Source organism: Aquarana catesbeiana, linkage group LG08 (genome assembly GCF_042186555.1).
Source record: "Aquarana catesbeiana isolate 2022-GZ linkage group LG08, ASM4218655v1, whole genome shotgun sequence".
Classification (NCBI taxonomy): domain Eukaryota; kingdom Metazoa; phylum Chordata; class Amphibia; order Anura; family Ranidae; genus Aquarana; species Aquarana catesbeiana.
In genome coordinates, this window is record NC_133331.1 from 676582 (window position 1) to 748134 (window position 71553).

The 71553-nt window shown below is 52.9% G+C and overlaps 1 protein-coding gene across 1 annotated transcript; it reads left to right on the forward strand.

The window, feature by feature from the left end:
- Positions 1–9883: 9883 nt before the first annotated feature.
- On the forward strand, positions 9884–54273 carry LOC141105187 (vesicle-associated membrane protein 3-like). Its single transcript, XM_073595076.1, has 5 exons — positions 9884–10079; positions 16964–17054; positions 21296–21454; positions 30546–30597; positions 53996–54273. Exons 1-5 carry the CDS (start codon positions 9949–9951, stop codon positions 54010–54012), a joined length of 450 nt encoding a protein of 149 aa, XP_073451177.1. The 5' UTR covers positions 9884–9948; the 3' UTR covers positions 54013–54273.
- The last annotated feature ends 17280 nt before the right edge of the window (positions 54274–71553 follow it).

A 71553-nucleotide genomic window follows, 5' to 3' on the forward strand; every position in this document is an offset into this window, starting at 1 on the left:
ACACAATCACTCTCAGGGGGCGTGTTCTGTACACAATCACTCTCCGAGGGCGTGTTCCGTACACAATCACTCTCAGGGGGCGTGTTCTGTACACAATCGCTCTCCGGGGGCGTGTTCTGTACACAATCGCTCTCCGGGGGCGTGTTCTGTACACAATCGCTCTCTGGGGGCATGTTCTGTACACAATCGCTCTCCGGGGGCAAGTTCTGTACACAATCACTCTCAGGGGGCGTGTTCTGTACACAATCGCTCTCCGGGGGCGTGTTCTGTACACAATCACTCTCAGGGGGCGTGTTCTGTACACAATCGTTCTCCGGGGGCGTGTTCTGTACACAATCTCTCTCTGGAGGCATGTTCTGTACACAATCGCTCTCCGGGGGCGTGTTCTGTACAGAATCGCTCTTCGGGGGCGTGTTCTGTACACAATCGCTCTCTGGGGGCGTGTTCTGTACACAATCACTCTCCAGGGGCATGTTCTGTACACAATCACTCTCCGGGGGCGTGTTCTGTACACAATCACTCTCAGGGGGCGTGTTCTGTACACAATCACTCTCAGGGGGCGTGTTCTGTACACAATCACTCTCCGGGGGCGTGTTCTGTACACAATCACTCTCAGGGGGCGTGTTCTATACGCAATCACTCTCAGGGGGCGTGTTCTGTACACAATTGCTCTCCGGGGGCGTGTTCTGTACACAATCGCTCTCAGGGGGCGTGTTCTGTACACAATCGCTCTCCGGGGGCGTGTTCTCTACACAATCGCTCTCAGGGGGCGTGTTCTGTACACAATCACTATCAGGGGGCGTGTTCTGTACACAATCACTCTCCGGGGGCGTGTTCTGTACACAATCACTATCAGGGGGCGTGTTCTGTACACAATCACTCTCTGGGGGCGTGTTCCGTACACAATCACTCTCAGGGGGCGTGTTCTGTACACAATTGCTCTCCGGGGGCGTGTTCTGTACACAATCGCTCTCCGGGGGCATGTTCTGTACACAATCGCTCTCTGGGGGCGTGTTCTGTACACAATCGCTCTCCGGGGCAAGTTCTGTACACAATCACTCTCAGGGGGCGTGTTCTGTACACAATTGCTCTCCGGGGGCGTGTTCTGTACACAATCACTCTCAGGGGGCGTGTTCTGTACACAATCGTTCTCCGGGGGCGTGTTCTGTACACAATCTCTCTCTGGAGGCATTTTCTGTACACAATCCCTCTCCGGGGGCGTGTTCTGTACACAATCGCTCTTCGGGGGCGTGTTCTGTACACAATCGCTCTCTGGGGGCGTGTTCTGTACACAATCGCTCTCCAGGGGCATGTTCTGTACACAATCGCTCTCCGGGGGCGTGTTCTGTACACAATCGCTCTCCAGGGACGTGTTCTGTACACAATCACTCTCAGGGGGCGTGTTCTGTACACAATCACTCTCAGGGGGCGTGTTCTGTACACAATCGTTCTCCGGGGGCGTGTTCTGTACACAATCTCTCTCTGGAGGCATTTTCTGTACACAATCCCTCTCCGGGGGCGTGTTCTGTACACAATCGCTCTTCGGGGGCGTGTTCTGTACACAATCGCTCTCTGGGGGCATGTTCTGTACACAATCACTCTCCAGGGACATGTTCTGTACACAATCACTCTCCGGGGGCGTGTTCTGTACACAATCACTCTCAGGGGGGGTGTTCTGTACACAATCACTCTCAGGGGGCGTGTTCTGCACATAATCACTCTCCGGGGGCGTGTTCTGTACACAATCACTCTCAGGGGGCGTGTTCTATACACAATCACTCTCAGGGGGCGTGTTCTGTACACAATCGCTCTCCGGGGGCGTGTTCTGTACACATTTGCTCTCCGGGGGCGTGTTCTGTACACAATCGCTGTCCGGGGGCGTGTTCTGTACACAATCGCTCTCTGGGGGCGTGTTCTGTACACAATCACTCTCCGGGGGCGTGTTCTGTACACAATCGCTCTCCGGGGGGCGTGTTCTGTACACAATCACTCTCAGGGGCGTGTTCTGTACACAATCGCTCTCCGGGGGGCGTGTTCTTACACAATCACTCTCAGGGGGCGTGTTCTGTACACAATCGTTCTCCGGGGGCGTGTTCTGTACACAATCTCTCTCTGGAGGCATGTTCTGTACACAATCGCTCTCCGGGGGCGTGTTCTGTACACAATCACTCTTCGGGGGCGTGTTCTGTACACAATTCATCTCTGGGGGCGTGTTCTGTACACAATCGCTCTCCGGTGGCGTGGTCTGTACACAATCGCTCTCCGGGGGCGTGTTCTGTACACAAACACTCTCTGGGGGCGTGTTCTGTACACAATCACTCTCCGGGGGCGTGTTCTGTACACAATCACTCTCAGGGGGCGTGTTCTGTACACAATCACTCTCAGGGGGTGCGTTCTGTACACAATTGCTCTCCGGGGGCGTGTTCTGTACACAATCGCTCTCCGGGGGCGTGTTCTGTACACAATCGCTCTCTGGGGGCGTGTTCTGTACACAATCACTCTCAGGGGGCGTGTTCTGTACACAATCGCTCTCCGGGGGCGTGTTCTGTACACAATTGCTCTCCGGGGGGCGTGTTCTGTACACAATCGCTCTCAGGGGGCGTTTTCTGTACACAATCGCTCTCAGGGGGCGTGTTCTGTACACAATCACTCTCTGGGAGCGTGTTCTGTACACAATCGTTCTACGGGGGCGTGTTCTGTACACAATCGCTCTCTGGGGGCGTGATCTGTACACAATCACTCTCCGGGGGCATGTTCTGTACACAATCACTCTCCGGGGGCGTGTTCTGTACACAATCACTCTCCGGGGGCGTGTTCTGTACACAATCACTCTCAGGGGGCGTGTTCTGTACACAATCGCTCTCCGGGGGCGTGTTCTGTACACAATCACTCTCCGGGGGCGTGTTCTGTACACAATCACTCTCAGGGGGCGTGTTCTGTACACAATCACTCTCAGGGGGCGTGTTCTGTACACAATCGCTCTCCGGGGGCGTGTTCTGTACACAATCACTCTCAGGGGGCGTGTTCTGTACACAATCGTTCTCCGGGGGTATGTTCTGTACACAATCTCTCTCTGTAGGCATGTTCTGTACACAATCGCTCTCCAGGGGCGTGTTCTGTACACAATCGCTCTCCGGGGGCATGTTCTGTACACAATCGCTCTCAGGGGGCGTGTTCTGTACACAATCACTCTCAGGGGGCGTGTTCTGTACACAATCGTTCTCCGGGGCGTGTTCTGTACACACTCTCTCTCTGGAGGCATGTTCTGTACACAATCGATCTCCGGGGGGCGTGTTCTGTACACAATTGCTCTTTGGGGGCGTGTTCTGTACACAAACGCTCTCTGGGGGCGTGTTCTGTACATAATCACTCTCAGGGGGCGTGTTTTGTACACAATCGCTCTCCGGGGGCGTGTTCTGTACACAATCACTCCCTGGAGGCGTGTTCTGTACACAATCGCTCTCAGGGGGCGTGTTCTGTACACAATCACTCTCTGGAGGCGTGTTCTGTACACAAACACTCTCTGGGGGCGTGTTCTGTACATAATCACTCTCAGGGGGCGTGTTCTGTACACAATCGCTCTCTGGGGGCGTGTTCTGTACATAATCACTCTCAGGGGGCGTGTTCTGTACACAATCACTCTCCGGGGGCGTGTTCTGTACACAATCACTCTCTGGAGGCATGTTCTGTACGCAATCGCTCTTCGGGGGCGTGTTCTGTACACAATCGCTCTCTGGGGGCGTGTTCTGTACACAATCGCTCTCTGGGGGCGTGTTCTGTACACAATCGCTCTCAGGGGGCGTGTTCTGTACACAATCGCTCTCAGGGGGCGTGTTCTGTACACAATCGCTCTCAGGGGGCGTGTTCTGTACACAATCGCTCTCAGGGGGCGTGTTCTGTACACAATCGCTCTCCAGGGGCGTGTTCTGTACACAATCGCTCTCCGGGGGTTTGTTCTGTGCACAATCGCTCTCTGGGGGCGTGTTCTGTACACAATCGCTCTCTGGGGACGTGTTCTGTACACAAACGCTCTCTGGGGGCGTGTTCTGTACATAATCACTGTCAGGGGGCGTGTTCTGTACACAGTCGCTCTCTGGGGGCGTGTTCTGTACACAATCGCTCTCTGGGGACGTTTTCTGTACACAAACGCTCTCTGGGGGCGTGTTCTGTACATAATCACTCTCAGGGGGCGTGTTCTGTACACAGTCGCTCTCTGGGGGCGTGTTCTGTACACAATCGCTCTCTGGGGACGTGTTCTGTACACAAACGCTCTCTGGGGGCGTGTTCTGTACATAATCACTCTCAGGGGGCGTGTTCTGTACACAGTCGCTCTCTGGGGGCGTGTTCTGTACACAGTCGCTCTCTGGGGGCGTGTTCTGTACACAATCGCTCTCAGGGGCGTGTTCTGTACACAATCACTCTCAGGGGGCGTGTTCTGTACACAATCACTCTCAGGGGGCGTGTTCTGTACACAATCACTCTCAGGGGGCGTGTTCTGTACACAATCACTCTCAGGGGGCGTGTTCTGTACACAATCGCTGAGGCCTGCAACACGCATCACAGTCTGTATGAGGATGATCCAACCATCGCAACACAATCGCACTCTTCTTTCTTTAAACAAACTTTATTAGAAAGTGACAGAGGCTGCAGTGCGGTACAAGATGGTGGATCGTGTCCAACTTTACCTCATGCAGTATTTGTACATAAAGAACCCTCTACATAGTTTAAGGTTAAACCTCTTTTCTTCTCATTTTAATGAGTGACCACGAGTCTTATTAAACTCCCTTCCGCGGAAAAGTTTGCTCCCTATTGTGGGGTCACCAGTACAGTATTTATATATTGTGGGGTCACCAGTCCGGTATTTGTATATTGTGGGGTCACCAGTCCGGTATTTGTATATTGGGGGTCACCAGTCTGGTATTTATATATTGTGGGGTCACCAGTCCGGTATTTATATATTGTGGGGTCACCAGTCCGGTATTTGTATATTGTGGGGTCACCAGTCCGGTATTTATATATTGTGGGGTCACCAGTCCGGTATTTGTATATTGTGGGGTCACCAGTCCGGTATTTATATATTGTGGGGTCACCAGTCTGGTATTTATATATTGTGGGGTCACCAGTCCGGTATTTGTATATTGTGGGGTCACCAGTCCGGTATTTATATATTGTGGGGTCACCAGTCCGGTATTTATATATTGTGGGGTCACCAGTCCGGTATTTGTATATTGTGGGGTCACCAGTCCGGTATTTGTATATTGTGGGGTCACCAGTCTGGTATTTGTATAATGTGGGGTCCCCTTATGGTTCATGTAAAATCCAGATACACCACGTCTACGGGCCTTCCTTTATCTAGATGGCAACTCACCTCCTCATAGAAGGTTAATAGATTGGTTTGGCAAGAACGATTCTTCATGAATCCATGCTGATTACTGCTAATGATATCATTCTTATTACTAAAATCTTGTATATAGTCCCTTATCATCCCCTCCAAGAGTTTACATACTATTGATGTTAGGCTAACTGGTCTGTAATTCCCAGGGATGTTTTTTGGGCCCTTTTTAAATATTGGTGCTACATTGGCTTTTCTCCAATCAGCTGGTACCATTCCAGTCAATAGACTGTCTGTAAAAATTAGGAACAACGGTCTGGCAATCACCTGACTGAGTTCCCTAAGTACCCTCGGATACAAGCCATCTGGTCCCGGTGATTTATTAATGTTAAGTTTCTCAAGTCTAATTTTAATTCTGTCCTCTGTTAACCATGTAGGTGCTTCCTGTGTTGTGTCATGAGGATAAACACTGCAGTTTTGGTTACTGAAGCCGCCCGATTCACTCGTGAAGACTGAGGAGAAGAATAAATTCAATACCTTTGCCATCTCCCCATCCTTTGTAACCAGATGTCCTTCCTCATTCTTTATGGGGCCAATATGGTCTGTCCTCCCTTTTTTACTGTTTACATACTTAAAGAATTTCTTGGGATTTTTTTTTGCTCTCCTCCGCTATGTGTCTTTCATGTTCTATCTTAGCCGTCCTAATTGCACCCTTACATTTCTTATTGCATTCTTTATAAAGTCTGAATGCTGAGGATGATCCCTCAACCTTGTATTTTTTGAAGGCCTTCTCCTTTGCTTTTATATGCATTTTTACATTGGAGTTAAGCCATCCAGGACTTTTCTTATTATATACTTTTAAATTTAAATGCGGTGTGGTAAATAGCGGCGTGCGGTGAAATGCATTGTGGTATGTAGCGGCGGTGACATGCGGCGTGGTACGTAGCGGCAGTGAAATGCGGTGTGGTATGTAGCGGCAATGACATGCGGCGTGGTACATAGAGGCAGTGACATGTGGCGTGGTACGTAGCATTGGTGACATGCGGTGTGGTATGTAGCGGCGTTGACATGCGGCGTGGTACGTAGAGGCGATGACATGCGACGTGGTACGTAGAGGCGGTGACATGCGGCGTGGTACGTAGCGGCGGTGACATGCGGCGTGGTACATAGCGGCGGTGACATGCGGCGTAGTACGTAGAGGCGGTGACATGCGGCGTGGTACGTAGCAGCGGTGATATGCAGCGTAGTACGTAGAGGCGGTGACATGCGGCGTGATACGTAGCGACGGTGACATGCGGCGTGCTACGTAGCGGCAGTGACATGTAGTGTGGTACGTAGTGGCGGTGAGATGCGGCGTGGTACGTAGCAGCGGTGACATGCGGTGTGGTACGTAGCAGCGGTAACATGCGGCGTGGTATGTAGCAGCGGTGACATGCGTTATGGTATGTAGCAGCGTTGTGCAATGACATGCGTTGTGGTATGTAGCAGCGGTGACATGCGGCGTGGTATGTAGCAGCGATGACATGCGGCGTGGTACCTAGCGGCAGTGACATGCGGCATGGTACGTAGCATTGGTGACATGCGGTGTGGTACGTAGCGGCGGTGACATGCGGCGTGGTACGTAGAGGCGGTGACATGCGGCATGGTACGTAGCGGCGGTGACATGTGGCGTGGTACGTAGAGGCGATGACATGCGGCGTGGTACGTAGAGGCGATGCCATGCGGCGTGGTACATAGCGGCGGTGACATGTGGCGTGGTATGTAGAGGCGGTGACATGCGGCGTGGTACGTAGCGGCGGTGACATGCGGTGTGGTACATAGCGGCGGTGACATGCGGCGTAGTACGTAGAGGCGGTGACATGCGGCGTGGTACGTAGCAGCGGTGACATGCAGCGTAGTACGTAGAGGCGGTGACATGCGGCGTGATACGTAGCGACGGTGACATGCGGCGTGCTACGTAGCGGCAGTGACATGTAGTGTGGTACGTAGCGGCGGTGAGATGCGGCGTGGTACGTAGCAGCGGTGACATGCGTTATGGTATGTAGCAGCGTTGTGCAATGACATGCGTTGTGGTATGTAGCAGCGGTGACATGCGGCGTGGTATGTAGCGGCGATGACATGCGGCGTGGTACGTAGCGGCAGTGACATGCGGCATGGTACGTAGCATTGGTGACATGCGGTGTGGTGCGTAGCGGCGGTGACATGCGGCGTGGTACGTAGAGGCGGTGACATGCGGCATGGTACGTAGCGGCGGTGACATGTGGCGTGGTACGTAGAGGCGATGACATGCGGCGTGGTACGTAGAGGCGATGCCATGCGGCGTGGTACATAGCGGCGGTGACATGTGGCGTGGTATGTAGAGGCGGTGACATGCGGCGTGGTACGTAGCGGCGGTGACATGCGGTGTGGTACATAGCGGCGGTGACATGCGGCGTAGTACGTAGAGGCGGTGACATGCGGCGTGGTACGTAGCAGCGGTGACATGCAGCGTAGTACGTAGAGGCGGTGACATGCGGCGTGATACGTAGCGACGGTGACATGCGGCGTGCTACGTAGCGGCAGTGACATGTAGTGTGGTACGTAGCGGCGGTGAGATGCGGCGTGGTACGTAGCAGCGGTGACATGCGTTATGGTATGTAGCAGCGTTGTGCAATGACATGCGTTGTGGTATGTAGCAGCGGTGACATGCGGCGTGGTATGTAGCGGCGATGACATGCGGCGTGGTACGTAGCGGCAGTGACATGCGGCATGGTACGTAGCATTGGTGACATGCGGTGTGGTGCGTAGCGGCGGTGACATGCGGCGTGGTACGTAGAGGCGGTGACATGCGGCATGGTACGTAGCGGCGGTGACATGTGGCGTGGTACGTAGAGGCGATGACATGCGGCGTGGTACGTAGAGGCGATGCCATGCGGCGTGGTACATAGCGGCGGTGACATGTGGCGTGGTACGTAGAGGCGGTGACATGCTTCGTGCTACGTAGCGGCAGTGACATGTAGTGTGGTACGTAGCGGCGGTGACATGCGGCGTGGTACGTAGCATTGGTGACATGCGGTGTGGTACGTAGCAGCGGTGACATGCGGCGTGGTACGTAGCGGCGGTGACATGCGGCGTGGTACGTAGCGGTGGTGACATGTGGCGTGGTACGTAGAGGCGGTGACATGCGGCGTGCTACGTAGCGGCAGTGACATGTAGTGTGGTACGTAGCGGCGGTGACTTGTGGTGTGCTACGTAGCGGCGGTGACATGCGGCGTGGCACGTAGCGGCGGTGACATGCGGCGTGGTACGTAGCGGAGGTGACATGCGCCGTGGTATGTACCGGCGGTGACATGTGGTGTGGTATGTAGCGGCGGTAACATGTGGTGTGGTATGTAGCGGCGGTGACATGCGGCGTGGCACATAGCGGCGGTGACATGTGGCGTGGTATGTAGCAGTGGTGACATGCGGCGTGGTATGTAGCAGCGGTGACATGCGGTGTGGTACACATGCGGTGTGGTACGTAGCGGTGGTGACATGCGGCATGGTACATAGCGGCGGTGACATGCGGTGTGGTACATAGCGGCGGTGAGGTGCGGTGTGGTACGTAGCAGCGGTGAGGTGCGGTGTGGTACGTAGGGGCTGTGACATGCGGCGTGGTACGTAGCGGCGGTGACATGCGGCGTGGCACGTAGCGGCGGTGACATGCGGCGTGGCACGTAGCAGCGGTGACATGCGGCGTGGCACGTAGCGGCGGTGACATGCGGCGTGGTGTGGAAATACGCTGACATGCTGCATTTTTCTGCATTATACGCAGATCACACCGACATTGCGGTATAAATGGGACACATAGAGAAAAATGTCCGGCTTCCTGGGACTAAAGAACACGTTAAAGGGGCCCTCCGGGGGCTGGGAAGGGGTTAAATCACAATACCAGAATATTTTAAGCATGTCGGTCCTCCTTTATTGCAGGGCACACTGAGGAAGTTGGAGAACGGAAACCCCCAACATTTCATAAGACTCGGTGTCACTGCCCCTCACATTCCCAGGTTATAATCATGCTGTAGTAAACTGACATCTAGTGGTGGTTTAGAGCCACTACAGCTTGTTTACTTATGTGATTGGTATCTCCCTCTGTCATCCCCTCCTTTTTAGTGCTAGTTAGTTTAGTGCTAACCCTCTCCATTTCTTTCTTGCTCCAGCAGTCGGTGTTAATACTTCACACATACAGAGTTTAGGGAAATCATATTCTTCTTACAATTTAAGAGAACTGGGAAAACATCTTCTGTACTGCAGAAGTAAACTTGTGTTGGGTTCATCTTCTGTGTCCTATTGAAGAGTTAAACTGCCTGGGGAAGGTGCCAAGTCAGCAGGTGACTGTATTGTAGACTAAGGAGGAATGTCAATGCAAAAACAGCATTTCAAACGGAACAGCCAATAAATGCTACTGCAAGCCTGATTTCACTTTTCAGCTGGTGTGTGGTGGATTGCAGATTGCAATTATTTCCACACGGCGTTTTGGCTTCATTATTGGGAGTTTTCCTGTCAGCATTGTGTAGCTGATAAGTGAATAAATTACACAAGACATTTGCATTTCATGCCTTTCTCCTCGTCCTCCATGAATTCCTTTCCCCCGGTGGATGAGATCACACTCATCTATTCTCCCAGCAGTATCTGGGCTCCTGACTGCAGTGCAGACAGTGACGTCATTGCATGGATATAAACAGCTGCAGCACCGGTGCAGGAGACCGGCCGACACAGCTGAAGATATGTGAGTTCTACACAGCACCATGGGGGCATGACATCACACTGACACTACATGACATCACACTGACACTGCATGACATCACACTGACACTGTATGACATCACACTGACACTGTATGACATCACACTGACACTACATGACATCACACTGACACTACATGACATCACACTGACACTACATGACATCACACTGACACTGCATGACATCACACTGACACTACATGACATCACACTGACACTACATGACATCACACTGACACTGCATGACATCACAGGGGTGTCACATGACTGCTGGGGCAAGAGGATCTCACTTGTTACACCAAACTTCTGTGCTGATGTCATACAGAATCATTATGTCATATCATCCTATATCCTTCATATGGGATCGGGGAGGAATTTCTTTTCCTGTTGGAGGAAATAGAATTGTGCTTTATGGGGGGCTCAGATCCTGAAGATACCCGGATAGAATCTCCTTTTTACCTTTTTGTTAAAATCAGTGGATGTCTTTTATTTCAGTCTGATAATCTATGTGTAAGAAAGCAGGGAATGCTGGGACTTGTAGTTTTACAACATCACCCCTTTATTAGAGGGAATCTTATCCCCATAATAATAATACACAACGTATATATCATTGGTTGTCATGACTCCGATTACTATATAAATGTACAGAAAGAACTGCGATCCCTGGAAATATGTTACTGTATATTCATCATTTTATAGATTTATTGTACATATTACATTGTAGACAAGTGTCATTTCTTCAGTGTTGTCACATGAAAAGATAGAAGAAAAGATTTACACAAATGTCACTGAGGGGTGTACTTACTTTTGTCAGGTACTGTATATATATATACACCCACACAGAGGGGGAAATACTGATCGTCTCCCCTGCAGATTGTGTAAGTTTTGCCCCCTTACATAGAAATGAAGGGTCTATAATTGTTATCATAGGTGTATTTTATATGATAGAGACAGAATATCAACCAAAAATCCCTCCTGAGATGTGTGGAAACTGATCACCACCTACAAGAAACGTCTGACCTCTGTGATCACCAACAAGGGTTTCTCCACCAACTACTAAGGGGATCAAATACTTATTTTACTCCATTTATAACATTTGTATTGTGTTTTTTTCTGGATTTTTGGTTGATATTCTGTCTCTATCATATAAAACACACCTATGATAAAAATTATAGACCCTTCATTTCTATGTAAGGGGGCAAAACTTACACAATCTGAGGGGAGACGATCGTTATTTCCCCCACTGTATGTTTTTATTTTTACTATATATCTAACTCTTATATACTGTATATACACAATAGATAGATAGAAAAAACAGATCAGCAAACATATTATTGAACAAATATATATACAGGTTTTTTCTCTAAGAATAGGTGCAGGTACCCCCTCCTTGGGAGTCACCCCTTGTCTCCGCCCCCTACCCACCCCCCCTGTACTGTTCCTTTTAGAGATTACAGAACAAAGTATCAATAATTATAACAAAAAACAGTAAAATAGATCCAGCAGCAACAATAGATCCCCCACCCACAGAAACAATAGATCTCCAAGTAGCTTGCAACAATAGACCCCCCCTTAATGGTAGATCCCCCCCCTCCAGCAACAATAGACCCCCCCCCTTAATGGTAGATCCCCCCTCCAGCAACAATAGACCCCTCCCTTAATGGTAGACCCCCCCTCCAGCAACAATAGACCCCTCCCTTAATGGTAGATCCCCCCTCCAGCAACAATAGACCCCTCCCTTAATGGTAGATCCCCCCCTCCAGCAACAATAGACCCCTCCCTTAATGGTAGACCCCCCCTCCAGCAACAATAGACCCCTCCCGTAATGGTAGATCCCCCCTCCAGCAACAATAGACCCCCCCCTTAATGGTAGATCCCCCCTCCAGCAACAATAGACCCCTCCCTTAATGGTAGATCCCCCCTCCAGCAACAATAGACCCCTCTCTTAATGGTAGATCCCCCCCTCCAGCAACAATAGACCCCTCCCTTAATGGTAGATCCCCCCCTCCAGCAACAATAGACCCCTCCCTTAATGGTAGATCCCCCCTCCAGCAACAATAGACCCCTCCCTTAACGGTAGATCCCCCCTCCAGCAACAATAGACCCCTCCCTTAATGGTAGATTCCCCCCCCCCTCCAGCAACAATAGACCCCCCTTAATGATAGATCCCCCCAGCAACAATAGAAACCCCTTTATGGTAGATTTCTTCCTCAGCAACAGTAGATCTCCCCTCCTTCCCTAACTATAAACCCTCCCAGCAACAATAGAACCCCCAGCACCCCTTACCATTAAATACATTCAGTGCTGGAACTGCGTCCCCCCCCCCCATGTTCCTGATGAAAAGAAGCCCCATATATATATATACAGTATTTATGGATAGAATTTTTTTTATAACACAGTATATGTATCTTCTATTTATCTATTTTCTATTCTATATTTCATATACACAGTATTTACATTTTTTTAGGAAATTCATTTGAAAGTCCAGAAGTCTCAGAAAATGTAGCCGCGCTCTTCAGTGTCTGTGGCATAAGACTCGGACTTTGTTCGGACATTCCGACAACAAAATCCATTTTTTTCTGACGGATGTTGGCTCAAACTTGTCTTGCATACACACGGTCACACAAAGTTGTCGGAAAATCCGATCGTTCTGAATGCGGTGACGTAAAACACGTACGTCGGGACTATAAACGGGGCAGTAGCCAATAGCTTTCATCTCTTTATTTATTCTGAGCATGCGTGGCACTAGCAGTCCGTCGGATTTGTCGGATTTGTGTACACACGATCGGAATTTCCGACAACGGATTTTGTTGTCGGAAAATTTTATCTCCTGCTCTCCAACTTTGTGTGTCGGAAAATCCGATGGAAAATGTCCGATGGAGCCCACACACGGTCGGAATTTCTGACAACATGCTCCGATCGGACATTTTCCATCGGAAAATCCAACCGTGTGTACGGGGCATAAGACCCAGGAAGACTTCACAATATAAATCGGCCCTCCTAAAATATTATTCCTGCCTTCACACCGCCAAACAGACCTACCTCATCACACTCATTATCACCTTCTCATCCAGTCCACGTCAACTCTTCTCTACCTTCAATACTCTACTCTATCCTCCACCCACCAACCAACCAACTCACTGCCCAGGAGATCTCTTCTCTACCTTCAACACTCTTCTCTGTCCTCCACCCACCAACCAATTCACTGCCCAGGAGATCTCTTCTCTACCTTCTACACTCTACTCTGTCCTCCACCACCTCCACCAGGGGCGTAACTACCACCATAGCGACCCATGCGGGCGCTATGGGGCCCGCAGCCGAGTGGGGCCCGGTGAGGATGAGAGCACTGCTGGCACAGTCTCCCAGCCAGGGGAAGAGAGAGGAAAGGAAGAGGCGAGCTGTCCGTATCAGAGAGCTGAATTGCCCGATGTAAGAGCTTTTATTAGAACTTCCAGTGTTCCCGGGGCTCACGTCACATAGCTCCACCTCTTGGCCCGACGCCTTTGATGACGTCACACGTCCCGCATTGGATCGGCGTTCTTTCTATCAAAGGCACCGGGCCAAGAGGTGGGGCTATGTGATGATGAGCCCCAAGAAGACAGGAAATTCAAATGAAATCTCTTACAGCGGGCAATCCCGCTCTCTGCTGATCCGGGTGGCTTGCCTCTTCCTCTGCATAGGTGAGGCCTCCACTCACCAACCAATTCACTGCCCAGGAGATCTCTTCTCTACCTTCTACACTCTACTCTGTCCTCCACCCACCAACCAACCAACTCACTGCCCAGGAGATCTCTTCTCTACCTTCTACACTCTACTCTGTCCTCCACCCACCAACCAACCAACTCACTGCCCAGGAGATCTCTTCTCTACCTTCAACACTCTACTCTGTCCTCCACCCACCAACCAACTCACTGCCCAGGAGATCTCTTCTCTACCTTCAACACTCTACTCTGTCCTCCACCCACCAACCAACTCACTGCCCAGGAGATCTCTTCTCTACCTTCTACACTCTACTCTGTCCTCCACCCACCAACCAACCAACTCACTGCCCAGGAGCTCTCTTCTCTACCTTCTACACTCTACTCTGTCCTCCACCCACCAACCAACCAACTCACTGCCCAGGAGATCTCTTCTCTACCTTCAACACTCTACTCTGTCCTCCACCCACCAACCAACCAACTCACTGCCCAGGAGATCTCTTCTCTACCTTCAACACTCTACTCTGTCCTCCACCCACCAACCAACTCACTGCCCAGGAGATCTCTTCTCTACCTTCAACACTCTACTCTGTCCTCCACCCACCAACCAACTCACTGCCCAGGAGATCTCTTCTCTACCTTCTACACTCTACTCTGTCCTCCACCCACCAACCAACCAACTCACTGCCCAGGAGCTCTCTTCTCTACCTTCTACACTCTACTCTGTCCTCCACCCACCAACCAACCAACTCACTACCCAGGAGATCTCTTCTCTACCTTCTACACTCTACTCTGTCCTCCACCCACCAACCAACCAACTCACTGCCCAGGAGATCTCTTCTCTACCTTCTACACTCTACTCTGTCCTCCACCCACCAACCAACCAACTCACTGCCCAGGAGATCTCTTCTCTACCTTCTACACTCTACTCTGTCCTCCACCCACCAACCAACCAACTCACTGCCCAGGAGATCTCTTCTCTACCTTCAACACTCTACTCTGTCCTCCACCCACCAACCAACTCACTGCCCAGGAGATCTCTTCTCTACCTTCAACACTCTACTCTGTCCTCCACCCACCAACCAACTCACTGCCCAGGAGATCTCTTCTCTACCTTCTACACTCTACTCTGTCCTCCACCCACCAACCAACCAACTCACTGCCCAGGAGCTCTCTTCTCTACCTTCTACACTCTACTCTGTCCTCCACCCACCAACCAACCAACTCACTACCCAGGAGATCTCTTCTCTACCTTCTACACTCTACTCTGTCCTCCACCCACCAACCAACCAACTCACTGCCCAGGAGCTCTCTTCTCTACCTTCTACACTCTACTCTGTCCTCCACCCACCAACCAACCAACTCACTGCCCAGGAGATCTCTTCTCTACCTTCTACACTCTACTCTGTCCTCCACCCACCAACCAACCAACTCACTGCCCAGGAGATCTCTTCTCTACCTTCTACACTCTACTTTGTCCTCCACCCACCAACCAACCAACTCACTGCCCAGGAGATCTCTTCTCTACCTTCTACACTCTACTCTGTCCTCCACCCACCAACCAACTCACTGCCCAGGAAATCGCCAATCACTTCAAAACTAAGATTGATACAATTCGTGAGGAGATCTCCAATGTGCAGAAACCTCCCCCATGCAACACCCCATGTCCACAGATACGATCGTTACTTCCCTCATTCAACCCCGCTACTATTACTGAGGTTGCTAAACTTTTATCTAACACTCATCTAACCACCTGCCCCCTGGATCCTGTTCCCTCGCAAATTCTGCGCTGACCCTCTGACTCCATTCTACACTCTCTAACTCACATTTTCAACCTCTTCCTCTCTTGTGGCATCTTCCCAAACTCTCTAAAACATGCGCTAGTCACCCCCATACTTAAGAACCCCGCCAATCTTAACAACCTACGTCCCATCTCCTTACTCGCCTTCTTCTCCAAACTTCTTGAAAGACTGGTCTACAACTGACTGAGCGACCATCTGACCATGAATAAACTTCTTGATCCCCTTCAGTCCAGATTTCACCCTCAACACTCCACGGAAACTGCTCTCCTTAAACTCTCAAATGACCTACTAATGGCTAAAGCCAATGGACACTATTCTGTACTACTTCTCCTGGATCTCTCTGCTGGCTTCGACACAGTGGACCACCCCCTCCTCCTCAAAAAACTCCACTCCTTTGGTCTCTATGACTGTACTCTTCGCTGGTTCTCATCCTACCTATCACACCGCTCCTTCAGTGTCACTTACAACTCTACTTCCTCCTCTCCTCTTCCTTTCCCCATTGGGGTCCCCCAAGGTTCTGTTCTTGGACCTCTCCTTTTCTCAATCTACACCACCTCCCTGGGTCAATTGATTGCCTCCCACGGCTTTCAATATCATCTCTACGCTGATGACACCCAAATCTATCTCTCCACCCCCCAGCTCTCTCCACCCCCCAGCTCTCTCCACCCCCCAGCTCTCTCCACCCCCCAGCTCTCTCCTGTGATGTGCTCGGGACACACATCACAGGAGTCGTGTGTCTATGGAGGGTGTTGTGTGGCGTTGGGTGGGGGGCCGGTGGGCGTGGGTGGGGGGTGATTGGGGGGTGGGTGGGGGTGGGTTGGGGTAGGTGGGGCGTGGGTGGGGGGTGATTGGGGGGTGGGTGGGGGGTTTCTGGTTTGGGACGCACATCACAGGAGTTGCTGAGTAAAGGTGGGGAGATCAGTAAACATCCCCTCACAGATCTCCCTTCAGTAGGAAGAACCTGAAAGTGATGAGAATTCCGTCATCTTTGGGCCGATGTGGTCAGAGAAGAAAGTAGCGGAATGACCCGGACTTTTCTCCCTGCAGTTCGGATGTTCTTCATTTTTAGGGATTGAGTGAATCAGGAAAATACGGCATTATGGACACTAGATGGAGCTGATGATCATAATAAATATTTATTTCCTATGATTGTCAGCGCCATCTGGTGTCCATAACGCGGTATTTTCCTGATTCATGCTATTTTTATCAATGAAGAACATCTGACCCAGAGAAAAGAAGAGCCGAGTTACATCGAATGTTTCTGGCGTTGGCACAGAATGATTGAAGTTTTGTGTATTTCCCCGACTCCCATCCACCTGGATCTGTATATTTATGATTTGTATATTAATGCCTCTTCATATCGTGCAGGTCATCCTCCGCCCCCACGCCAGGCTCCGCCCCCAGCGAGGATGTCTACTCCTATCAGAGGATGGAGCTCACCCAGGCTCAGATAGACGAGGTGATTGGAGAATCAGATTATCACTTTGTAGCTAAACGCTTCGAGAATTTAAAGTAGGACTCCGAACTGGGAGGAAAGTCCAGAGGTGTGCCGCTAAGGCTGCTGAATATTCCCACACTTGTAGATTCAGCAGGCTTTTCACAGGGCCTGCAGGTTTTTGTTACCTAGTTTTGTGTAAGAAGAGATACAATGGGGTCCGCAGGGATCGATTCTGATACAATGGGGTCTGCAGGGATCGATTCTGATACAATGGGGTCCGCAGGGATCGATTCTGATACAATAGGGTCCGCAGGGATCGATTCTGATACAATTGGGGTCCGCAGGGATCGATTCTGATACATTGGGGTCCGCAGGGATCGATTCTGATACAATGGGGTCCGCAGGGATCGATTCTGATACATTGGGGTCCGCAGGGATCGATTCTGATACAATTGGGGTCCGCAGGGATCGATTCTGATACATTGGGGTCCGCAGGGATCGATTCTGATACAATTGGGGTCCGCAGGGATCGATTCTGATACAATGGGGTCCGCAGGGATCGATTCTGATACATTGGGGTCCGCAGGGATCGATTCTGATACAATTGGGGTCCGCAGGGATCGATTCTGATACATTGGGGTCCGCAGGGATCGATTCTGATACAATGGGGTCCGCAGGGATCGATTCTGATACATTGGGGTCCCCAGGGATCGATTCTGATCACAAAGGATAGTTACACATTTCATTGTAGCCGTTCCCAGTGTGGGTCACATCTCTTCTTTTATACAAAGACCCCAATGTAACAATTCCAGAGAATTCTGGGGGGAGATAAATGTAACCTTTGCTAATACAGAATCCCTGTTTATTTCCTAATTCCCTCCAGCGTTCTCTAGGATTGTTACATTGTATCTCTTCTTACTCTGTGAAGCCCCGCCCACCCAGTATAAACCAATGGCACAGTATTGATGTATATATACATAAAAGCCTCCTGCATGTATCCCTATCCTTGCCAATGTCACCCCCTTCAGCAGTAGGACCCCCACAAAACTCTGCAATCAATGGGTGGGTCACTTTGCCGGTGTCTTGTCAAATAGAGTCCCCTATCATATAGTGTCCGCCCTGTACTGCGCAGGCGCAGTACGGAGGACAAACGAGACGCCGAAAGTCTCCGAAGTTCAACAGCTGATCGTCAGCTGTACACGGCGCCTGCGCATTTATTCTTATCCTATGTCCAGGTTCATTCCCTACTATCCAAGTGGACATAGAGTGAGAATAAATAGTTGCCGAGCGCAGCAAGGCCGTGCCCGAAGCGTGGCGAGCGAAGCGAGGGGCCCTCTTACACAGCCATCGCTAACAGGTGCCCGAGCGCCGTGTACAGCTGATAAAACGATGGTAAAGCAGCGCTAAAAATAGCACCGTTTTACCGCCGACGCCCCCACCGACCCAGTGTGAAGGGGCCTTAGAAACACTCCCCAGGACATACTTAACCCTTACACTGCCCCCTAGTGGTTAACCCCTTCACTGCCAATGTCATTTCCACAGGAATCAGTGCATTTTTATAGAACTGATCGCTGTATAAATGTGAATGGTCCCAGAAATGTGTCAAAAATGTCCGATGTGTCCGCCATAATGTCGCAGTCACGATAAAAATCGCTGATCGCCGCCATTACTAGTAAAAAAAAAAAATTATCAATAAAAATGCCATAAAACTATCCCCTATTTTGTAGATGTGATAACTTTTGCGCAAACCAATCAATAAACGCTTATTGCAATTTTTTTTTTACCAAAATGTAGAAGAATACGATCAGACTAAACTGAGGAAAAAATGTTTTTTTATATATTTTTGGGGGATATTTATTATAGCAAAATGTAAAAAATAATGCGTTTTTTTTCAAAATTGTAGCTATTTTTTTGTTTATAGCGCAAAGAATAAAAACCGCAGAGATGATCAAATACCAGCAAAAGAAATCTCTATTTGTGGGGAAAAAGTATGTCGATTTTGTTTGGGATCCACGTCGCACAACCGCGCAATTACGACGCAGGGCCAAATCGCAAAAAACGCTCTGGTCAGGAAGAGGGTAAATTCTTCTGGGGCTGAAGTGGTTAAAAGGGGTTTTACAGGAAAAATACCTCAATATGGCCACTAGATGGAGCTGAAGATCATAGAAGATAATTTTATTTCACACAAATATTTGTGACACTTGTATGAATGGTTATACATAGAACCCTATGGAATCCTTCCAGCTGTGACACTTGTATGAATGGTTATACATAGAACCCTATGGAATCCTTCCAGCTGTGACACTTGTATGAATGGTTATACATAGAACCCTATGGAATCCTTCCAGCTGTGACACTTGTATGAATGGTTATACATAGAACCCTATGGAATCCTTCCAGCTGTGACACTTGTATGAATGGTTATACATAGAACCCTATGGAATCCTTCCAGCTGTGACACTTGTATGAATGGTTATACATAGAACCCTATGGAATCCTTCCAGCTGTGACACTTGTATGAATGGTTATACATAGAACCCTATGGAATCCTTCCAGCTGTGACACTTGTATGAATGGTTATACATAGAACCCTATGGAATCCTTCCAGCTGTGACACTTGTATGAATGGTTATACATAGAACCCTATGGAATCCTTCCAGCTGTGACACTTGTATGAATGGTTATACATAGAACCCTATGGAATCCTTCCAGCTGTGACACTTGTATGAATGGTTATACATAGAACCCTATGGAATCCTTCCAGCTGTGACACTTGTATGAATGGTTATACATAGAACCCTATGGAATCCTTCCAGCTGTGACACTTGTATGAATGGTTATACATAGAACCCTATGGAATCCTTCTAGCTGTGACACTTGTATGAATGGTTATACATAGAACCCTATGGAATCCTTCCAGCTGTGACACTTGTATGAATGGTTATACATAGAACCCTATGGAATCCTTCCAGCTGTGACACTTGTATGAATGGTTATACATAGAACCCTATGGAATCCTTCTAGCTGTGACACTTGTATGAATGGTTATACATAGAACCCTATGGAATCCTTCCAGCTGTGACACTTGTATGAATGGTTATACATAGAACCCTATGGAATCCCTCTAGCTGTGACACTTGTATGAATGGTTATACATAGAACCCTATGGAATCCCTCTAGCTGTGACACTTGTATGAATGGTTATACATAGAACCCTATGGAATCCTTCCAGCTGTGACACTTGTATGAATGGTTATACATAGAACCCTATGGAATCCTTCCAGCTGTGACACTTGTATGAATGGTTATACATAGAACCCTATGGAATCCTTCCAGCTGTGACACTTGTATGAATGGTTATACATAGAACCCTATGGAATCCTTCCAGCTGTGACACTTGTATGAATGGTTATACATAGAACCCTATGGAATCCTTCTAGCTGTGACACTTGTATGAATGGTTATACATAGAACCCTATGGAATCCTTCCAGCTGTGACACTTGTATGAATGGTTATACATAGAACCCTATGGAATCCCTCTAGCTGTGACACTTGTATGAATGGTTATACATAGAACCCTATGGAATCCCTCTAGCTGTGACACTTGTATGAATGGTTATACATAGAACCCTATGGAATCCTTCCAGCTGTGACACTTGTATGAATGGTTATACATAGAACCCTATGGAATCCCTCTAGCTGTGACACTTGTATGAATGGTTATACATAGAACCCTATGGAATCCCTCTAGCTGTGACACTTGTATGAATGGTTATACATAGAACCCTATGGAATCCTTCTAGCTGTGACACTTGTATGAATGGTTATACATAGAACCCTATGGAATCCTTCTAGCTGTGACACTTGTATGAATGGTTATACATAGAACCCTATGGAATCCTTCTAGCTGTGACACTTGTATGAATGGTTATACATAGAACCCTATGGAATCCTTCCAGCTGTGACACTTGTATGAATGGTTATACATAGAACCCTATGGAATCCCTCTAGCTGTGACACTTGTATGAATGGTTATACATAGAACCCTATGGAATCCTTCTAGCTGTGACACTTGTATGAATGGTTATACATAGAACCCTATGGAATCCTTCTAGCTGTGACACTTGTATGAATGGTTATACATAGAACCCTATGGAATCCTTCTAGCTGTGAGTGGAAAGGCTGCTTGATCGCATTTTGCCCAGCAAGGGGCAGACAGAGCTTGGAAAGTCCATATAAACCTCTCTTTATACCCCGGCAGGTGGTAAACATCATGAATACCAATGTGGATAAAGTTTTGGATAGAAATGGGAAAATTAACCAACTTGAAGCCACAGCAGAGGAACTTCACGCCGGAGCCAAACAGTTCCAGACCAACACCTCAGAGCTGCGGAGCAGACCGCTGTGGAAGAACAGCAAGGTGGGTGTCATGGGGGATGATCTAGGAGAAGACCATTGTGGAGGAAAAGCAAGGTTGGTGTCATGGGGGATGATCTAGGAGGAGACCACTGTGGAGGAACAGCAAGGTGGGTGTCATGGGGGATGATCTAGGAGAAGACCATTGTGGAGGAAAAGCAAGGTTGGTGTCATGGGGGATGATCTAGGAGGAGACCACTGTGGAGGAACAGCAAGGTGGGTGTCATGGGGGATGATATAGGAGAAGACCTCTGTAGAAGAACAGCAAGGTGGGTGTTATGGGGGTTGAGTTGGGGGAAGACCCCTGTAGAGGAACAGCAAGGTGGGTGTCATGGGGGATGATCTAGGAGGAGCCCCCTGTGGAAGAACAGCAAGGTGGGTTTCATGGGGGATGAACTAGGAGGAGACCGCTGTGATAGAACAGCAAGGTGGGTGTCATGGGGGATGATCTAGGAGAAGACCGTTGTGGAAGAACAGCAAGGTGGGTGTCATGGGGGATGATCTAGGAGAAGACCGTTGTGGAAGAACAGTAAGGTGGGTTTCATGGGGGATGATCTAGGAGAAGACCACTGTGGAAGAATAGCAAGGTGGGTGTTATGGGGGATGAGCTAGGAGGAGACCGCTGTGGAAGAACAGCAAGGTGGGTCTCATAGGGGATGATCGAGGAGGAGACCCCTGTGCAGGAATAGCAAGGTGGGTGTCATGGGGGATGATCTAGGAGGAGACCCCTGTGGAAGAACAGCAAGGTGGATGTCATGGGGGATGATCTAGGAGAAGACCGCTGTAATAGAACAGCAAGGTGGGTGTCATGGGGGATGATCTAGGAGGAGACCTCTGTGGAGAAACAGCAAGGTGGGTGTCATGGGGGATGATCTAGGAGAAGACCGTTGTGGAAGAACAGTGAGGTGGGTTTCATGGGGGATGATCTAGGAGAAGACCACTGTGGAAGAACAGCAAGGTGGGTATCATAGGGGATTATCGAGGAGGAGACCCCTGTGGAGGAATAGCAAGGTGGGTGTCATAGGGGATGATCTAGGAGGAGCATGTGATGTAGAAAGATTCGGTCTCAGTTATACTTTTCTGTAGGGCTGCATATCACGGCCTGACCCATTCATAAAATGCACGTAGGGGTATCATATAGCGTTCTCTCTGGAACTCCATGATTGGAGGAGAGCTGGTCAGGTGACAGGCTACATTACTGGGCTCCTCTCCCAGCTTATTGCTCCAAGCTTCTCAAGATCACAAGGACTCCCCATCCCTGGAAGTGCCAGGCATTTTAGAGGACTAAGGACTGTTTCACACGGTGGATCACTTTTCAGAGGGTGGCATAGCAGCGGCTGACAGGCATTCAAGATGCAATCCTGCCATCTACTGAATGTCTTTTTTTAATCCCAAGGGGGATTTTGCATTAAATACTGCAACCGTGAGACAAGTGTTTGGATCACAGTTGCAGCACTCTCCCATTGGCCTCAGTGGTGCCACCTGGCTTTTAGGGCTGGTGCCACCTCAAATATTCCTTCTGGAGGGGTTATGTCTGGTTCCACTCGGCTTCCCCAGCGATTTTGGGGCAAACCAGTTCAATTCAGAGGGTTTCTCAACCAGGTTGGGAAATACTTTGAGATGCTGCCCCAGGCATTCCCCATGGACAGAAGCAAAGTAGGCTTCATTCTTTCTTTGCTTTCTGATAGAGCTTTGGCTTGGGCAAACCCCCAATGGGAAATGCAAAAATGTGTTGCCCGGAATTACCCTGAGTTCGTGGCTTCCTTTAAAAGGGTATTTGACATTCCCACTCGCTCCACTTCTGCTTCCAAAAGTCTCATGTCCATTAAACAGAGTACGAGAACTGTTGCCGATTATGCCATTGAATTCCGTACTCTGGCAGTAGAGTTCGCTTGGATCAATGAGGCCCTTGTGGCTTTTTTTTCTCATTGTCTCTCGGATAACATCAAAGTTGGGATAGCAGCCCGAGACATACCCACTGAGCTGAAGAAGTTGATCACGTTTGCCATTCTTATTGACTCCAGACTCGAGAGAGACCTTTCTTTAAGGAACTCTTGCAGAAGCCTCCTGTGCATTTGGCTCTGAGCTTTGCATTCCCACCTTTGCCTCCCTCTCCACCCTCACCTCCCATGCCTTCTGGTACCAAGTCCGCCATTGAAGTAGAACCCATGCAGTCGGGCTTCACACGTTTCTCTGCAGAGGAGAGAGCCTTTAGGAGGAGGGAGAGAGTGTGCTTTTATTGTGGCCAGGCAGGTCACTTATTGAAGTCTTGTCCTACCCGTCCAGGGAACGCCCGAACCTTGTGGTCCTGTAGGGTCGTGTCTTTGCGTCCCCAGCTGTCCTAAAGGATAAACCTCTAGTTCCGGTTACCCTTTCCTGGTCTGAGTTTTCCATCGATACCCAAACAATTTTGGGGCAGAAGGCTTGTGACCATGGCTGTAGGGGCTCTTCATGAGATATTCCAAATCATTTCCTCACCTCATTACCTGGTGGTTATTGGTTGTCCTTGGTTACAGAGGTACAACCCCTCTTTTGATTGGCTTTGTGCTGGGGTTTTTTCCTGGTCGCCAGAATTCCGTAAAACATGTTTTCAGAAAGTGGATAAGGTCTCGTGCACCTCTTGTATTTTGCCTCCACACCGGTCTTATGATTGCGCAATTGACCTTCAACCTGGTGCCATTCCTCCTCATGGTCGGGTATACCTTTTGTCTGTCTCAGAGGATAAAGCCATGGAGGAGTATGTTGCGGACACACTTTCTGGAGGGTTCACCTGCGAATCCTCATCTCCTGCTGGTGCTGGCTTCTTCTTTGTGAGAAAGAAGAGTGGTGAACTGAGACCTTGTAATGATTATAGGGGTCTCAATCACATCACGATTAAGAACACATATCCAATCCCATTGATTACGGAATTATTCGACCGCCTCAAGGGAGCAACGGTTTTCACAAAGTTCGATCTGAGAGGGGCATACAATCTCGTGAGGATCAAGCAGGGCAATAAATAGAAAACTGCGTTTAATACCAGGACCAGACATTATGAATACTGTGTAATGTAGCTTGGTCTCTGCAACGCTCCTGCAGTTTTCCAGGAATTTAATAATGATGTCCCCAGAGATATGTTGCAGCAATGTGTGGTGGTTTACCTTGATGATATTATATATTCGAAATCCCTAGAGAGCCACCACACAGATGTCTCCCATGTCCTACAGAGGTTGAGAGATAATAACCTGTATTGTAAATTGGAAAAGTGCGAGTTCCATCCTGAACAGGTTAAATTTATGGGTTTTGACATTTCTACTGCCGGTTTTTTGATGGACCCAGAGAAATTATCTGCAGTTCTACAGTGGCCTCGACCCGTAGGCCTATTTCTGCTACAATGTTTTCTTGGCTTTGCCAATTATTATCAGAAATGTATTCGCAAATTCTCTTCTCTGGTCAAACCCCTGACTGACCAGGAAGGACGGCAACCCACAGTGTTGGTCCTCAGGTTCCATTAAAGCCTTTGAGTCTCTCAAGGCCACTTTTGCTACAGCACCTGTGTTGGCACATCCTGATCCTACGCTACCCTTCATCCTTGAGGTTGATGCTTTCGAGACTGGAGTTGGCACCCTTCTGTCTCAACGTCCTACTTTTGAGAGCGCTATTCGTCCTTGTGGCTACTTTTCTAAGAAATTGTCTCCTGCAGAGTGCAATTATGAGATTGGGGACAGAGAATCGCTAGCTATCATTTTAGCTCTTAAGGAACAGAGGCATCTCCTCGAGGGTACCACTGTGCCAGTCGTCATTTTGACTGATCATAAGAATCTCACATTCTTGTCTGAGGAAAAACGCTTATCTCCCAGAAGAGCGCGATGGACTCTTTTTTTTGTCAAGCTTAAATTACGTAATCTCATTCTTACCCGGTACTAAGAATGAAAGGGCTGACACATTGTCGCAACAAATTTCCTCCACTTCCAAGATGGAGTCAGTTCCTACTCCCTTGATACCCCCTGATTGCATTATGGCCACTATTCGCACTAGTCACTCTTCACCTTTGGGTGACAGAATTCTTGCCGCTCAGATCCATTCTCCTCCTAAAAAAAACTTGTAATCGCTGCTTTGTCCCCAAGAATCTCCACACTGCTTTGCTCCAGACCTACCATTCTCCTAAGGCAGCTTTCCACCCAGGGAAGAATCAACTCATATGGTCTGTCTCAACAATTTTGGTGGCCTAGTCTCCGCACAGATGTAGCCGCCTTCGTAGCGGCTTGTTCCATGTGTGCTATGAGTAAGACACCATGACACCTTCCAGTGGGCTTCCTACAACCCATACCCAATAGAGAGAGAGGCCTTGGTCCCACTTGTCTATTGATCTTATTGTGGAGTTACCCAACTCCCAGGGCAACACAGTTATTCTTATGGTGGTTGACCGGTTTTTCCAAAATGTCTCATTGTATTCCACTAAAAAATTTGCCTACATCCAAAGAACTTGCATCAATTTTCGCTCGGGAGGTCTTTTGGTTACATGGGTTACCTAAGGTTATCATCTTGGACAGGGGCAGCCAGTTTGTGGCCAAACCCAGGTTTTGGCGAGCCTTTTTGTGCACAGTTGGGAATTCTGCTTTCCTTCTCATCTGCATATCACCCGCAGTCCAATGGGGTCGCAGAACGAGCCAACCAAGCCATGGAGCAGTTTCTATGTTGCTGCATTTCTGACCACCATAACAACTGGTCAGACGTGTTACCTTGGGTAGAGTTTGCTCACAACAGTGCCATCAATGCCGCCTCCGCTTATCTCCATTTATGGCGAACTATGGGTTCCAGCCGTCCATGTTGCATGACACATTTGTTCCACAAGGAATTCCTGTGTTAGAGGAAAATGTTTGTGAACTCCGTTCCACTTTGGTGCAGGTCCAAGAATCCTTGCAACGCGCCAGTGATAGGTACAGACTCAATGGTGACCGCGGACGCCTACCTGCGCCCCCTTTCTAGCAAGTTGGGGAGAGGGTCTGGCTGTCCTCTCGTAACCTCAGACTCCGTGTTCACTCACTACAACTGGCACCGTCGTATATTGGGCCTTTTCGCATTCTCCGCAGGATCAACCTAGTGGCCTACACTTTAGAGCTTCCTTCCAACATGCATATTTATAATGTACTCCATGTCTGCTTATTAAAACCTTTGGTGTGCAACCGCTTCACCACCTCAGTATCACATCCTCGCCTGGTTCAGGTGGACAACCATGAGGAGTATGAGATACAATCTATCATTGACTCCTGTAGGTTTCGTGGCCGCATACAGTACCTTGTTCATTGGAGGGGTTACGGTCCGGAGGAATGCTTTTGGGTCTCATCCTCGGACGTACATGCTCCTGTCCTCCTTCGTGCTTTCCATAAACGTTTTCCCCTCAAGCCTGGTGCCTCTCTGAAAGGGAGTGTCAGGGCTGGGCTCAGCCCTTTCTTCTCTGAGCTGGTCGCTCAGCTGTTGGATGATTGCCAGCTCCTATCTCTCCACAGTTACTCAGCTGTTGATGATATCCTGCTCCTCAGTCCTGCCTACTTAAGTCCAGAGGATCTCTGCCTTCGCCTTGGTCAACATCACAGAGACTATCGCCTGCGATCCTGTTCAAGACCTCCTTTGCTGACATCTCTTCTGGCTCCAGAACCTGCTTGCTGTTCCACTACATTGATCCCTGACTTCTGGCTTGGCTGACTATCCATTCCGGTTACTGAACTTTGGCTATGTTTTGACTACGTTTGTTCTTTTTACTCTTATTATTAAACAAGTGTGATTTAACTGTAGTTCTATCTCGGCCTGATTTCATGGTTTCTGACAGGGAGGAGTCATTGAGGAGGGGCTACTGTCAGGGCTGGGCTTCTAGCAGCTCTTTTCATTGCTCAGGCTACTCAGCTGTCAGATAATTACCATTACCTGCCTCATTAGTCCAGCCAACAGCCAACCCTTTTGGCTATTTTAGCTGCCTTTTTCATTCCTTTCGTGCCTTTGCCTGATCAACATATCCAGTGTGTCTCTGTGCTGTTGTTCCTGTTATGACTTTGGCTGGCTGATGTTTCTTCTGGTTCCTGATCTTTGGGTTCTGACTAGTCTGATTCCTGGCTCCCTGATTCCTGGCTCCCTGATTACCCATTTCGGCTTCCTAACCCTGGCTTCTGTTTTGACTACACTCCTGATTTGTACCGTTTTGCGATTAGATTAAAGGTGTGATTTTTTTTTTCCTGCATTTTCTGTCTCTGCCTGGTTCAGGGTTCCTGAACCAATACACAGGCTGGCCTGTGTATTGGTAAGGGGTTGGCCTGTGTATTGGAAAGTGGTTGTGTATTGGGAAGGGGCTGGCCTGTGTATTGGGAAGGGGTTGGCCTGTGTATTGGGAAGGGGTTGGCCTGTGTATTGGGAAGTGGTTGTGTATTGGGAAGGGGTTGGCCTGTGTATTGGGAAGTGGCTGGCCTGTGTATTGGGAAGAGGTTGGCCTGTGTATTGGGTAGGGGTTGGCCTGTGTATTGGGAAGGGGCTGGCCTGTGTATTGGGAAGGGGTTGGCCTGTGTATTGGGAAGGGGCTGGCCTGTGTATTGGGAAGTGGTTGTGTATTGGGAAGTGGTTGGACTGTGTATTGGGAAGGGGTTGGCCTGTGTATTGGGAAGTGGTTGGCCTGTGTATTGGGAAGGGGTTGTGTATTGGGAAGGGGCTGGCCTGTGTATTGGGAAGGGGCTGGCCTGTGTATTGGGAAGTGGTTGTGTATTGGGAAGTGGTTGGACTGTGTATTGGGAAGGGGTTGGCCTGTGTATTGGGAAGTGGTTGGCCTGTGTATTGGGAAGGGGTTGGCCTGTGTATTGGGAAGTGGTTGGCCTGTGTATTGGGAAGGGGTTGGCCTGTGTATTGGGAAGGGGTTGGCCTGTGTATTGGGAAGGGGTTTGCCTGTGTATTGGGAAGGGGCTGGCCTGTGTATTGGGAAGGGGCTGGCCTGTCTATTGGGAAGTGGTTGTGTATTGGGAAGGGGTTGGCCTGTGTATTGGGAAGTGGTTGTGTATTGGGAAGGGGTTGGCCTGTATATTGGGAAGGGGCTGGCCTGTGTATTGGGAAGGGGTTGGCCTGTGTATTGGGAAGTGGCTGGCCTGTGTATTGGGAAGTGGCTGGCCTGTGTATTGGGAAGGGGTTGGCCTGTATATTGGGAAGGGGCTGGCCTGTGTATTGGGAAGTGGTTGGCCTGTGTATTGGGAAGTGGTTGGCCTGTGTATTGGGAAGTGGTTGGCCTGTGTATTGGGAAGGGTTTGGCCTGTGTATTGGGAAGGGGCTGGCCTGTGTATTGGGACGGGGTTGGCCTGTGTATTGGTAAGTGGTTGGCCTGTGTATTGGGAAGGGGTTGGCCTGTGTATTGGGAAGTGGTTGGCCTGTGTATTGGGAAGGGGTTGGCCTGTGTATTGGGAAGGGGCTGGCCTGTGTATTGGGAAGGGGTTGGCCTGTGTATTGGGAAGGGGTTGGCCTGTGTATTGGGAAGGGGTTGGCCTGTGTATTGGGAAGTGGTTGGCCTGTGTATTGGGAAGTGGCTGGCCTGTGTATTGGGAAGTGGTTGTGTATTGGGAAGGGGTTGGCCTGTGTATTGGGAAGGGGTTGGCCTGTGTATTGGGAAGGGGTTGGCCTGTGCATTGGGAAGTGGCTGGCCTGTGTATTGGGAAGGGGTTGGCCTGTGTATTGGGAAGGGGTTGCCCTGTGTATTGGGAAGTGGCTGGCCTGTGTATTGGGAAGGGGTTGGCCTGTGTATTGGGAAGGGGTTGGTCTGTGTATTGGGAAGGGGTTGGCCTGTGTATTGGGAAGTGGTTGGCCTGTGTATTGGGAAGTGGCTGGCCTGTGTATTGGGAAGTGGTTGTGTATTGGGAAGGGTTTGGCCTGTGTATTGGGAAGGGGCTGGCCCGTGTATTGGGAAGTGGTTGGCCTGTGTATTGGGAAGGGGTTGGCCTGTGTATTGGGAAGGGGCTGGCCTGTGTATTGGGAAGTGGTTGGCCTGTGTATTGGGAAGTGGTTGGCCTGTGTATTGGGAAGGGGCTGGCCTGTGTATTGGGAAGTGGCTGGCCTGTGTATTGGGAAGTGGTTGGCCTGTGTATTGGGAAGGGGCTGGCCTGTGTATTGGGAAGTGGCTGGCCTGTGTATTGTGAAGTGGTTGGCCTGTGTATTGGGAAGGGGTTGGCCTGTGTATTGGGAAGTGGTTGGCCTGTGTATTGGGAAGGGGTTGGCCTGTGTATTGGGAAGGGGTTGGCCTGTGTATTGGGAAGGGGTTGGCCTGTGTATTGGGAAGTGGCTGGCCTGTGTATTGGGAAGGGGTTGGCCTGTGTATTGGGAAGTGGTTGTGTATTGGGAAGGGGTTGGCCTGTGTATTGGGAAGGGGTTTGCCTGTGTATTGGGAAGGGGTTGGCCTGTGTATTGGGAAGGGGTTGGCCTGTGTATTGGGAAGGGGTTGGCCTGTGTATTGGGAAGGGGTTGGCCTGTGTATTGGGAAGGGGTTGGCCTGTGTATTGGGAAGGGGTTGGCCTGTGTATTGGGAAGTGGTTGTGTATTGGGAAGTGGTTGGCCTGTGTATTGGGAAGGGGTTGGCCTGTGTATTGGGAAGGGGTTGGCCTGTGTATTGGGAAGGGGTTGGCCTGTGTATTGGGAAGTGGCTGGCCTGTGTATTGGGAAGGGGTTGGCCTGTGTATTGGGAAGTGGTTGTGTATTGGGAAGGGGTTGGCCTGTGTATTGGGAAGGGGTTTGCCTGTGTATTGGGAAGGGGTTGGCCTGTGTATTGGGAAGGGGTTGGCCTGTGTATTGGGAAGGGGTTGGCCTGTGTATTGGGAAGGGGTTGGCCTGTGTATTGGGAAGTGGTTGTGTATTGGGAAGTGGTTGTGTATTGGGAAGGGGTTGGCCTGTGTATTGGGAAGTGGTTGTTTATTGGGAAGGGGCTGGTCTGTGTATTGGGAAGGGGTTGGTCTGTGTATTGGGAAGGGGTTGGCCTGTGTATTGGCGCTCCTCTAATTCGCATAAAACCTTCATAACCTTTAATTGTCCTCTACAGGAATTGATCGGGAACTTGGAGGGACTTTGTAACCCACATGGCTTATTTTTTCTGCCCCCAGGTGCTGGTTGCCGTCGGTCTGCTCGGTATCGCCATGGTGATTGTGATAGTTGGTGAGTATTATGGGACAATCAGTTACAGAGGTAACATGTCTATAGACAGTCCATGGACGGCTCTCGGGGAGATCTGCTCTCTCTATAGTCTCCGCCTCCATTGCTGGCACAGTATGAGGGTTGATTTAGTAGGCGGGGCAGGAATGCAGTTTCGGCACCTCTAACACTGAATGTATGTGCTGGCAAGGGGTGCTGGGGTGTGCTGGAGGGTCTATTGATGATGGCTGCTGGGGATCTGTTATCATCAAGGGGGATCTATTGTTGCTGGCTGGTCATTGGTTGCTGGGAGGGATCTACTGTTCAGGAAGGGGTCTACTGTTGGTGGCTGCTGGAGCGTCTATTGATGCTGGTGGGGTCTATTGTTTCTGGGGTGGATCTATTGTTATAGAAGGGAAGGGCAACACCTCTCCTTGATAACCAGGTGCTGGTTCAGTCCGTGATCCGACCAGATAATCCAAAAATGAAAAGAGAATGACCGCACTCCAGGATACAAGGAAAATGTTTTATTCCATGAAATCATCCAACATCCCAACTCTCAGACCCCGTGAGATCTCCAGGCCCAGTGTTTCACGAAGGTCCCAGTGGACTGAAGGTGGGCTGAAGGTGGTGGCCCCATCTTCCTGCCTTTCAAGCATTATTACTACCCCGGTGACCTCCTGGGGCTGAATGGGTGCAGTTGACACCATTCTTTGTTGCACTTACATGTGTGGTGTCCGATGCCATCCACTCTAGTGTTCCTGTACTTTCCTGGAATCAATCTGAACTCCCAGATGTATGTTCCCTACCCATATGACCCCTCACTACCACCCGGAATTGGGACTGAGGACTCCTGCCCAGTTAAGGGCCGCCCTGCCTGTGAGATGGCAGCCTTGGAAAGGTAACCTACGATACTCAATGCCCTGGGGTTCCTAGTTTTGGGTGTTATTATTGCCTTTTTCCCCATCCCCTAGTCACCAGTTGCCCTTACCGCTCCAGAAGCTTTTTGATTATTGTATGGTGGGTGGGGGTAGGCACTTAGACGGGACTGTTCACTTAACATAAGTTGTCTGCCCTTATGGGAGGCCCACAACTGTTCCTTTTTTTTTTTTTGTTCTCCTTTTATTTTTTATAGGCTGGATGACAGTGACCCCCAACCGGTGGAGTATGTGATCGAATGAACGTTTTCTATCTCAGTCTAACCTGTTATAGAGCCTTTTGGCTCATGTTTGTTTTATACTTTGCAATTATTGATTTAATGGCCATCATTTGTCGTGTTGGTCTCTTGGGCCGCTGACTCTCCCTGGGAGACACCGCCTGGAGGTGGCAGCCCCGGAAGAGCAAGGGACCTCCTTGCACCTATATATATATATGTCTTATTTTTCTTGCATACTTTTAGTGCCTTAAATACTAAGTTAGATACTGTGCTTATTTTACTTGTGACAATCTCTCAATTTTAGGATGTTGAGTGGTTCCGATGGACTACTACTTCCCCTTGTGCCGGCACTTCGCTCAGATGCTTGTCTTGGCCAACTTTCAGCGCCTTTGGGGGCCTTTTACCCCATGCAGTGCAGCACTCCCGCTTTACCTGTTCACTGTGCTCCAAGTACTACTCGGCCTCAAATCTTACGGTTCACCTTTATTCTTTCCCTTTTCACTCATCTCTTCTCTTCCTCTCTCCTCCTCCCCCCTTAATTCCGTGGGGTCTCAGGGCAGCGTAATCTTCTGGTTCGTCTCTCTGATGTTATGGCTCTGAATTGGTTGTCCCTGAATGTTCAGGGCATGAACCCCCCCCAAGAGAGTGAAGGTTTTTAAATACCTCCAAAAACAAAAATTAGACATCGCATTCCTGCAGGAGACCCACTTCTCCTCCTCCTCCTCTTGCCCCAAATATTTTCACGCTATGTACCCTCAAATCTACCTGGCTAACGGACCGACTAAACAAAAAGGCGTACTGATCGCTCTTCGCAAATTGGTTCCCTTCACTTGCAGTAAACAGATAGCAGACCCAAATGGCAGATACCTCCTGTTACAGAGTACCATTCAGGACACGGAAGTTACCATCTTGACATACTATGCCCCAAATATAAATCCAGGGCCCTTCTTACCCATGTTTGCTCCTTGTTGAAAGCCCACCAGAGGGGTACTCTCCTCTTGGCAGGAAAATCCAATGTGACCCTGAACCCTGCGCTTGACAAATATCCCTCGGAATGCAAAGCACCTTCTCCGGATGCAAAAAAGTTCTTATGCTCACTACGAAGTCATGACCTGGTGGACATCTGGAGAGAGCTCCATCCCCTGGACAGGGGCTACACTCATTACTCTCATCCTCATCATTCCCACTCCCGAATTGATCATATGTTTGTGTCCAGGAAACATCTTCCCGTAATTGTGTCCGCCTCTATCTTAGCGGCTCCATGGTCAGACCATGACCCTGTTATGGTTGTTTGCCACTCTGCTCTGCAACCCTCAACATTCCCCCTGGGTCATCAATGACTCCCTTCTGTCCTTCAAGGAGATATTAGCAGGTATTCACCAAGCTTCTGTTGACTACTTTTGTCTTAATGTCGGTTCTGTTTCTTCTCCGGTGACCCTATGGAAGGCATACAAAGCAGTCCTTAGGGGACGTGTTATTCAACTGGCGTCTAAGCGCAAGAGGGAACGCCTGTTGACTCGGCGAACCCTGGAGACACACTTAGTATCATTATTGACATCCTTTAAGCAATCCCCTACACCTGCTAATCGCAAACTACTAGACCAAGCCCGTACGGAATTGGACTTATGTTTAACAGATGAGGCAGAACTCACACTTCGCTGGGCTCCTCAGAAGTAGTACGCCAAAGCGAATAAACCTAACAAACAGTTGGCCAACAGGTTGCGTGTCTTCTATCCAGGCCACACTCCCATCACCTTACGCACTCGCCATAATATCCTCACAGGAAACCCCATTTGGGTCCTGAATTCTGACATCACCTTACCACACTATACTCGCCCCCTAGCCAGCCCTCCATCCAGGGCTTGGACACCTTTCTGGGTAGCCTGACACTACCCACCCTATCTGACACCCACACGTCATTAATGGACCGAGACATACAGGTCTCCGGGGTCTTACAATGTATTAAAGATTTGAAAGTGGGCAAGAGATCGGGCCCGGATGGCTTTACAGCACTTTTCTATAGGAAAATGGCCAATGTGGTAGCCCCACACCTGACAACCATGTTTAATTCTGTAAAAAAATGGCCAAACCTTTACTTCAGCCGTCCTCACCGCCAATATAGTGATGATCCTCAAAGCCGACCGGGACCATTCCTCTTGGGCCAACTTTAGGCCGATCTCCCTTATAAATATAGACATGAAAATTTTAACAAATATTCTGGCCAACCGCTTGAACTCCTTTTTACCACGTCTGATTAAAAAGGACCAGGTGGGCTTTGTCCCAAGAAGACAGGCAGGAGACGCCATCAGACGGCTTCTTCAAATCCAACATATAGTACATAGCAGATCTTTGGCGACGATGTTTGCCAGGCCCGGTCCCTACACATATTCTGCACATTCACCAACGTAAAATTCTGAAATTTATCTGGGGTTCCACCAGACCCAGAATCAACAAACAGGTTTTTTACACCTGTGAGATCAATGGTGGCCTCTTGGTTCCCAACCTCCCAGCCTACTATACAGCAGCAAACATAGCCCCATTATCTCATCTTCATGAGCGACATCAATTGACGTTATGGCCCACAGTAGACTTAGTTGACTCATATCCGATTCCGGTAGCCTCCCTGCCCTGGCTCCCCTACAAACGCGGTCCTGACACACTTGGGCCTTGCCTGACACATTCCCTCCAGGCGTAGGACTCAACTAAATATTCAGCAGGTCTGATCTGTCCTCATTTTCCCTTACTTCGCCTCCTCCAGTGTCATTTGTTTCCGCTGAGCCATGATAACCCACAACAGTTTTCTTGGTGGACCAACAAGGGTTCGTTAATATCTATTCTCTATGCACCCCCACCAAGATAATTACATTTGATGCGCTGCGCTCCTCACATGATATCCCACTCCGGGAACACTACAGCTACCTACAGCTTCAACACTTTCTACAATAGCTCATCAAGTCCCGACCTACTCCATACACCTTGATCCCTTTCGAAAGCCTTTGTAGATCCCGGCCCCAATCTTCGGGCTTAATCTCCTTAGTCTATGCAGCAATCATTTCCTCTAAAAAAAACACAGATTAGACTTTACCACCTCCAGTGGGAGGCCGATCTGGGGAGGCAGCTGGATCCGGAGGACTGGCAGGTCATGACTATTGCTCTTTCCAAATGCTCCAAAAATGTCCTCATTTTGGGGAATGCATATAAAATACTATACAGATGGTAGTATACCCCGGCTAGATTGGCTCATTTCATTCCAACTTCTCCTCTCTGCCTCCGGGGATGCTCTCAGGCCGGTACCATGGCACACATCTGGTGGACATGTCCAAGAGCATGCAGATTATGGGTCAGAGTCTATGCCCTTCTCCGCACTTTATTTCACACCAATCTGAAGAGGGACCCCTATGAGGCTCTCCTTGGCAAACCAATTATGGAACTACTATGTCCGGAACGCAAGCTGGCACTGCATCTGTTTACTGCAACTAAACTGACCATAGCAAGAGCCTGGAAGACACCCATACTTAGCTTCGAGGCTGATAAACATCGTATGAAGGACATTATGGTGAATGAAAAGCTGACAGCCATAATTTCAGACACTCACAATAAATTTCTTAGGATCTGGCAGCCCTGGGTCGCCTACAGATGACCTACCAGATTCGACTCTTCGATAATCTAATATGTGCTTGCCCCCCGCCCCGCGGATCCCCCCTTTCCCTCTTACTCCTACTCTCATTCGTTCTCCTGCTTAGTCATTCTTCTCCTCCTTTTTTCCTTTGCTCTTTTATATATCCTTCTATCTCATCAGGCTTGAGCTTGGCTGACATGGTCACATGCTTCATTTTCACCATTAATATTTTGTATTCCCTCAAAATGATCTTCATAGAATAGATGGTTTGATAAAGTGCTGTATGGAAATGCCCATCTGGGCGCTCTCTATTTACATACTAAGCAGTGTGCTCTAGGAGGGAATACTCACCCCACAATTGTTCTACTCTATGGACCTCACTCCTTATGTTTGTCTCCTATGTGACCATACACGTGATGAGCTGTACTGTTGAATTGAATATTAATAAAAACCTTTGTACAAGAAATCATCCAACATCAAAGAGTAGTTTCAGGATAACATCATGACACATATGGAGGAGAGCATGGCTGACGCGTTTCACAAATTTCTTTATTAAGTCATAACCCATATGTGTCATGATGTTCTTCATGAAACTACTCTTTGATGTTGGATGAGTTCATGGAATAAAGCATTCTCCTTGTCTCCTGGAGTGCGGCCGTTCTGTTTTTCGTTTTTGGATCTATTGTTACTGGGGGATGGTCTATTGTTGCTGGAGGGGTCTATAGTTGCTGGCTGCATGGTATCTATTATACTGCTTTTCTGATTGTCATTAAAGCGGTAGTAAACCGCTGAAACTCCCCCCCCCAAAAAAAAAACCTTCAAGACAATAGCATAATGTGCTAGTATGCAATATATACTAGCACATAATGAAATACTTACCTTAGAACGAAGCCCCATGCAGCAGACCTTCAAAACGCATGTGCTGCTGATGTCAGCGGCTGCATGAAGGGTGAATATCTCCTAAACCGTACAAGTTTAGGAGATATTCATTTTACCTCCAGGTAAGTATTATTATAGACTCACCTGTATAGACTCACCTGTATGTAAGTCTTATTGGTACTGGGAGGTGGGTAGGGGGTGGAAACAAGGGGCGGTACTGGGATTAGGGTAGGGGGTGGAAACAAGGGGCGGTACTGGGATTAGGGTAGGGGGTGGAAACAAGGGGCGGTACTGGGAGGTGGGTAGGGGGTGGAAACAAGGGGCGGTACTGGGATGTGGGTAGGGGGTGGAAACAAGGGGCGGTACTGGGATGTGGGTAGAGGGTGGAAACAAGGGGTGGTACTGGGAGGTGGGTAGGGGGTGGAAACAAGGGGCGGTACTGGGACGTGGGTAGGGGGTGGAAACAAGGGGCGGTACTGGGAGGTGGGTAGGGGGTGGAAACAAGGGGCGGTACTGGGATGTGGGTAGGGGGTGGAAACAAGGGGCGGTACTGGGATTAGGGTAGGGGTGGAAACAAGGGGCGGTACTGGGAGGTGGGTAGGGGGTGGAAACAAGGGGCGGTACTGGGAGGTGGGTAGGGGGTGGAAACAAGGGGCGATACTGGGATGTGGGTAGGGGGTGGAAACAAGGGGCGGTACTGGGATGTGGGTAGGGGGTGGAAACAAGGGGAGGTACTGGGATGTGGGTAGAGGGTGGAAACAAGGGGCGGTACTGGGAGGTGGGTAGGGGGTGGAAACAAGGGGCGGTACTGGGAGGTGGGTAGGGGGTGGAAACAAGGGGCGGTACTGGGATGTGGGTAGGGGGTGGAAACAAGGGGCGGTACTGGGAGGTGGGTAGGGGGTGGAAACAAGGGGCGGTACTGGGAGGTGGAAACAAGGGGCGGTACTGGGAGGTGGGTAGGGGGTGGAAATAAGGGGCGGTACAGGGAGGTGGGTAGGGGGTGGAAACAAGAGGCGGTACTGGGAGGTGGATAGGGGGTTGAAACAAGGGGCGGTACTGGGAGGTGGGTAGGGGGTGGAAACAAGGGGCGGTACTGGGAGGTGGGTAGGGGGTGGAAACAAGGGGCGGTACTGGGATGTGGGTAGGGGGTGGAAAAAGGGGCGGTACTGGGAGGTGAGTAGGGGGTGGAAACAAGGGGCGGTACTGGGAGGTGGATAGGGGGTGGAAACAAGGGGCGGTACTGGGAGGTGGGTAGGGGGTGGAAACAAGGGGCGGTACTGGGAGGTGAGTAGGGGGTGGAAACAAGGGGCGGTACTGGGAGGTGGATAGGGGGTGGAAACAAGGGGCGGTACTGGGAGGTGGGTAGGGGGTGGAAACAAGGGGTGGTACTGGGATTAGGGTAGGGGGTGGAAACAAGGGACGGTACTGGGATGTGGGTAGGGGGTGGAAACAAGGGGCGGTACTGGGATGTGGGTAGGGGGTGGAAACAAGGGGCGGTACTGGGAGGTGGGTAGGGGGTGGAAACAAGGGGCGTTACTGGGAGGTGGGTAGGGGGTGGAAACAAGGGGCGGTACTGGGAGGTGGATAGGGGGTGGAAACAAGGGGCGGTACTGGGAGGTGGGTAGGGGGTGGAAACAAGGGGCGGTACTGGGATGTGGGTAGGGGGTGGAAACAAGGGGCGGTACTGGGATGTGGGAAGGGGGTGGAAACAAGAGGCGGTACTGGGAGGTGGGTAGGGGGTGGAAACAAGGGGCGGTACTGGGAGGTGGGTAGGAGGTGGAAACAAGGGGCAGTACTGGGAGGTGGGTAGGGGGTGGAAACAAGGGGCGGTACTGGGATGTGGGTAGGGGGTGGAAACAAGGGGTGGTACTGGGATTAGGGTAGGGGGTGGAATCAAGGGGCCGTACTGGGATGTCGGTAGGGGGTGGAAACAAGGGGCGGTACTGGGATGTGGGTAGGGGGTGGAAACAAGGGGCGGTACTGGGAGGTGGGTAGGAGGTGGAAACAAGGGGCGGTACTGGGAGGTGGGTAGAGGGTGGAAACAAGGGGCGGTACTGGGAGTTGGGTAGGGGGAGGAAACAAGGGGCGGTACTGGGAGGTGGGTAGGGGGTGGAAACAAGGGGCGGTACTGGGAGGTGGGTAGGGGGTGAAAACAAGGGGCGTTACTGGGAGGTGGGTAGGGGGTGGAAACAAGGGACGGTACTGGGATGTGGGTAGGGGGTGGAAACAAGGGGCGGTACTGGGAGGTGGGTAGGGGGAGGAAACAAGGGGCGGTACTGGGAGGTGGGTAGGGGGTGGAAACAAGGGGCGGTACTGGGAGGTGGGTAGGGGGTGGAAACAAGGGGCGGTACTGGGAGGTGGGTAGGGGGTGGAAACAAGGGGTGGTACTGGGAGGTGGGTAGGGGGTGGAAACAAGGGGCGGTACTGGGAGGTGGGTAGGGGGTGGAAACAAGGGGCGGTACTGGGATGTCGGTAGGGGGTGGAAACAAGGGGCGGTACTGGGAGGTGGGTAGAGGGTGGAAACAAGGGGTGGTACTGGGAGTTGGGTAGGGGGAGGAAACAAGGGGCGGTACTGGGAGGTGGGTAGGGGGTGGAAACAAGGGGCGGTACTGGGAGGTGGGTAGAGGGTGGAAACAAGGGGTGGTACTGGGAGTTGGGTAGGGGGAGGAAACAAGGGGCGGTACTGGGAGGTGGGTAGGGGGTGGAAACAAGGGGCGGTACTGGGAGGTGGGTAGGGGGTGGAAACAAGGGGCGGTACTGGGATTAGGGTAGGGGGTGGAAACAAGGGGCGGTACTGGGATGTGGGTAGGGGGTGGAAACAAGGGGCGGTACTGGGAGGTGGGTAGGGGGAGGAAACAAGGAGCGGTACTGGGAGGTGGGTAGGGGGTGGAAACAAGGGGTGGTACTGGGAGTTGGGTAGGGGGAGGAAACAAGGGGCGGTACTGGGAGGTGGGTAGGGGGAGGAAACAAGGGGCGTTACTGGGAGGTGGGTAGGGGGTGGAAACAAGGGGCGGTACTGGGATGTGGGTAGGGGGTGGAAACAAGGGGCGGTACTGGGATGTGGGTAGGGGGTGGAAACAAGGGGCGGTACTGGGAGGTGGGTAGGGGGAGGAAACAAGGGGCGGTACTGGGATGTGGGTAGAGGGTGGAAACAAGGGGCGGTACTGGGATGTGGGTAGGGGGTGGAAACAAGGGGCGGTACTGGGATGTGGGTAGAGGGTGGAAACAAGGGGCGGTACTGGGAGGTGGGTAGGGGGTGGAAACAAGGGGCGGTACTGGGAGGTGGGTAGGGGGTGGAAACAAGGGGCGGTACTGGGAGGTGGGTAGGGGGTGGAAACAAGGGGTGGTACTGGGAGGTGGGTAGGGGGTGGAAACAAGGGGCGGTACTGGGAGGTGGGTAGGGGGTGGAAACAAGGGGCGGTACTGGGATGTCGGTAGGGGGTGGAAACAAGGGGCGGTACTGGGAGGTGGGTAGAGGGTGGAAACAAGGGGTGGTACTGGGAGTTGGGTAGGGGGAGGAAACAAGGGGCGGTACTGGGAGGTGGGTAGGGGGTGGAAACAAGGGGCGGTACTGGGAGGTGGGTAGAGGGTGGAAACAAGGGGTGGTACTGGGAGTTGGGTAGGGGGAGGAAACAAGGGGCGGTACTGGGAGGTGGGTAGGGGGTGGAAACAAGGGGCGGTACTGGGAGGTGGGTAGGGGGTGGAAACAAGGGGCGGTACTGGGATTAGGGTAGGGGGTGGAAACAAGGGGCGGTACTGGGATGTGGGTAGGGGGTGGAAACAAGGGGCGGTACTGGGAGGTGGGTAGGGGGAGGAAACAAGGAGCGGTACTGGGAGGTGGGTAGGGGGTGGAAACAAGGGGTGGTACTGGGAGTTGGGTAGGGGGAGGAAACAAGGGGCGGTACTGGGAGGTGGGTAGGGGGAGGAAACAAGGGGCGTTACTGGGAGGTGGGTAGGGGGTGGAAACAAGGGGCGGTACTGGGATGTGGGTAGGGGGTGGAAACAAGGGGCGGTACTGGGATGTGGGTAGGGGGTGGAAACAAGGGGCGGTACTGGGAGGTGGGTAGGGGGAGGAAACAAGGGGCGGTACTGGGATGTGGGTAGAGGGTGGAAACAAGGGGCGGTACTGGGATGTGGGTAGGGGGTGGAAACAAGGGGCGGTACTGGGATGTGGGTAGAGGGTGGAAACAAGGGGCGGTACTGGGATGTGGGTAGAGGGTGGAAACAAGGGGCGTTACTGGGATGTGGGTAGAGGGTGGAAACAAGGGGCGGTACTGGGAGGTGGGTAGGGGGTGGAAACAAGGGGCGGTACTGGGAGGTGGGTAGGGGGTGGAAACAAGGGGCGGTACTGGGAGGTGGGTAGGGGGTGGAAACAAGGGGCGGTACTGGGAGGTGGGTAGGGGGTGGAAACAAGGGGCGGTACTGGGATGTGGGTAGGGGGTGGAAACAAGGGGCGGTACTGGGACGTGGGTAGGGGGTGGAAACAAGGGGCGGTACTAGGGGGTGGGTAGGGGGTGGAAACAAGGGGCGGTACTGGGATGTGGGTAGCGGGTGGAAACAAGGGGCGGTACTGGGAGGTGGGTAGGGGGTGGAAACAAGGGGCGGTACTAGGGGGTGGGTAGGGGGTGGAAACAAGGGGCGGTACTAGGAGGTGGGTAGGGGGTGGAAACAAGGGGTGGCTTGGATATGGAGAGTAGCTGCCCTGGCTAAAGGCAAACAGACGGTGCAGTTTGCAATGTGCAGTTCCTCCAGATCTTAGTAAATGAGGGGAAGCTCTGCTGACATTCATCATCCAATCATCTGCAAGCAAAACTGCTTTTGTTATTTTCCTTGCATGTGATTGAATATTCTTTGTGAAGCTTCACCTCATTTACTAAGATTTGGTGGAACTGTACTTTGCGAAGTGCTCCGTCTATTTGTCTTTAGTAAATCTACCCCGGAAAGTCTTGCTGCTCTTTGGACCCCCTGGAGTCAGGACAGGGACCCTCGTACATCCCCCCGACTTTCCCCAATGGTGTGTTTTCTGTGTAGAAATCTATCCATTGGTCATAGAGGAGGAGGCAGGAGAAAGGGGGCGGCGCCCTTATTGACGTACCGCCACTGGTCAGTCGTTTTTTAAAATTTTTTTTAGAATTTTTTTTTTCAGGAGCCCCAAAGTCCTGTCAGTGGGCTTTGGTAAGATATCGGTCTAAGCCGGGGGAATCTGCGCTGCATAGGATGATTAGGGTGTGCCCAGGCACAACCAGCACACCCTCTGATCTTAATGCATTGAGGTAAAAACCTTGAGGCCGGGTTCACAATATTGCAGATTGGATTGGGTTTCCCCGCATCCAATTGTCAGGAGAGTGTGACCGACTCTCTATGGAGTTCTCTTTATGGAGCTCTCTATGGAGTTCTCTATGGTGCTCTCTATGGTGCTCTCTATGGAGTTCTCTATGGAGCTCTCTATGGAGTTCTCTATGGAGTTCTCTATGGAGGTCTCTATGGAGTTCTCTATGGTGCTCTCTATGGAGCTCTCTATGGAGCTCTCTATGGAGTTCTCTATGGAGGTCTCTATGGAGTTCTCTATGAAGTTCTCTATGGAGGTCTCTATGGAGTTCTCTATGGTGCTCTCTATGGAGTTCTCTATGGAGTTCTCTATGGAGTGCTCTCTATGGAGTTCTCTATGAAGTTCTCTATGGAGGTCTCTATGGAGTTCTCTATGGAGTTTTCTATGAAGTTCTCTATGGAGCTCTCTATGGAGCTCTCTATGGAGTTCTCTATGGAGCTCTCTATGGAGTTCTCTATGGAGCTCTCTATGGAGCTCTCTATGGAGTTCTCTATGGAGTTTTCTATGAAGTTCTCTATGGAGTGCTCTCTATGGATCTCTCTATGAAGTTCTCTATGGAGTGCTCTCTATGGAGCTCTCTATGGAGCTCTCTATGGAGTTCTCTATGGAGCTCTCTATGGAGTTCTCTATGGAGTTCTCTATGGAGTTTTCTATGGAGCTCTCTATGGAGCTCTCTATGGAGTTCTCTATGTAGTTTTCTATGAAGTTCTCTATGGAGCTCTCTATGGAGCTCTCTATGAAGTTCTCTATAGAGTGCTCTCTATGGAGCTCTCTATGGAGCTCTCTATGGAGCTCTCTATGGAGTTCTCTATGGAGCTCTGTATGAAGTTCTGTATGGAGCTCTCTATGGAGTTCTCTATGGAGTTCTCTATGGAGCTCTCTATGGAGTTCTCTATGGAGCTCTCTATGGAGTTCTCTATGGAGTTCTCTATGGAGCTCTGTATGAAGTTCTGTATGGAGCTCTCTATGGAGTTCTCTATGGAGTTCTCTATGGAGTTCTCTATGGAGTTTTCTATGGAGTTCTCTATGGAGTTCTCTATGGAGCTCTCTGTGAAGCTCTCTGTGAAGCTCTCTATGAAGTTCTCTATGGAGCTCTCTATGGAGTTCTCTATGGAGTTCTCTATGGAGCTCTCTATGGAATTCTCTATGGAGTTCTCTATGGAGGTCTCTATGGAGTTCTCTATGGAGTTTTCTATGGAGCTCTCTATGGAGTTCTCTATGGAGTTCTCTATGGAGTTCTCTTTATGGAGCTCTCTATGGAGTTCTCTATGGTGCTCTCTATGGTGCTCGCTATGGAGTTCTCTTTATGGAGCTCTCTATGGAGTTCTCTATGGTGCTCTCTATGGAGTTCTCTATGGAGTTCTCTATGGAGCTCTGTATGGAGTTCTCTATGGTGCTCTCTATGGAGTTCTCTATGGAGTTCTTTATTGAGTTGTCTATGGTGCTCTCTTGGAGTTTTTTATGGTGCTCTCTATGGTGTTCTCTATGGAGCTCTCTATGGAGTTCTCTATGGTGCTCTCTATGGAGCTATCTATGGAGTTCTCTTTATGGAGCTCTCTATGGTGCTCTCTATGGTGCTCTCTATGGAGTTCTCTATGGTGCTCTCCATGGTGCTCTCTATGGAGTTCTCTATGGAGTTCTCTATGGTGCTTTCTATGGTGCTCTCTATGGAGTTCTCTTTATGGAGCTCTCTATGGTGCTCTCTATGGAGTTCTCTGTGGTGCTCTCTATGGTGCTCTCTATGGAGTTCTCTATGGAGTTCTCTATGGAGTTCTCTATGGAGCTCTCTATGGTGCTCTCTATGGAGTTTTCTATGGAGTTCTCTATGGAGTTCTCTATGGAGCTCTCTATGGAGTTCTCTTTATGGAGCTCTCTATGGAGTTCTCTATGGTGCTCTCTATGGAGTTCTCTTTATGGAGCTCTCTATGGTGCTCTCTATGGTGCTCTCTATGGAGTTCTCTTTATGGAGCTCTCTATGGAGTTCTCTATGGTGCTCTCTATGGAGTTCTCTATGGAGTTCTTTATGGAGTTCTCTATGGTGCTCTCTTGGAGTTTTTTATGGTGCTCTCTATGGTGCTCTCTATGGTGCTCTCTATGGAGCTCTCTATGGTGCTCTCTATGGAGTTCTCTGTGGAGCTCTCTATGGAGTTATCTATGGAGCTCTCTATGGAGTTCTCTATGGAGCTCTCTATGGAGTTCTCTATGGAGCTCTCTATGGAGTTCTCTATGGAGCTCTCTATGGAGTTATCTATGGAGCTCTCTATGGAGTTCTCTATGGAGCTCTCTATGGAGTTCTCTATGGAGTTTTCTATGAAGTTCTCTATGGAGCTCTTTATGGAGTTCTCTTTATGGAGCTCTCTATGGAGCTCTCTATGGAGTTCTCTATGGAGTTCTCTACGGAGTTTTCTATGGAGCTCTCTATGGAGTTCTCTACGGAGCTCTCTATGGAGTTTTCTATGAAGTTCTCTAGGGAGCTCTCTATGGAGTTCTCTATGGAGTTTTCTACAAAGTTCTCTATGGAGCTCTCTATGGAGCTCTCTATGGAGTTCTCTATGGAGCTCTCTATGGAGCTCTCTATGGAGTTCTCTATGGAGCTCTCTATGGAGCTCTCTATGGAGTTCTCTATGGAGTTTTCTATGAAGTTCTCTATGGAGCTCTCTATGGAGCTCTCTATGAAGTTCTCTATGGAGTGCTCTCTATGGAGCTCTCTATGGAGCTCTCTATGGAGTTCTCTATGGAGCTCTCTATGGAGTTCTCTATGGAGCTCTCTATGGAGTTCTCTATGGAGTTCTCTATGGAGCCCTGTATGAAGTTCTGTATGGAGTTCTCTATGGAGTTCTCTATGGAGTTTTCTATGGAGTTCTCTATGGAGTTCTCTATGGAGCTCTGTATGAAGTTCTGTATGGAGTTCTCTATGGAGTTCTCTATGGAGTTTTCTATGGAGTTCTCTATGGAGTTCTCAATGGAGTTTTCTATGGAGCTCTCTATGGAGTTCTCTATGGAGTTCTCTATGGAGTTCTCTATGGAGTTTTCTATGGAGCTCTCTATGAAGTTCTCTATGGAGTGCTCTCTATGGAGCTCTCTATGGAGCTCTCTATGGAGTTCTCTATGGAGCTCTCTATGGAGTTCTCTATGGAGCTCTGTATGAAGTTCTGTATGGAGCTCTCTATGGAGTTCTCTATGGAGTTTTCTATGGAGTTCTCTATGGAGTTCTCTATGGAGCTCTCTATGGAGTTCTCTATGGAGCTCTCTATGGAGTTCTCTATGGAGTTCTCTATGGAGCTCTGTATGAAGTTCTGTATGGAGCTCTCTATGGAGTTCTCTATGGAGTTCTCTATGGAGCTCTCTATGGAGTTCTCTATGGAGTTCTCTATGGAGCTCTGTATGAAGTTCTGTATGGAGCTCTCTATGGAGTTCTCTATGGAGTTTTCTATGGAGTTCTCTATGGAGTTCTCTGTGAAGCTCTCTATGAAGTTCTCTATGGAGCTCTCTATGGAGCTCTCTATGGAGTTCTCAATGGAGTTTTCTATGGAGCTCTCTATGGAATTCTCTATGGAGTTCTCTATGGAGTTCTCTATGGAGTTCTCTATGGAGTTTTCTATGGAGCTCTCTATGGAGTTCTCTATGGAGTTCTCTTTATGGAGCTCTCTATGGAGTTCTCTATGGTGCTCTCTATGGTGTTCTCTATGGAGTTCTCTTCATGGAGCTCTCTATGGAGTTCTCTATGGTGCTCTCTATGGAGTTCTCTATGGAGCTCTGTATGGAGTTCTCTATGGTGCTCTCTATGGAGTTCTCTATGGAGTTCTTTATGGAGTTCTCTATGGTGCTCTCTTGGAGTTTTTTATGGTGCTCTCTATGGTGCTCTCTATGGTGCTCTCTATGGAGCTCTCTATGGAGTTCTCTATGGTGCTCTCTATGGAGCTATCTATGGAGTTCTCTTTATGGAGCTCTCTATGGTGCTCTCTATGGAGCTCTCTATGGAGTTCTCTATGGTGCTCTCTATGGTGCTCTCTATGGAGTTCTCTATGGTGCTCTCTATGGTGCTCTCTATGGAGTTCTCTTTATGGAGCTCTCTATGGTGCTCTCTATGGTGCTCTCTATGGAGTTCTCTATGGAGTTCTCTATGGTGCTCTCTATGGAGTTCTCTATGGAGTTCTCTATGGAGTTCTCTTTATGGAGCTCTCTATGGTGCTCTCTATGGTGCTCTCTATGGAGTTCTCTATGGAGTTCTCTATGGTGCTCTCTATGGAGTTCTCTATGGAGTTCTCTATGGAGTTCTCTTTATGGAGCTCTCTATGGTGCTCTCTATGGTGCTCTCTATGGAGTTCTCTATGGAGTTCTCTATGGTGCTCTCTATGGAGTTCTCTATGGAGTTCTCTATGGAGTTCTCTTTATGGAGCTCTCTATGGAGTTCTCTTTATGGAGCTCTCTATGGAGTTCTCTATGGTGCTCTTTATAGAGTTCTCTATGGAGTTCTCTATGGAGCTCTGCATGGAGTTCTCTATGGTGCTCTCTATGGAGTTCTCTATGGAGTTCTCTATGGAGTTCTTTATGGAGTTCTCTATGGTGCTCTCTTGGAGTTTTTTATGGTGCTCTCTATGGAGTTCTCTATGGTGCTCTCTATGGAGTTTTCTATGAAGTTCTCTATGGAGCTCTCTATGGAGTTCTCTATGGAGTTTTCTATGAAGTTCTCTATGGAGCTCTCTATGGAGCTCTCTATGGAGCTCTCTATGAAGTTCTCTATGGAGTGCTCTCTATGGAGCTCTCTATGGAGCTCTCTATGGAGTTCTCTATGGAGCTCTCTATGGAGTTCTCTATGGAGTTCTCTATGGAGCTCTGTATGAAGTTCTGTATGGAGCTCTCTATGGAGTTCTCTATGGATTTTTCTATGGAGTTCTCTATGGAGTTCTCTATGGAGTTTTCTATGGAGTTCTCTATGGAGTTCTCTATGGAGCTCTCTGTGAAGCTCTCTATGAAGTTCTCTATGGAGCTCTCTATGGAGCTCTCTATGGAGTTCTCTATGGAGTTTTCTATGGAGCTCTCTATGGAATTCTCTATGGAGTTCTCTATGGAGCTCTCTATGGAGTTCTCTATGGAGTTCTCTATGGAGCTCTCTATGGAGTTCTCTATGGAGTTCTCTATGGTGCTCTCTATGGTGCTCTCTATGGAGTTCTCTTTATGGAGCTCTCTATAGAGTTCTCTATGGTGCTCTCTATGGAGTTCTCTATGGAGTTCTCTATGGAGCTCTGTATGGAGTTCTCTATGGTGCTCTCTATGGAGTTCTCTATGGAGTTCTCTATGGTGCTCTCTATGGAGTTCTCTATGGAGTTCTCTATGGTGCTCTCTGTGGAGTTCTCTATGGAGTTCTCTATGGAGTTCTCTATGGAGTTTTCTATGGAGCTCTCTATGGAGTTCTCTATGGAGTTCTCTTTATGGAGCTCTCTATGGAGTTCTCTATGGTGCTCTCTATGGTGTTCTCTATGGAGTTCTCTTTATGGAGCTCTCTATGGAGTTCTCTATGGTGCTGTCTATGGAGTTCTCTATGGAGCTCTGTATGGAGTTCTCTATGGTGCTCTCTATGGAGTTCTCCATGGAGTTCTTTATGGAGTTCTCTATGGTGCTCTCTTGGAGTTTTTTATGGTGCTCTCTATGGTGCTCTCTATGGTGCTCTCTATGGAGCTCTCTATGGAGTTCTCTATGGTGCTCTCTATGGAGCTATCTATGGAGTTCTCTTTATGGAGCTCTCTATGGTGCTCTCTATGGAGCTCTCTATGGAGTTCTCTATGGTGCTCTCTATGGTGCTCTCTATGGAGTTCTCTATGGAGTTCTCTATGGTGCTCTCTATGGTGCTCTCTATGGAGTTCTCTTTATGGAGCTCTCTATGGTGCTCTCTATGGTTCTCTCTATGGAGCTCTCTATGGAGTTCTCTTTATGGAGCTCTCTATGGAGTTCTCTATGGTGCTCTCTATGGTGCTCTCTATGGAGTTCTCTTTATGGAGCTCTCTATGGAGTTCTCTATGGTGCTCTCTATGGAGTTCTCTTTATGGAGCTCTCTATGGAGTTCTCTTTATGGAGCTCTCTATGGAGTTCTCTATGGTGCTCTCTATAGAGTTCTCTATGGAGTTCTCTATGGAGCTCTGTATGGAGTTCTCTATGGTGCTCTCTATGGAGTTCTTTATGGAGTTCTCTATGGTGCTCTCTTGGAGTTTTTTATGGTGCTCTCTATGGTGCTCTCTATGGTGCTCTCTATGGAGCTCACTATGGAGTTCTCTATGGTGCTCTCTATGGAGTTTTCTATGAAGTTCTCTATGGAGCTCTCTATGGAGCTCTCTATGGAGTTCTCTATGGAGTTTTCTATGAAGTTCTCTATGGAGCTCTCTATGGAGCTCTCTATGAAGTTCTCTATGGAGTGCTCTCTATGGAGCTCTCTATGGAGCTCTCTATGGAGTTCCCTATGGAGTTCTCTATGGAGTTCTCTATGGAGCTCTGTATGAAGTTCTGTATGGAGCTCTCTATGGAGTTCTCTATGGAGTTTTCTATGGAGTTCTCTATGGAGTTCTCTATGGAGCTCTCTATGGAGTTCTCTATGGAGCTCTCTATGGAGTTCTCTATGGAGCTCTCTATGGAGTTCTCTATGGAGTTCTCTATGGAGCTCTGTATGAAGTTCTGTATGGAGCTCTCTATGGAGTTCTCTATGGAGTTTTCTATGGAGTTCTCTATGGAGTTCTCTATGGAGTTTTCTATGGAGTTCTCTATGGATCTCTCTATGGAGTTTTCTATGGAGCTCTCTGTGAAGCTCTCTATGAAGTTCTCTATGGAGCTCTCTATGGAGCTCTCTATGGAGTTCTCTATGGAGTTTTCTGTGGAGCTCTCTATGGAATTCTCTATGGAGTTCTCTATGGAGCTCTCTATGGAGCTCTCTATGGAGTTCTCTATGGAGTTCTCTATGGTGCTCTCTATGGTGCTCTCTATGGAGTTCTCTTTATGGAGCTCTCTATGGAGTTCTCTATGGTGCTCTCTATGGAGTTCTCTATGGAGTTCTCTATGGAGCTCTGTATGGAGTTCTCTATGGTGCTCTCTATGGAGTTCTCTGTGGAGTTCTCTATGGTGCTCTCTATGGAGTTCTCTATGGTGCTCTCTTGGAGTTTTTTATGGTGCTCTCTATGGTGCTCTCTATGGTGCTCTCTATGGAGTTCTCTATGGTGCTCTCTATGGAGCTATCTATGGAGTTCTCTTTATGGAGCTCTCTATGGTGCTCTCTATGGTGCTCTCTATGGAGTTCTCTATGGTGCTCTCTATGGTGCTCTCTATGGTGCTCTCTATGGAGTTCTCTATGGAGTTCTCTATGGTGCTCTCTATGGTGCTCTCTATGGAGTTCTCTTTATGGAGCTCTCTATGGTGCTCTCTATGGTGCTCTCTATGGAGTTCTCTATGGAGTTCTCTATGGAGCTCTCTATGGTGCTCTCTATGGAGTTCTATATGGAGTTCTCTATGGAGCTCTCTATGGAGTTCTCTTTATGAAGCTCTCTATGGAGTTCTCTATGGTGCTCTCTATGGTGCTCTTTATGGAGTTCTCTTTATGGAGCTCTCTATGGTGCTCTCTATGGTGCTCTCTATGGTGCGCTCTATGGAGTGGTCTATGGAGTTCTCTATGGAGTTCTCTTTATGGAGCTCTCTATGGAGTTCTCTTTATGGAGCTCTCTATGGAGTTCTCTATGGTGCTCTCTATGGAGTTCTCTATGGAGTTCTCTATGGAGTTCTTTATGGAGTTCTCTATGGTGCTCTCTTGGAGTTTTTTATGGTGCTCTCTATGGTGCTCTCTATGGTGCTCTCTATGGAGCTCTCTATGGAGTTCTCTGTGGTGCTCTCTATGGAGTTCTCTATGGAGTTCTCTATGGAGTTCTTTATGGAGTTCTCTATGGTGCTCTCTTGGAGTTTTTTATGGTGCTCTCTATGGTGCTCTCTATGGTGCTCTCTATGGAGCTCTCTATGGTGCTCTCTATGGAGCTCTCTATGGTGCTCTCTATGGAGTTCTCTGTGGAGTTCTCTATGGAGCTCTCTATGGAGTTCTCTATGGAGTTATCTATGGAGTTCTCTATGGAGTTATCTATGGAGTTCTCTATGGAGTTATCTATGGAGCTCTCTATGGAGTTCTCTATGGAGCTCTCTATGGAGTTCTCTATGGAGTTTTCTATGAAGTTCTCTATGGAGCTCTCTATGGAGTTCTCTATGGAGCTCTCTATGGAGTTCTCTATGGAGCTCTCTATGGAGTTCTCTATGGAGTTATCTATGGAGTTCTCTATGGAGTTATCTATGGAGTTCTCTATGGAGTTATCTATGGAGCTCTCTATGGAGTTCTCTATGGAGCTCTCTATGGAGTTCTCTATGGAGTTTTCTATGAAGTTCTCTATGGAGCTCTCTATGGAGTTCTCTTTATGGAGCTCTCTATGTAGCTCTCTATGGAGCTCTCTATGGAGTTCTCTACGGAGTTTTGTATGGAGCTCTCTATGGAGTTCTCTATGGAGTTCTCTATGGAGTTCTCTATGGAGCTCTCTATGGAGTTTTCTATGAAGTTCTCTATGGAGCTCTCTATGGAGTTCTCTATGGAGTTTTCTATGAAGTTCTCTATGGAGCTCTCTATGGAGCTCTCTATGGAGTTCTTTATGGAGCTCTCTATGGAGTTCTCTATGGAGCTCTCTATGGAGCTCTCTATGGAGTTCTTTATGGAGCTCTCTATGGAGTTCTCTATGGAGCTCTCTATGGAGTTCTCTTTATGGAGCTCTCTATGGAGTTCTCTATGGTGCTCTCTATGGAGTTCTCTATGGAGTTTTCTATGAAGTTCTCTATGGAGCTCTCTATGGAGCTCTCTATGAAGTTCTCTATGGAGTGCTCTCTATGGAGCTCTCTATGGAGCTCTCTATGGAGTTCTCTATGGAGCTCTCTATGGAGTTCTCTATGGAGCTCTCTATGGAGTTCTCTATGGAGCTCTCTATGGAGTTCTCTATGGAGTTCTCTATGGAGCCCTGTATGAAGTTCTGTATGGAGTTCTCTATGGAGTTCTCTATGGAGTTTTCTATGGAGTTCTCTATGGAGTTTTCTATGGAGTTCTCTATGGAGTTTTCTATGGAGTTCTCTATGGAGTTTTCTATGAAGCTCTCTATGGAGTTCTCTATGGAGTTTTCTATGAAGTTCTCTATGGAGCTCTCTATGGAGCTCTCTATGAAGTTCTCTATGGAGTGCTCTCTATGGAGCTCTCTATGGAGCTCTCTATGGAGTTCTCTATGGAGCTCTCTATGGAGTTCTCTACGGAGTTCTCTATGGAGCTCTGTATGAAGTTCTGTATGGAGCTCTCTATGGAGTTCTCTATGGAGTTCTCTATGGAGCTCTCTATGGAGTTCTCTATGGAGCTCTCTATGGAGTTCTCTATGGAGTTATCTATGGAGCTCTGTATGAAGTTCTGTATGGAGCTCTCTATGGAGTTCTCTATGGAGTTTTCTATGGAGTTCTCTATGGAGTTTTCTATGGAGTTCTCTATGGAGTTCTCTATGGAGCTCTCTGTGAAGCTCTCTATGAAGTTCTCTATGGAGCTCTCTATGGAGCTCTCTATGGAGTTCTCTATGGAGTTTTCTACGGAGCTCTCTATGGAATTCTCTATGGAGTTCTCTATGGAGTTCTCTATGGAGTTTTCTATGGAGCTCTGTATGGAGTTCTCTATGGAGTTCTCTATGGAGTTTTCTATGGAGCTCTCTATGGAGTTCTCTATGGAGTTCTCTATGGAGCTCTCTATGGAGTTCTCTTTATGGAGCTCTCTATGGAGTTCTCTATGGTGCTCTCTATGGAGTTCTCTTTATGGAGCTCTCTATGGTGCTCTCTATGGTGCTCTCTATGGAGTTCTCTATGGGGTTCTCTGTGGAGTTCTCTTTATGGAGCTCTCTATGGAGTTCTCTTTATGGAGCTCTCTATGGAGTTCTCTATGGTGCTCTCTATGGAGTTCTCTATGGAGTTCTCTATGGAGCTCTGTATGAAGTTCTCTATGGTGCTCTCTATGGAGTTCACTATGGAGTTCTCTATGGAGTTCTTTATGGAGTTCTCTATGGTGCTCTCTTGGAGTTTTTTATGGTGCTCTCTATGGTGCTCTCTATGGAGCTCTCTATGGAGTTCTCTGTGGTGCTTTCTATGGAGTTCTCTATGGAGTTCTCTATGGAGTTCTCTATGGAGTTCTTTATGGAGTTCTCTATGGTGCTCTCTTGGAGTTTTTTATGGTGCTCTCTATGGTGCTCTCTATGGTGCTCTCTATGGAGCTCTCTATGGTGCTCTCTATGGAGTTCTCTGTGGAGCTCTCTATGGAGTTCTCTATGGAGTTCTCTATGGAGTTATCTATGGAGTTCTCTATGGAGTTATCTATGGAGTTCTCTATGGAGCTCTCTATGGAGTTCTCTATGGAGTTTTCTATGAAGTTCTCTATGGAGCTCTCTATGGAGTTCTCTTTATGGAGCTCTCTATGGAGCTCTCTATGGAGCTCTCTATGGAGTTCTCTATGGAGTTCTCTACGGAGTTTTGTATGGAGCTCTCTATGGAGTTCTCTATGGAGCTCTCTATGGAGTTTTCTATGAAGTTCTCTATGGAGTTTTCTATGAAGTTCTCTATGGAGCTCTCTATGGAGTTCTTTATGGAGCTCTCTATGGAGTTCTCTATGGAGCTCTCTATGGAGCTCTCTATGGAGTTCTCTATGGAGTTTTCTATGAAGTTCTCTATGGAGCTCTCTATGGAGTTCTCTATGGAGTTCTCTATGGTGCTCTCTATGGAGCTCTCTATGGAGTTCTCTATGGAGCTCTCTATGGAGTTCTCTATGGAGCTCTCTATGGAGTTCTCTATGGAGCTCTCTATGGAGTTCTCTATGGAGTTCTCTATGGAGCCCTGTATGAAGTTCTGTATGGAGTTCTCTATGGAGTTCTCTATGGAGTTTTCTATGGAGTTCTCTATGGAGTTCTCTATGAAGCTCTCTATGGAGTTCTCTATGGAGTTTTCTATGAAGTTCTCTATGGAGCTCTCTATGGAGCTCTCTATGAAGTTCTCTATGGAGCTCTCTATGGAGCTCTCTATGGAGTTCTCTATGGAGTTTTCTATGGAGCTCTCTATGGAGCTCTCTATGGAGTTCTCTATGGAGCTCTCTATGGAGTTCTCTATGGAGTTTTCTATGGAGCTCTCTATGGAGTTCTCTATGGAGTTCTCTATGGAGTTCTCTATGGAGTTTTCTATGGAGCTCTCTATGGAGCTCTCTATGGAGTTCTCTATGGAGCTCTCTATGGAGCTCTCTATGGAGTTTTCTATGGATTTCTCTATGGAGTTTTCTATGAAGCTCTCTATGGAGTTCTCTATGGAGTTTTCTATGAAGTTCTCTATGGAGCTCTCTATGGAGCTCTCTATGAAGTTCTCTATGGAGCTCTCTATGGAGCTCTCTATGGAGTTCTCTATGGAGTTTTCTATGGAGCTCTCTATGGAGCTCTCTATGGAGTTCTCTATGGAGCTCTCTATGGAGTTCTCTATGGAGTTTTCTATGGAGCTCTCTATGGAGTTCTCTATGGAGTTCTCTATGGAGTTCTCTATGGAGTTTTCTATGAAGTTCTCTATGGAGCTCTCTATGGAGCAGATGACACATCTCCAGAGCGGCTCCGGTGTGAATTGCACTGAAGTCCTGTGCATCTTCTTTTGGTCTGTTTCAGGTCCGAATTTTGGCTAAAATGGGACCTGAACTGGTGAATGGAGACGCACCGGACCCCCACTGGGAGCCACTCCATTCTCCGGGGTGATCCCACCCTGAGGCTTTAGAACCCCTTTAATGCTATTACGATGTATCTCTTTTGTTTCAGTTATATTCTCCGCAGATCACATTGGTTGTATTTATAAAATATTTGTAGAGATGAATCGTAAATTTCATGTACATTCAGTGCAAGTGGGGGGAAAAGAAACAAACAGGTAATGTTCTCTCGGGTCGAATGTGTTTTAGTCATGTAGAATAGAATGATTCAGGAAAGTCGGCATTTTGGCCACTGATGGAGTTGATGATCATAGGAAATAAATATTTCTTCTCTATGATCGTCAGCTCCACCCAGTGGCCATAATGCAGTATTTTCTGGATTTATTCTTCTGTATGAATGAAAAACATTCGACCAGGAGAGAAAATAACTAAGTAACCTTCAATGGTGCCAGCATTCACACAGAGGGAACTCCATATCACAGGATGAACAGCTCCAATTCACCCCAATGTATTTATTTCCATGATTTCTTGTATACTACAGAAGTATTTCTGCCTGAATTTCATCTTCCTAGGAAGAATACACGTTTGGTCTGATAGTTGCCCCGCCTTTCTTTATATAATTCATTATCATTGCGCAGTGGGAGGAGTTTGGAAACAAGTTTGTAATGATTTTTCTTGCAGTGCTTTCCTTGAAGTGAGAATCAGAGATGGGGATGTCGCTGCTGCCGCCTGCGGGACTCTTGCGCTGCTGATAACCGGACATTCTTATCACTGTGATGTCTGCTGGTTCTGGAATATCCGTTATTCTGATGGAATGTCTTCCTGGATTATTCTAAGACCAGTCTATTCCCATTGTCTTCTATGGACTCTCCCTATTGGTCAGTATGTACCCTACAAAGGCTTCACCCGTCACTATGTTGCAAAATTTTTTTTTTTTTTTCTTTTTTGAACGGTTCTGACAATAAAGTTGTTTTTAACCTGAATGGATTTCTCTCTTCATTTATTGGATGATACAGCTCTTCTATATTGTGGGTTTCAGCTCTTCTTTCTGTGCTTTTCAGCAGGACATGTCTATCAGCCAGGCTGTATTGAACTGTGTGACGAACCCTTGTCCTCAACAGGACTATGTCCGCCATAAATGCTTCCTCTGTCCGGTACCACAAGATCCAAGATCTTTTAGCCCAACCAGTCACCAGCCATAACAGTGTAGGGTGAACAACAACATCAAACAGATTTATTATCACACATGTACACAACAGATATCCAACTCGGGACCATCACCCCCCCCCCCCCCCAGTCCAGTACTGCCCGTTTTAGGTCCCCCCAGAAGTTCACATTGATGTTCAAAGCCCTATAAGAACTCATCCACTTCCCCTGTATTGTCTTGGTAGGGCTTAAAGTCCTTCCTGGAAATTCTTTGGGTCTCCCATACAGCAGGGAGAGACACAGGGGCGGTGGCATGGTTTTTTGCAGTCTCCCATCCCTTTTTTTTTTTTTTTGTGCCTTTTCAATGGCTGCAAGCTTTCTTTCAGTGGTGGCATCCTTCCCAAGAATGGCCATCTCTTCCTTGTACCAGACAACCCAAGGGCTGGGAGACTCTGCTCTGTCTGCGCTGGGAAGTGCATGACCCTCATCTGTGGTGGACTCCTCCCGCTGGCTGTTTTCCTCCAGTAACTGGACCAGCTGGTCCTTATCCAGTCCCCTGTGGTTGAGACCCAACATTCTGGCTCTTTCTATGAGACTGCTTGCTGTCCAATGGTGATACTCTGGGGCCTCAGTGCTCCTGGTGTGCAGACTTTCATCAGCCATCTTGAGCGCTCTCGTCCCACTGCTGCTAACCAGTTGTGACAAACCCTTGTCCTCAACAGGGACTATATCCACCGTAAATGCTTCCTCTGTCCGGTACCCCACAATCCAAGATCTTTTTAGCCCATCCAGTCACCAGCCGTAACACAGTGTTGGGTGAACAACAACATCAAACTGATTTATAATCAAACATGTACACAACAGATATCCAACTCGGGACCATCACCCCCCCCCCCCCCCTCATAGCCAGGGCAGACAGAGACAATAAAACAATGGAATACAACCACACCCCAAACGATCTCAGCAAAAGAGTCCAACAGCAGGAGACAACACACAATATATACATATGTACAATCTTCCAGTGCGGCTGTAAAGAGAGTCCTTCTAGTACAGATCACAATGGAGTTCTCGGGCACCCCACCCAAAGTGACTCCTGTCACAACCTGTAAGAGAGCCCAATGCTTGACAGAGAGGGCTGCTGTTAGAAATCACGGGGCCCCGTACAGCCTACCTGACAAGTCTCCCCCCAAGCCTTGTTTGGAGGGCCTTTGGTGAACTCTCTGGGGGTTAAACAGACCCCTGATGTCTCACATTTGGGACAGAGAAAAGAGAACAGAGATTGCCAAGTCCCTTTCTCTGGACGGTGAATGAAAGCACTCTGAGACTTCCTGTTCATTCACAATTTGAAGCATAGTAAACACAATTTATTATGCTTCCGTGATGAATGGACACATTGAATGATCGGTGCCAATCCCTCAGTGTGTTCATTTAGGAAAGGGAAGGGGCTGATAAATATGACATATTTTACAGAACACGCCCTGCTTTCCATCCTGAAACATCCCGCTGTGTGCCCTCAGCAGCTGCTGGCAGGAGAGGAGGGAAGACAGCAATGCTGTGGGAGAGGGGGGGGCAAACAGGAAGGGGAGAGGGGGCACACAGGAAGGGGAGAGGGGGGGCACACAGGAATGGGAGAGGGGGCACACAGGAAGGGGAGAGGGGGGTACACAGGAAGGGGAGAGGGGGCAAACAGGAAGGGGAGAGGGGGGTACACAGGAAGGGGAGAGGGGGGTACACAGGAAGGGGAGAGGGGGGCACACAGGGAGGGGAGAGGGGGGTACACAGGAAGGGGAGAGGGGGGCACACAGAAAGGGGGGCACACAGGAAGGGGAGAGGGGGGTACACAGAAAGGGGAGAGGGGTGGCATAGAGGAAGGGGAGAGGGGGAACACAGGAAGGGGAGAGGGGGGTACACAGGAAGGGAGAGGGGGGCACACAGGAAGGGGAGAGGGGGGGTACACAGGAAGGGGAGAGGGGGGCACACAGGAAGGGGAGAGGGGGGCACACAGGAAGGGGAGAGGGGGGCACACAGGAAGGGGGGCACACAGGAAGGGGAGAGGGGGGGCACACAGGAAGGGGGAGAGGGGGGGGCACACAGGAAGGGGAGAGGGGGGGTACACAGGAAGGGGAGAGGGGGGCACACAGGAAGGGGAGAGGGGGGGTACACAGGAAGGGGAGAGGGGGGCACACAGGAAGGGAGAGGGGGGGGTACACAGGAAGGGGAGAGGGGGGCACACAGGAAGGGGAGAGGGAGGCACACAGGAAGGGGAGAGGGTCGGCACACAGCAAGGGGAGAGGGGGGGCACACAGGAAGGGGAGAGGGGGGTACACAGGAAGGGGAGAGGGGGCACACAGGAAGGAAAGAGGGGGGGCACACAGGAAGGGGAGAGGGAGGCACACAGGAAGGGGAGAGGGGGGGGTACACAGGAAGGGGAGAGGGGGGCACACAGGAAGGGGAGAGGGGGGCACACAGCAAGGGGAGAGGGGGGGCACACAGGGAGGGGAGAGGGGGGCACACAGGAAGGGGAGAGGGGGGCACACAGCAAGGGGAGAGGGGGGGCACACAGGAAGGGGAGAGGGGGGGCACACAGGAAGGGGAGAGGGGGGTACACAGGAAGGGGAGAGGGGGGGTACACAGGAAGGGGAGAGGGGGGCACACAGGAAGGGGAGAGGGGGGGTACACAGGAAGGGGAGAGGGGGGGTACACAGGAAGGGGGAGAGGGGGGCACACAGGAAGGGGAGAGGGGGGGCACACAGGAAGGGGAGAGGGAGGCACACAGGAAGGGGAGAGGGGGGGTACACAGGAAGGGGAGAGGGGGGCACACAGGAAGGGGAGAGGGGGGCACACAGCAAGGGGAGAGGGGGGGCACACAGGAAGGGGAGAGGGGGGCACACAGGAAGGGGGGCACACAGGAAGGGGAGAGGGGGGCACACAGCAAGGGGAGAGGGGGGGCACACAGGAAGGGGAGAGGGGGGGCACACAGGAAGGGGGGCACACAGGAAGGGGAGAGGGGGGGCACACAGGAAGGGGAGAGGGGGGCACACAGGAAGGGGGGCACACAGGAAAGGGAGAGGGGGGTACACAGAAAGGGGAGAGGGGGGGGCACACAGGAAGGGGACAGGGGGCACACAGAAAGGGGAGAGGGGGCACACAGGAAGGGGAGAGGGGGGCACACAGGAAGGGGAGAGGGGGGGCACGCAGGAAGGGGAGAGGGGGGCACACAGGAAGGGGAGAGGGGGGGCACACAGGGAGGGGAGAGGGGGGGCACACAGGAAGGGGAGAGGGGGGTACACAGAAAGGGGAGAGGGGGGGCACACAGGAAGGGGAGAGGGGGCACACAGGAAGGGGAGAGGGGGGGTACACAGAAAGGGGAGAGGGGGGTACACAGGAAGGGGAGAGGGGGGCACACAGGAAGGGGAGAGGGGGGGCACACAGGAAGGGGAGAGGGGGGCACACAGGAAGGGGAGAGGGGGGGCACACAGGGAGGGGAGAGGGGGGCACACAGGAAGGGGAGAGGGGGGGCACACAGAAAGGGGGGGCACACAGGAAGGGGAGAGGGGGGTACACAGAAAGGGGGAGAGGGGGGGCATAGAGGAAGGGGAGAGGGGGGAACACAGGAAGGGGAGAGGGGGGTACACAGGAAGGGGAGAGGGGGGGCACACAGGAAGGGGAGAGGGGGGGTACACAGGAAGGGGAGAGGGGGGCACACAGGAAGGGGAGAGGGGGGCACACAGGAAGGGGAGAGGGGGGCACACAGGAAGGGGGGCACACAGGAAGGGGAGAGGGGGGGCACACAGGAAGGGTGAGAGGGGGCACACAGGAAGGGGAGAGGGGGGGTACACAGGAAGGGGAGAGGGGGGCACACAGGAAGGGGAGAGGGGGGGTACACAGGAAGGGGAGAGGGGGGCACACAGGAAGGGGAGAGGGGGGTACACAGGAAGGGGAGAGGGGGGCACACAGGAAGGGGAGAGGGAGGCACACAGGAAGGGGAGAGGGTCGGCACACAGCAAGGGGAGAGGGGGGGCACACAGGAAGGGGAGAGGGGGGTACACAGGAAGGGGAGAGGGGGGCACACAGGAAGGGAAAAGGGTCGGCACACAGCAAGGGGAGAGGGGGGGCACACAGGAAGGGGAGAGGGGGGTACACAGGAAGGGGAGAGGGGGGTACACAGGAAGGGGAGAGGGGGGCACACAGGAAGGGGAGAGGGGGGGCACACAGGAAGGGGAGAGGGGGGGTACACAGGAAGGGGAGAGGGGGGGTACACAGGAAGGGGAGAGGGGGGCACACAGGAAGGGGAGAGGGGGGGTACACAGGAAGGGGAGAGGGGGGGTACACAGGAAGGGGAGAGGAGGGCACACAGGAAGGGGAGAGGGGGGGCACACAGGAAGGGGAGAGGGAGGCACACAGGAAGGGGAGAGGGGGGGTACACAGGAAGGGGAGAGGGGGGCACACAGGAAGGGGAGAGGGGGGCACACAGCAAGGGGAGAGGGGGGGCACACAGGAAGGGGAGAGGGGGGCACACAGGAAGGGGGGCACACAGGAAGGGGAGAGGGGGGCACACAGCAAGGGGAGAGGGGGGGCACACAGGAAGGGGAGAGGGGGGCACACAGGAAGGGGGGCACACAGGAAGGGGGGAGGGGGGGCACACAGGAAGGGGAGAGGGGGGCACACAGGAAGGGGGGCACACAGGAAGGGGAGAGGGGGGTACACAGAAAGGGGAGAGGGGGGGGCACACAGGAAGGGGACAGGGGGCACACAGAAAGGGGAGAGGGGGCACACAGGAAGGGGAGAGGGGGGCACACAGGAAGGGGAGAGGGGGGGGCACGCAGGAAGGGGAGAGGAGGGCACACAGGAAGGGGAGAGGGGGGGCACACAGGGAGGGGAGAGGGGGGCACACAGGGAGGGGAGAGGGGGGCACACAGAAAGGGGAGAGGGGGGTACACAGGAAGGGGAGAGGGGGGGCACACAGGAAGGGGAGAGGGGGGGGCACACAGGAAGGGGAGAGGGGGGCACACAGGAAGGGGAGAGGGGGGGCACACAGGGAGGGGAGAGGGGGGCACACAGGAAGGGGAGAGGGGGGTACACAGAAAGGGGAGAGGGGGGCACACAGGAAGGGGGAGAGGGGTGTACACAGGAAGGGGAGAGGGGGGGCACACAGGAAGGGGAGAGGGGGGCACACAGGAAGGGGAGAGGGGGGGCACACAGGAAAGGGAGGGGGGGCACACAGGAAGGGGAGAGGGGGGCACACAGGAAGGGGAGAGGTGGGCACACAGAAAGAGGAGAGGGGGGGGGCACACAGGAAGGGGGGGCACACAGGAAGGGGAGAGGGGGGGTACACAGAAAGGGGAGAGGGGGGCACACAGGAAGGGGAGAGGGGGGGTACACAGGAAGGGGAGAGGGGGGCACACAGGAAGGGGAGAGGGAGGCACACAGGAAGGGGAGAGGGGGGGTACACAGGAAGGGGAGAGGGGGGCACACAGGAAGGGGAGAGGGGGGGTACACAGGAAGGGGAGAGGGGGGCACACAGGAAGGGGAGAGGGGGGCACACAGGAAGGGGAGAGGGGGCACACAGCAAGGGGAGAGGGGGGCACACAGGGAGGGGAGAGGGGGGCACACAGGAAGGGGAGAGGGGGCACACAGGAAGGGGGGCACACAGGAAGGGGGGAGAGGGGGGGCACACAGGAAGGGGAGAGGGGGCACACAGGAAGGGGGGCACACAGGAAGGGGAGAGGGGGGTACACAGAAAGGGGAGAGGGGGGGCACACAGGAAGGGGAGAGGGGGGCACACAGGAAGGGGAGAGGGGGGTACACAGAAAGGGGAGAGGGGGGCACACAGGAAGGGGAGAGGGGGGGCACACAGGAAGGGGAGGGGGGGCACACAGGAAGGGGAGAGGTGGGCACACAGAAAGGGGAGAGGGGGGGCACACAGGAAGGGGGCACACAGGAAGGGAGAGGGGGGTACACAGAAAGGGGAGAGGGGGGCACACAGGAAGGGGAGAGGGGGGGCACACAGGAAGGGGAGGGGGGGGCACACAGGAAGGGGAGAGGGGGGTACACAGGAAGGGGAGAGGGGGGTACACAGGAAGGGGAGAGGGGGGCACACAGGAAGGGGAGGGGGGGCACACAGGAAGGGGGGCACACAGGAAGGGGAGAGGGGGGGTACACAGAAAGGGGAGAGGGGGGGCATACAGGAAGGGGAGAGGGGGAACACAGGAAGGGGAGAGGGGGGTACACAGGAAGGGGAGAGGGGGGCACACAGGAAGGGGAGAGGGGGGGTACACAGGAAGGGGAGAGGGGGGCACACAGGAAGGGGAGGGGGGGTACACAGGAAGGGGAGAGGGGGGCACACAGGAAGGGGAGAGGGGGGGTACACAGGAAGGGGAGAGGGGGGCACACAGGAAGGGGAGAGGGGGGGGTACACAGGAAGGGGAGAGGGGGGCACACAGGAAGGGGAGAAGGTCGGCACACAGCAAGGGGAGGGGGGGGCACACAGAAGGGGAGGGGGGGTACACAGGAAGGGGAGAGGGGGGCACACAGGAAAGGGAGAGGGAGGCACACAGGAAGGGGAGAGGGGGGGTACACAGGAAGGGGAGAGGGGGGAACACAGGAAGGGGAGAGGGTCGGCACACAGCAAGGGGAGAGGGGGGGCACACAGGAAGGGGAGGGGGGGTACACAGGAAGGGGAGAGGGGGGCACACAGGAAGGGGAGAGGAGACACACAGGAAGGGGAGAGGGGGGGCACACAGGAAGGGGAGAGGGGGGGTACACAGGAAGGGGAGAGGGGGGGCACACAGGAAGGGGAGAGGGGGGGCACACAGGGAGGGGAGAGGGGGGCACACAGGAAGGGGAGAGGGGCACACAGCAAGGGGAGAGGGGGGGCACACAGGAAGGGGAGAGGGGGGGGTACACAGGAAGGGGAGAGGGGGTAACACAGGAAGGGGAGAGGGGGGCACACAGCAAGGGGAGAGGGGGGGCACACAGGAAGGGGAGAGGGGGGGTACACAGGAAGGGGAGAGGGGGGGCACACAGGAAGGGGAGAGGGGGGCACACAGCAAGGGGAGAGGGGGGGCACACAGGAAGGGGAGAGGGGGGCACACAGCAAGGGGAGAGGGGGGGCACACAGGAAGGGGAGAGGGGGGCACACAGGAAGGGGAGAGGGGGGGGCACACAGGAAGGGGAGAGGGGGGCACACAGGAAGGGGGGCACACAGGAAGGGGAGAGGGGGGGTACACAGAAAGGGGAGGGGGGGGCACACAGGAAGGGGGACAGGGGGGCACACAGGAAGGGGAGAGGGGGGTACACAGGAAGGGGAGAGGGGGGGCACGCAGGAAGGGGAGAGGGGGGCACACAGGAAGGGGAGAGGGGGGCACACAGGAAGGGGAGAGGGGGGGCACGCAGGAAGGGGAGAGGGGGGCACACAGGAAGGGGAGAGGGGGGCACACAGGAAGGGGGGCACACAGGAAGGGGAGAGGGGGGGCACACAGGAAGGGGAGAGGGGGGGTACACAGGAAGGGGAGAGGGGGGCACACAGGAAGGGGAGAGGGGGGCACACAGGAAGGGGAGAGGGAGGCACACAGGAAGGGGAGAGGGTCGGCACACAGCAAGGGGAGAGGGGGGGCACACAGGAAGGGGAGAGGGGGGCACATAGGAAGGGAAAAGGGTCGGCACACAGCAAGGGGAGAGGGGGGGGCACACAGGAAGGGGAGAGGGGGGGTACACAGGAAGGGGAGAGGGGGGTACACAGGAAGGGGAGAGGGGGGCACACAGGAAGGGGAGAGGGGGGGCACACAGGAAGGGGAGAGGGAGGCACACAGGAAGGGGAGAGGGGGGGGTACACAGGAAGGGGAGAAGGGGGCACACAGGAAGGGGAGAGGGGGGCACACAGCAAGGGGAGAGGGGGGGCACACAGGGAGGGGAGAGGGGGGCACACAGGAAGGGGAGAGGGGGGCACACAGCAAGGGGAGAGGGGGGGCACACAGGAAGGGGAGAGGGAGGGCACACAGGAAGGGGAGAGGGGGGGGTACACAGGAAGGGGAGAGGGGGGGTACACAGGAAGGGGAGAGGGGGGCACACAGGAAGGGGAGAGGGGGGTACACAGGAAGGGGAGAGGGGGGGTACACAGGAAGGGGAGAGGGGGGCACACAGGAAGGGGAGAGGGGGGGCACACAGGAAGGGGAGAGGGAGGCACACAGGAAGGGGAGAGGGGGGGTACACAGGAAGGGGAGAGGGGGGCACACAGGAAGGGGAGAGGGGGGCACACAGCAAGGGGAGAGGGGGGGCACACAGGAAGGGGAGAGGGGGGCACACAGGAAGGGGGGCACACAGGAAGGGGAGAGGGGGGCACACAGCAAGGGAGAGGGGGGGGCACACAGGAAGGGGAGAGGGGGGCACACAGGAAGGGGGGCACACAGGAAGGGGAGAGGGGGGCACACAGGAAGGGGGGCACACAGGAAGGGGAGAGGGGGGTACACAGAAAGGGGAGAGGGGGGGCACACAGGAAGGGGACAGGGGGCACACAGAAAGGGGAGAGGGGGGCACACAGGAAGGGGAGAGGGGGGCACACAGGAAGGGGAGAGGGGGGGCACGCAGGAAGGGGAGAGGGGGGCACACAGGAAGGGGAGAGGGGGGGCACACAGGGAGGGGAGAGGGGGGGCACACAGGGAGGGGAGAGGGGGGCACACAGGAAGGGGAGAGGGGGGTACACAGAAAGGGGAGGGGGGGGGCACACAGGAAGGGGAGAGGGGGCACACAGGAAGGGGAGAGGGGGGTACACAGAAAGGGGAGAGGGGGGTACACAGGAAGGGGAGAGGGGGGCACACAGGAAGGGGAGAGGGGGGGCACACAGGAAGGGGGAGAGGGGGGCACACAGGAAGGGGAGAGGGGGGGCACACAGGGAGGGGAGAGGGGGGCACACAGGAAGGGGAGAGGGGGGTACACAGGAAGGGGAGAGGGGGGCACACAGAAAGGGGGGCACACAGGAAGGGGAGAGGGGGGTACACAGAAAGGGGAGAGGGGGGGCATAGAGGAAGGGGAGAGGGGGAACACAGGAAGGGGGAGAGGGGGGTACACAGGAAGGGAGAGGGAGGCACACAGGAAGGGGAGAGGGGGGGTACACAGGAAGGGGAGAGGGGGGCACACAGGAAGGGGAGAGGGGGGGCACACAGGGAAGGGGAGAGGGGGCACACAGGAAGGGGGGCACACAGGAAGGAGAGAGGGGGGGGCACACAGGAAGGGGAGAGGGGGGCACACAGGAAGGGGAGAGGGGGGGGTACACAGGAAGGGGAGAGCGGGGGCACACAGGAAGGGGAGAGGGGGGGTACACAGGAAGGGGAGAGGGGGGCACACAGGAAGGGAGAGGGGGGGTACACAGGAAGGGGGAGAGGGGGGCACACAGGAAGGGGAGAGGGAGGCACACAGGAAGGGGGAGAGGGTCGGCACACAGCAAGGGGAGAGGGGGGGGCACACAGGAAGGGGAGAGGGGGGTACACAGGAAGGGGAGAGGGGGGCACACAGGAAGGGAAAAGGGTCGGCACACAGCAAGGGGAGAGGGGGGGCACACAGGAAGGGGAGAGGGGGGGTACACAGGAAGGGGAGAGGGGGGGTACACAGGAAGGGGAGAGGGGGGCACACAGGAAGGGGAGAGGGGGGGGCACACAGGAAGGGGAGAGGGAGGGCACACAGGAAGGGGAGAGGGGGGGTACACAGGAAGGGGAGAGGGGGGCACACAGGGAAGGGGAGAGGGGGGCACACAGCAAGGGGAGAGGGGGGGCACACAGGGAGGGGAGAGGGGGGCACACAGGAAGGGGAGAGGGGGGGCACACAGCAAGGGGAGAGGGGGGGCACACAGGAAGGGGAGAGGGGGGGCACACAGGAAGGGGAGAGGGGGGGTACACAGGAAGGGGAGAGGGGGGGTACACAGGAAGGGGAGAGGGGGCACACAGGAAGGGGAGAGGGGGGGTACACAGAAGGGGAGAGGGGGGGTACACAGGAAGGGAGAGGGGGGCACACAGGAAGGGGAGAGGGGGGGCACACAGGAAGGGGAGAGGGGGGGCACACAGGCAAGGGGAGAGGGGGGGCACACAGGAAGGGGAGAGGGGGGCACACAGGAAGGGGGGCACACAGGAAGGGGAGAGGGGGGCACACAGCAAGGGGAGAGGGGGGGCACACAGGAAGGGGAGAGGGGGGCACACAGGAAGGGGAGAGGGGGGGCACACAGGAAGGGGAGAGGGGGGCACACAGGAAGGGGGGCACACAGGAAGGGGAGAGAGGGGTACACAGAAAGGGGAGAGGGGGGGCACACAAGAAGGGGACAGGGGGCACACAGAAAGGGGAGAGGGGGCACACAGGAAGGGGAGAGGGGGGCACACAGGAAGGGGAGAGGGGGGGCACGCAGGAAGGGGAGAGGGGGGCACACAGGAAGGGGAGAGGGGGGGCACACAGGGAGGGGAGAGGGGGGGCACACAGGGAGGGGAGAGGGGGGGCACACAGGGAGGGGAGAGGGGGGTACACAGAAAGGGGAGAGGGGGGGCACACAGGAAGGGGAGAGGGGGCACACAGGAAGGGGAGAGGGGGGTACACAGAAAGGGGAGAGGGGGGTACACAGGAAGGGGAGAGGGGGGCACACAGGAAGGGGAGAGGGGGGGCACACAGGAAGGGGAGAGGGGGGCACACAGGAAGGGGAGAGGGGGGGCACACAGGGAGGGGAGAGGAGGGCACACAGGAAGGGGAGAGGGGGGTACACCGAAAGGGGAGAGGGGGGCACACAGGAAGGGGAGAGGGGTGTACACAGGAAGGGGAGAGGGGGGCACACAGGAAGGGGAGAGGGGGGCACACAGGAAGGGGAGGGGGGGCACACAGGAAGGGGAGAGGTGGGCACACAGAAAGGGGAGAGGGGGGGCACACAGGAAGGGGGGCACACAGGAAGGGGAGAGGGGGGGTACACAGAAAGGGGAGAGGGGGGCACACAGGAAGGGGAGAGGGGGGGTACACAGGAAGGGGAGAGGGGGGCACACAGGAAGGGGAGAGGGAGGCACACAGGAAGGGGAGAGGGGGGGTACACAGGAAGGGGAGAGGGGGGCACACAGGAAAGGGAGAGGGGGGCACACAGGAAGGGGAGAGGGGGCACACAGCAAGGGGAGAGGGGGGGCACACAGGGAGGGGAGAGGGGGGCACACAGGAAGGGGAGAGGGGGGCACACAGGAAGGGGGGCACACAGGAAGGGGAGAGGGGGGGCACACAGGAAGGGGAGAGGGGGGCACACAGGAAGGGGGGCACACAGGAAGGGGAGAGGGGGGTACACAGAAAGGGGAGAGGGGGGGGCACACAGGAAGGGGAGAGGGGGCACACAGGAAGGGGAGAGGGGGGTACACAGAAAGGGGAGAGGGGGGCACACAGGAAGGGGAGAGGGGGGGCACACAGGAAGGGGAGGGGGGGCACACAGGAAGGGGAGAGGTGGGCACACAGAAAGGGGAGAGGGGGGGCACACAGGAAGGGGGGCACACAGGAAGGGGAGAGGGGGGTACACAGAAAGGGGAGAGGGGGGCACACAGGAAGGGGAGAGGGGGGGCACACAGGAAGGGGAGGGGGGGCACACAGGAAGGGGAGAGGGGGGTACACAGGAAGGGGAGAGGGGGGTACACAGGAAGGGGAGAGGGGGGCACACAGGAAGGGGAGAGGGGGGTACACAGAAAGGGGAGAGGGGGGGCACACAGGAAGGGGAGAGGGGGCACACAGGAAGGGGAGAGGGGGGTACACAGAAAGGGGAGAGGGGGGCACACAGGAAGGGGAGAGGGGGGGCACACAGGAAGGGGAGGGGGGGCACACAGGAAGGGGAGAGGTGGGCACACAGAAAGGGGAGAGGGGGGGCACACAGGAAGGGGGGCACACAGGAAGGGGAGAGGGGGGTACACAGAAAGGGGAGAGGGGGGCACACAGGAAGGGGAGAGGGGGGGCACACAGGAAGGGGAGAGGGGGCACACAGGAAGGGGGGCACACAGGAAGGGGAGAGGGGGGTACACAGAAAGGGGAGAGGGGGGGCATACAGGAAGGGGAGAGGGGGAACACAGGAAGGGGAGAGGGGGGTACACAGGAAGGGGAGAGGGGGGCACACAGGAAGGGGAGAGGGGGGTACACAGGAAGGGGAGAGGGGGGCACACAGGAAGGGGAGAGGGGGGGTACACAGGAAGGGGAGAGGGGGGCACACAGGAAGGGGAGAGGGGGGGTACACAGGAAGGGGAGAGGGGGGCACACAGGAAGGGGAGAGGGGGGGTACACAGGAAGGGGAGAGGGGGGCACACAGGAAGGGGAGAGGGTCGGCACACAGCAAGGGGAGAGGGGGGGCACACAGGAAGGGGAGGGGGGGGTACACAGGAAGGGGAGAGGGGGGCACACAGGAAGGGGAGAGGGAGGCACACAGGAAGGGGAGAGGGAGGCACACAGGAAGGGGAGAGGGGGGCACACAGGAAGGGGAGAGGGAGGCACACAGGAAGGGGAGAGGGGGGGTACACAGGAAGGGGAGAGGGGGGCACACAGGAAGGGGAGGGGGGGTACACAGGAAGGGGAGAGGGGGGCACACAGGAAGGGGAGAGGGAGGCACACAGGAAGGGGAGAGGGGGGGTACACAGGAAGGGGAGAGGGGGGGTACACAGGAAGGGGAGAGGGGGGTACACAGGAAGGGGAGAGGGGGGCACACAGGAAGGGGAGAGGGGGGGCACACAGGAAGGGGAGAGGGAGGCACACAGGAAGGGGAGAGGGGGGTACACAGGAAGGGGAGAGGGGGGCACACAGGAAGGGGAGAGGGGGGCACACAGCAAGGGGAGAGGGGGGGCACACAGGGAGGGGAGAGGGGGGCACACAGGAAGGGGAGAGGGGGGCACACAGCAAGGGGAGAGGGGGGCACACAGCAAGGGGAGAGGGGGGGCACACAGGAAGGGGAGAGGGGGGGGTACACAGGAAGGGGAGAGGGGGGCACACAGGAAGGGGAGAGGGGGGGTACACAGGAAGGGGAGAGGGGGGCACACAGCAAGGGGAGAGGGGGGGCACACAGGAAGGGGAGAGGGGGGTACACAGGAAGGGGAGAGGGGGGCACACAGGAAGGGGAGAGGGGGGCACACAGCAAGGGGAGAGGGGGGGCACACAGGAAGGGGAGAGGGGGGCACACAGGAAGGGGGGCACACAGGAAGGGGAGAGGGGGGGCACACAGGAAGAGGAGAGGGGGGCACACAGGAAGGGGGGCACACAGGAAGGGGAGAGGGGGGTACACAGAAAGGGGAGAGGGGGGGCACGCAGGAAGGGGAGAGGGGGCACACAGGAAGGGGAGAGGGGGGTACACAGAAAGGGGAGAGGGGGCACACAGGAAGGGGAGAGGGGGGCACACAGGAAGGGGAGAGGGGGGGCACGCAGGAAGGGGAGAGGGGGGCACACAGGAAGGGGAGAGGGGGGGCACACAGGGAGGGGAGAGGGGGGTACACAGTAAGGGGAGAGGGGGGGCACACAGGAAGGGGAGAGGGGGCACACAGGAAGGGGAGAGGGGGGTACACAGAAAGGGGAGAGGGGGGGCACACAGGAAGGGCAGAGGGGGCACACAGGAAGGGGAGAGGGGGGCACACAGGAAGGGGAGAGGGGGGTACACAGGAAGGGGAGAGGGGGGCACACAGGAAGGGGAGAGGGGGGGCACACAGGAAGGGGAGAGGGGGGCACACAGGAAGGGGAGAGGGGGGTACACAGAAAGGGGAGAGGGGGGCACACAGGAAGGGGAGAGGGGGGTACACAGGAAGGGGAGAGGGGGGCACACAGGAAGTGGAGAGGGGGGGCACACAGGGAGGGGAGAGGGGGGCACACAGGAAGGGGAGAGGGGGGTACACAGAAAGGGGAGAGGGGGGCACACAGGAAGGGGAGAGGGGGGTACACAGGAAGGGGAGAGGGGGGCACACAGGAAGGGGAGAGGGGGGCACACAGGAAGGGGAGAGGGGGGGCACACAGGAAGGGGAGGGGGGCACACAGGAAGGGGAGAGGGGGGCACACAGGAAGGGGAGAGGTGGGCACACAGAAAGGGGAGAGGGGGGGCACACAGGAAGGGGGGCACACAGGAAGGGGAGAGGGGGGGTACACAGAAAGGGGAGAGGGGGGCACACAGGAAGGGGAGAGGGGGGGGGTACACAGGAAGGGGAGAGGGGGGCACACAGGAAGGGGAGAGGGAGGCACACAGGAAGGGGAGAGGGGGGGCACACAGGGAGGGGAGAGGGGGCACACAGCAAGGGGAGAGGGGGGGCACACAGGGAGGGGAGAGGGGGCACACAGCAAGGGGAGAGGGGGGGCACACAGGGAGATGAGAGGGGGGCACACAGGAAGGGGAGAGGGGGGCACACAGGAAGGGGGGCACACAGGAAGGGGAGAGGGGGGGCACACAGGAAGGGGAGAGGGGGGCACACAGGAAGGGGGGCACACAGGAAGGGGAGAGTTGGGTACACAGAAAGGGGAGAGGGGGGGGCACACAGGAAGGGGAGAGGGGGCACACAGGAAGGGGAGAGGGGGGTACACAGAAAGGGGAGAGGGGGGGCACACAGGAAGGGGAGAGGGGGGGCACACAGGAAGGGGAGAGGGGGGTACACAGGAAGGGGAGAGGGGGGCACACAGGAAGGGGAGAGGGGGGTACACAGAAAGGGGAGAGGGGGGGCACACAGGAAGGGGAGAGGGGGGTACACAGGAAGGGGAGAGGGGGGTACACAGGAAGGGGAGAGGGGTGCACACAGGAAGGGGAGAGGGGGGTACACAGAAAGGGGAGAGGGGGGGCACACAGGAAGGGGAGAGGGGGGTACACAGGAAGGGGAGAGGGGGGCACACAGGAAGGGGAGAGGGGGGTACACAGAAAGGGGAGAGGGGGGGCACACAGGAAGGGGAGGGGGGGCACACAGGAAGGGGAGGGGGGGCACACAGGAAGGGGAGAGGGGGGGCACACAGGAAGGGGAGAGGGGGGTACACAGAAAGGGGAGAGGGGGGCACACAGGAAGGGGAGAGGGGGCACACAGGAAGGGGAGGGGGGGCACACAGGAAGGGGAGAGGGGGGCACACAGGAAGGGGAGAGGGGGGGTACACAGGAAGGGGAGAGGGGGGTACACAGAAAGGGGAGAGGGGGGCACACAGGAAGGGGAGAGGGGGGTACACAGGAAGGGGAGAGGGGGGCACACAGGAAGGGGAGGGGGGGGCACACAGGAAGGGGAGAGGGGGGCACACAGGAAGGGGAGAGGTGGGCACACAGAAAGGGGAGAGTGGGGGCACACAGGAAGGGGAGAGGGGGGTACACAGAAAGGGGAGAGGGGGGCACACAGGAAGGGGAGAGGGGGGGTACACAGGAAGGGGAGAGGGGGGCACACAGGAAGGGGAGAGGGGGGCACACAGGAAGGGGAGGGGGGCACACAGGAAGGGGAGAGGGGGGGTACACAGGAAGGGGAGAGGTGGGCACACAGAAAGGGGAGAGTGGGGGCACACAGGAAGGGGAGAGGGGGGTACACAGAAAGGGGAGAGGGGGGCACACAGGAAGGGGAGAGGGGGGTACACAGAAAGGGGAGAGGGGGGGCACACAGGAAGGGGAGAGGGGGCACACAGGAAGGGGAGAGGGGGGTACACAGAAAGGGGAGAGGGGGGTACACAGGAAGGGGAGAGGGGGGCACACAGGAAGGGGAGAGGGGGGGCACACAGGAAGGGGAGAGGGGGGCACACAGGAAGGGGAGAGGGGGGGCACACAGGAAGGGGAGAGTGGGGGCACACAGGAAGGGGAGGGGGGGCACACAGGAAGGGGAGAGGTGGGCACACAGAAAGGGGAGAGGGGGGGCACACAGGAAGGGGGGCACACAGGAAGGGGAGAGGGGGGTACACAGGAAGGGGAGAGGGGGGGTACACAGAAAGGGGAGAGGGGGGCACACAGGAAGGGGAGAGGGGGGTACACAGGAAGGGGAGAGGGGGGCACACAGGAAGGGGAGAGGGGGGCACACAGGAAGGGGAGAGGTGGGCACACAGAAAGGGGAGAGGGGGGCACACAGGAAGGGGAGAGGTGGGCACACAGAAAGGGGAGAGGGGGGCACACAGGAAGGGGAGAGGGGGGTACACAGGAAGGGGAGAGGGGGGGTACACAGAAAGGGGAGAGGGGGGCACACAGGAAGGGGAGAGGGGGGTACACAGGAAGGGGAGAGGGGGGCACACAGGAAGGGGAGAGGGGGGCACACAGGAAGGGGAGAGGTGGGCACACAGAAAGGGGAGAGGGGGGGCACACAGGAAGGTGGGCACACAGGAAGGGGAGAGGGGGGTACACAGAAAGGGGAGAGGGGGGGCACACAGGAAGGGGAGAGGGGGGCACACAGGAAGGGGAGAGGGGGGGTACACAGGAAGGGGAGAGGGGGGCACACAGGAAGGGGAGAGGGGGGCACACAGGAAGGGGAGGGGGGCACACAGGAAGGGGAGAGGGGGGCACACAGGAAGGGGAGAGGTGGGCACACAGAAAGGGGAGAGGGGGGGCACACAGGAAGGGGGGCACACAGGAAGGGGAGAGGGTGGTACACAGAAAGGGGAGAGGGGGGCACACAGGAAGGGGGGCACACAGAGAAAAGGGGGGGTGGGGATGCAGATACCAATCCCTCTGCAGTGCATTGGGAGGAAGAACAAAGGAGGAGAAGCCGCCAGAGCTGCAGTGGGAGCCACAAGAGTTGGCAGTAGAGCCGTACAGCCAGTCCTCCTGCTCGGCAGGTACCCGGGCCCCCCTTCTGAACTGATGGGGCCCGGGCCCGGTACAGGAGGGCTGGCTGCACACCTCCCAACTTTTTGAGATGGGAATGAGGGACACCTATCACCAAAAGTATGCAATCATAGAACACACCCCTTGCCACGCCCCCTTAAAGGAGAATTGTATAAAAAAACAAGATTGGTTAAATCCACCAGTACTTTTTTACCACTAATATTCCTTTATATCGGCTTTTGGGATTTACAAATGCAGCAATTTAGAAATCAGATGAAAGGTTTAGCTCTGGGAAACACTTTTTGATAGATAAAAAGTGCATTTTATATACAATTATAAAGATCAGACCAAAATGAGGGACAAATGAGGA

Excerpts from the sequence above, each read along its gene's own strand:
- LOC141105187 (XM_073595076.1), top strand. The coding sequence starts at position 9,949 with ATGAGATCACACTCATCTATTCTCCCAGCAGTATCTGGGCTCCTGACT. Across the intron at positions 10,080-16,963 it reads GCCGACACAGCTGAAGATAT|GTCATCCTCCGCCCCCACGC; the intron begins GTGAGTTCTACA and ends CATATCGTGCAG. Across the intron at positions 21,455-30,545 it reads CGCTGTGGAAGAACAGCAAG|GTGCTGGTTGCCGTCGGTCT; the intron begins GTGGGTGTCATG and ends TTCTGCCCCCAG.